The following is a 72,089-nucleotide window of genomic DNA, read 5'->3' as shown; positions in this document are numbered from 1 at the left end:
TCTCCAAAATTCAATGTAAAATCACTGATTATGTGTTGAAATATGTTTGTATGCACAGCCCTAAAGTATAATAAAGTAACGCAAAAAGACTCCATTGTAGCATTTAATCAAACTTGTTAACTGCTGAATAATTGCTGATATCAAATTATATGATTATTAACATGTATCAGTTCTATTCTAATATCACCAGTGTTATCATGCTCAAAATAATCAAGATATACTCTCCCAAAAAAGAAACGCATCGTGAAAATAGCAATTTCATGTAGCAATGAATGAAAACGTGATTCATTTTACAAAAGGTTTTGCTCTGTTTATGAGTTCTATGGTGTTTATGTTTTGAAACATCACAACAAAACGCACCATCCGTAAAATACCCGTATTTAACAGCATGATTTCGGCGTGTAGTGTCACAGAATACACAATTCACATGCAATGCACGTGAAAGTTGGGGATCAGATAGTCTCAATGATTGGTATAAAAGGTTGATCGTTGCCTGTCGATTATTCACTGTATTTGGAATATTGTTGACGAACGCAAAATGCCACGTCTAAGTGAAGCCATCCGTCATATCGCCATTGGTTTGCTTGAAGCTGGCGTCTCAACGTGCAGTTGCCCGACGCATAAATGATCACCAAAGCACCATTTCACGGCTCTGGGAGAGATAGCGCCGGCAGAATGCGGTAGCAGATGCCCCTCGTAGTGGGCGACCTCGAGCGACCACTGCGGCGCAGGATCGCTACATCCGGGTACATCACCTGCGTCATCAAACAGCTACGGCGACCAGTACCGCTCCACAAATTCCCGGATTGAGGAGGCTTTCTGCACAGACTGTCAGGAACAGGTTGAGAGAGGCTGATTTACGTGCCAGAAGACCTAATTTTGGCCCTGTGCTTCGACAACAACATCGTCGACATCGAGTTCAATGGTGCACCAACGTTCAGGCCTGGAACCTACCGAATTGGCGTAGAATCTGGTTCAGTGATGAATCACGATTTCTATTGGAACGACGCGATGGAAGAATGCGGGTGTACAGACGTCGACGTGAACGTTTCGCCCACGCTTGCGTTCCCCAGGTGGGCAGTTTCGGCCGACAAGATCACCGGACTTAAACCCGATCGAACATCTGTGGGATGCCCAGGACAGACGGTCGCGACGCCGTAACCCTCAGCCCCAGACACTTCAGCAACTCGCACAGGCACTGCAGGCAGAGTGGGCTGCGATTGGGCAACACGAGATACTGAGACTTATTCGTTCGATGCCGAGGCGATGCCGTGCAGTTCTGGATGCCCACGGTGGTCACACGAGGTATTGACTTCAGCGCCACCACACGTCTCCATGTGACTCTCAAACTGACTTTCCTCGAGTTGGTGCCAAAGACGGATAAGTCTGCATTCCCAGTGTGCAATTTCGCTATATTTCATTCACTCATAAAGCCTACAAGATGTTTCAAAATAAACATAAAAATACAGTTTAAATTCACGTATGCGTTTCTTTTTTGGGCGAGTATACATGTACACCAAATGCATACACTGATACTGGCTTCAAGCCATAAAAACTACAGTACTCAGGACAAGTTTCAGTGGTAAAAAAGCTCAAATAGCGGAATGTACATCTGTATTAAATGTTAATCTTCAAATATATGTACTTTTAAGGCAATGTATGTTTTTGTATGGTAGTGTATTAGCATACTGATCATACTGTGTATTATTATATATTCAATTTAGTAAAATAGTGGGTCAAATTCATTGTATTCAGCAGTATAATTGTGTTTTCTGTACAGATATTTGATTCCCCATGTTTATTTTAATCATAAACATTTCTGAATAATATTGGTAAAACCTTTTCATGTTGTCTTACAAACCGATTCAGACAACATTCTTCGAAAAAAAAGTGTGTACATGGATGGATCTGTTTAATTTTATTACAAATTATATGTACCAAAGTAACTCAAGATAAGGAATATATTTTTCTGTATTATGTTACTGAGAGCCGATAATTTTACAAGCACACCCGCAGTTAAAAACAATGGTTTGAACTTTATCAATTATTTCCTCATAATACATAAGAAAAGAATTAGATAATAAATGGCTTTTCAGTGTGGAAGCGTTAGGGCAGCAGACCCTGGGAACCAGGCTGAGTTTCTTTCTGTTTCCGAGTCATTAAAATATCCACGGAAACTGTCGATGTTTATCGAAGAGAGGCCAAACAGTGATTCGAACCCCTGTGGTTATAATACATACTATAGTCAATATTTTAACAAAGCGCGATGTGCACGTGCGACAACGCGACATTTCATCAAAATGTCGCGATGTCGCATTGTCGCGTCGCGTTTTAGTCAAATACGTTATAATACATACTATACTCAATATTTTAACAAAGCAGACATTATGACAATACGACAACGCGACATTTCATCGAAATGTCGCGTTGTCGCATTGTCGCGTGTCGCGTTTTTAGTAAATACGTTATAATACATACTATACTCAATATTTTAACAAAGCGCGACACGCGATTACGCGACAACGCGACATTTCATCAAAATGTCGCGTTGTCGCATTGTCGCGTCGCGTTTTAGTAAATACGTTATAATACATACTGTACTCAATATTTTAACAAAGCGCGACACGCGACAATGCGACAACGCGACATTTCATCAAAATGTCGCGTTGTCGCATTGTCGCGTCGCGTTTTAGTAAATACGTTATAATACATACTATACTCAATATTTTAACAAAGCGCGACACGCGACGCGCGACAACGCGACATTTCATCAAAATGTCGCGTTGTCGCATTGTCGCGTGTCGCGTTTTAGTAAATACGTTATAATACATACTATACTCAATATTTTAACAAAGCGCGACACGCGACAATGCGAGACCGCGACATTTCATCAAAATGTCGCGTTGTCGCATTGTCGCGTGTTGCGTTTTATTAGTTACGGCGGATTTTATAAACTATCACAAGCATGATTACTTTTCGATGTTTGGATTGGATTGGATTGGATTGGAGTGGAGTGGAGCGGAGGAGTGGAGTGGAGTGGAGTGGAGTGGAGTGGAGTGGAGTGGAGTGGAGTGGAGGGAGGGGGGAGTGGAATGAGAGTGGGAGTGGAGTGGAATGAGTGCGTGGAGTGGAGTGGAATGAGTGCGTGGCGTGGAGCGGAGGAGTGGAATGAATGAACGGAGTGGAGCCAGGGAGTGAGTGAATGAGTGAGTTAGTGGAGCGGGGGAGTGGAGTGAGTGGGTGGAGTGGAGCGGAGCGGAGTGGAGAGTGAGTGAGAGAAGTGAGTCAGTGAGCGGAGAGGAGTGGAGTGGAGTGGAGTGGAGTGGAGCGGAATGAGTGCGTGAGTGGAGCAGAGTGAGTGAATGAGTGAGTGAGTGGAGCAGGGATCGGAGTGAGTGAGTGGGTGGAGTGGAGCGGAGCGGAATGAGTGAGTGAGAGAAGTGAGTCAGTGAGTGGAGTGGAGTGGAGTGGAGTGAGTGCGTGAGTGAAGCGGGGAGTGGAATGAGTGAGCGGAGTGGAATGGAGTGGAATGAGTGAGTGAGTGGAGTGGAGCGAAGTGGTGTGGAGTAGAGTAGAGATGAGTGGAGCGGAGGGAGGGAGGAAGGGAGGGAGCGAGCGAGCGAGGGTTGATTTCTGGCACTCCAAGGGTACGCAACTCTGCCAAGCGATTTGACCGCTTTTAAAATCATAATCATAACATTCCATTTGTATGGCGTTTTCCCAAGAAGAATATCACGTTCAAAGTCGACCAAAACTGTATTTGAGGTGCTGGATGGTTAAGTGATATTACCATCTCATTCTACCTGGTATCCATCCACTGCTGGCTGAACAAGTTCATCAGCGTCGGACAGGACTGTACCAAGAACTCTGAAGAGCCACACTGTGGAACATAGTGACCCATTCATGGACATCACTTGATGTTTCTGCTGATGTGGCCTGAATTTTAACAATATTTCAGTTTTTTCACAACCTGTCAGATTGATATCGGTGAAATGTCCAAAGTGATGAGTGTGTATGGTGCTGGGATTAGAACCTATGATCACAGTTTTCTGGTGTGACTAAGAGACACAACTCTGCACAGCAAATTGCCCCGCCTTGAATGACAGAGCCACCGTGTGCCGTGATTACAATGAATAGTAGCGCTAATAACTTGTCTTGCTGCTAAAACACACTTGATTGGCCAAATACATTTACAATATATACAATAATTTTCAAAGCAAAATGAAAGATTTCCATTAAGTTCAAGAAAAGCAGCCCCCATTATCATTACGCGTACTACTTCATTGTAAAAACCATTGGAGGTAACAAAAGACCACTGAAGTGTGAAATAGAGTATAACATTTCCTGCGCATGCGTAGACTCATTGACTTTCTACGCATGCGCACCGGTAATCGAAAAGGGCGAAAACGCGACGCGACAATGCGACATATAATATGTCGCATTGTCGCGTCGCGTTTTAGTAAAGTTTTAGGCTTCTTTTACACATCTTAGATAGGGCGACGCGCGACAACGCGACATATTTTGACCTTGAAAATTGTCGCTATGTCGCGTGTCGCCCTTTGAGGAATAGAAAATATTATTCAAAACGCGACACGCGACATCGCGACAATGCGACAAATGGGCGAAATGTCGCGTTGTCGCGATGTCGCGTGTCGCGTTTTGGTTTATTTTGCCTCACTTTACTTGTTTTTGACAACGCGACAATGCGACATAGCGACAATGTCCCTTCTAGGATTCCATAGGTTACCCCACCGCCCCTCCATGAATGAAAACCGGACAGGAATTATATTACTGTACATGTCTCAAGGGCATCAAACACGTACAGTGGTTCCCGACAAATCCCGTCTAACAAAACGAATCGTGCGTAGTGGTTAGATGGTCATATTAACGTGATATACTCATGGAACATAATTAAGAACCCTAATGTATTTCCTCCTGGTGAGGGGCGGTGGGGTAGCATAGTGGTTAAAGCGTTGGCTCGTCACGCCGAAGACCCGGGTTCGATTCCCCACATGGGCACAATGTGTGAAGCCTATTTCTGGTGTCCCCCGCCGTGATGTTGCTGGAATATTGCTAAAAGCGGCGTAAAACTAAACTCAGTCAGTCAGTCCTCCTAGTGATATAGGTATCGATGACATGTCAATGATGCACTTGTTTAGTAGGACGTCTCATGTAATGAATAACAGGTTTTCAGTTTGAAAAGGTTTGCTACAACGCAGCCACATGCAAGTGTAACATGCTACCCACTGATAACATGAAAAACAGCATGTTTGCCTGGCCGTTCAAGGGTAGAGGGTATATTGAGAATATGTCACCCGTTACGATCATACACGTTAACATGGCGAGGAGAAGACTTTCATTGGAGCTGAGATGACAGATAGTGGGTATGCCTGCAGGTGGTATTCAAGTTCATCGGGCGTCAGCTTGGTTGCTGCCCATCTGTCAGTTTAGGTTTATCGGCTCATAGGAGTGAGTGAGTGAGTTATTATTAAACGTCACATCGGCAATATTTCAGCCATATCGTGACGAAAACTATTTATACAATAAAAAGTGAAATGAGAACATTTGACATTGAAATGGCATAAAAGAGAGATTATAAACCTGCCGACAAAGGACAGTAAAACAACTAGAATATCACAGATATATATGTAAAACTAGTAATTGAATCTAAAACAGTTTAACTATAGGTGACAACACAATATAAAAATGGGCTATAAATCGCCAATAACTGAAGGTAGATCACCATACCAGGGACCATGGGGACTTACATTACTTTTGCTACCTGCATGGACCCTAGTTGGATTTACACCATCCCTTCAGCCATTGGCGACAGAGGAGAAATCTAGCCATAAAATAAAAGCACACATATTCTACGATTAAAAACGTGGTAAGCCTAAATTTACTCTAAATGTGTTGGGACTTACGTACCCCCTCAGGAGGACAATACTTTTACACTACTTCAACCCCCTTTGAGGGTACAGCCACTAACAATCTCAGTTACTAATTTAAACTACCAATAATAAAATATATATCTATTTACAAATCAGTTAGCAAGTCGAATTTTTTTAAAAAGGCAATAATTAAATGAGACGGCTCATAGGAAACACCAACAAGGCCAGGACAACGCAGGGAGATATATCCAGCAGAAGATCGCAATCTGGCCCGTTACGTGAGGCGACAGCTCTGACTCATGAATATCAAAGGCAACATCTGCTGTGACGTGATTAATTTAGTCCTAGGTGTATATTTCCGTTCCCTTAAGACGAGTTTGTATGTCTAATAAACTAATTGTCAACACCAATCTTAAAATCTCAACCTATTGTTCGATGGCTGTTTGCAACGAGTTGGTTCACTCGAACTAACAAGTAGTTTCGCGAATTCGCCACGTATTTCTTTTTTCTGCAGAACCTCAAATAATCAATTTCCGCACACCGGCAAAGCAAACAAAGACGGCCGTTTATTAGCCGCACGTTGGTGACACCACTGCTTAACAACAATAAACCGGTATTAAACAGTGTTCATTACCACAGTACGTGCTCATATACTGCCGGAACCAGGACAATTGAAAACTCTTGAGCACCGCTGGTATTTGTCAGCGGCATTGCTTACAGATCACTGAGTGGCGCTTTAAGCGCTAGATGACCAAGCAACCCTGTTGCTAGGCTAGGCTAGGCGTTGTTTTGCTGTTGTATCTCGTTACAAAATCTTTCAAATTATAGGGCTCTTTGGCGTCCTTGTAAACTTTGTGGTGTTGAATTCAAGACGGAGGTCGATGGTGGGTATGAAATTGATACGTGTCAGCATTGCATTTGTTTCAAGTTGCATTTTACTGGGAATGACAAGTGAGGTGAGGTGAAATTGGGTTTAACGTCGTGCTTGAGAATATTTCGCTCATATGACGACGTGCATGCGAGTGTATGTGTATGTGCGGCTGCTTGTACTAGCCCAGATTTAAGCTGGGTTTATAGTGCTAGCCCACTGAGATACCATGCCGCAGTGAAGCATGAATACCCCACTCAGACATATTAAACTGACTCCGAGCCGACCAGTCCTTGTTGTACCCATTAATGCCGAGCGCCAGGCAGGGACCAACAAGTACCATATTTTAACGTCTTTTGGTATGACTCTGTCGGGGATCGAACTCGCGACCTTCCGCTCTCCGGACGGACGCTCTAACCACTACACCACGGAGGCGGTCGGGAATGACAAGTCGTTATAGATGATCAAGGTCTTGATTGTATAATAGCGACGTTTCGGTATACATACTTATACCATTTTCAAGCATGAAAACAATTATACTACTATACAATATAGAGGTTGATCATCCATAAAGACTTGTCACTCAATGACTTACAACTTCTGGAATGCCTCCAACCCGTGAAGGTCCGGGTTAGAATATTGGCCTTCAGTAACCCATGCTTGTCGTAAGAGGCGACTACCGGGATCGGGTGGTCAGGCTGGATGACTTGGTTGACACATGTCATCGGTTCCCAATTGCGCAGATCGATGTTCATGCTGTTGATCACTGAACTGTCTGGTCCAGACTCGATTATTTTACAGACCGCCGCCATATAGCTGGAATATTGCTAAGTGCGGCGTAAAACTAAACTCACTCACGGCGTAAAATCTAAAAATTTATCACTCACTCACTCCTCTGGCTTTGCTTTTACAACTATAATTGGAAATTGAAAGCTAAGGGCGTAAACCTCACTCACTCACTCTGGCTTTGCTTTAACTATAATTAAATTGAAAGGGAGACCCAGTGAAGTGAGAATTTGGAGGGAAATCTAACTTGCTTCATTTAGAACTCATGTATTGCCCTGACACTCTCTGCTTTACAACATTAAATCCGTGTTTATGTGTTTATGACTTCACCCAAATCGTAAAAGTCTATGGTAAGCTTCTCTTCTAGCTAACCAATCATAATTTCGTTACGCATTTCTGTGATCTTTAATTTTCTACAGAGCATGTGTCACTAGAATAAAGTTATGCTCAAAATAATGATTAATTGAAATAAATAATTTTGACAGGCACACTGTGCACACTGAGATTGAATCATCGCCATTTTGGATACTACGATGTGACACCAGTGTGTTGGTTTGTAGTTTAACGCCTCACTCATGATAGTTCCTGCAATATGACGCCGGTCTGTAAGTAATCGAGTCTGGACAATCCAGTGATTGACGTAAAGAGCATCGACAACATTGTGCTCTTAATATCAATCACCCATGAAGATCTGGGTTAGAATTGGTCTTCAGCAACTCATGCTTGTCGTTAAAGGAGACTGACGGGATCAAGTGGTCAGGTTCGCCGAGTTGGTTGACCCATGTCATCGTATCCCAATTGCTTAGATCGATGCTCATGCTGTCGATCTCTGGATTGTCTTGTCCAAACTCGATTATTTACATGCCGACGCCTTTGTACATAATTTCTTACTCTCGCTGTTTAAAGTACTGGTGTAAAGTAATAAATATGCCAGAACATCGTCTGCCCCAAAAAACCTACAATATGATTGTCCATCTTGATAATATTGGTAAAAATACTTGGGCAACCCGTATTCGTAATCTTTTGTTTAGATACGGCTTTGGATTTGTTTGGCTATCCCAAACCCTGGGCGACGTTAATGCATTTATCAAACACTTTCGTACCAGGGCTATCGATATCTTTAAACAAGACTGGCATTCATCTTTATATGAAAGTTCAAGATATGATTGTTATCGTGAGTTTAAATGTTTACTTGAACCTGAGTCGTATCTATACAACTTACGTAGTAAATAGCTTCGTAATGTTTTCATACGCCTGAGATTTGGTCTAAATGATTTATATATCAATCAAGGAAGATATTCATCTATCATAAAATCACAAAGGTTCTGTCCATTTTGTAATACTGTAGAGAATGAATTACACTTTCTATTTCTTTGTCCTGCATATAATGATTTAAGGCAACTGTATTTTCCACAATGGCTACAATCAAATATTAATGCTACAAAACTGTATTCAATACTTTCATGTAAAGCATCCCTATTACAATATAAGGTAGCTCTATTTATTTATCACGCGCTTATATTGAGAAGAGATTCAATGTAACGTGTGTGTCGCATGTTGTATATGTTGTACATATCATATATATTTCTTTTGTATATGGGCCTCTGGCCTTCATGCAATAAACTGATTGATTGATTGTAAGTAATCGAGTCTGGACAATCCAGTGATTGACGTAAAGAGCATCGACAACATTGTGCTCTTAATATCAATCACCCATGAAGATCCGGGTTAGAATTGGTCTTCAGCAACTCATGCTTGTCGTTAAAGGAGACTGACGGGATCGTGTGGTCAGGTTCGCCGAGTTGGTTGACCCATGTCATCGTATCCTAATTGTTTAGATCAATGCTCATGCTATTGATCTCTGGATTGTCTTGTCCAAACTCGATTATTTACATGCCGACGCCACATAGCTGGAATATCGCTGAGTGCGGCGTAAAACCACGAAACAAAGCTGCATTGCCTTGAGGCCAGGGCACGCCAGTAACGAAATACTTAATAAGTATGCGTTGTCAAGGAAGTACTCTTGTTTAGAAATGACGAACGTGAGGGGAATTGATTGTTTGAGATTTACAGGCTCTCTAAGTGTATTTGGCTCATACTCGCGCTCCCCGTGAAAGGTTCGACGCGGACAAGTAGGATAAACAATAGATCTTGAATGACAGCTACACGTTAAACCGTTTCATAGCTCATATTACAGGATTATCCCTTTTACTCCATTCCTCCACGGGGGTTCGTCGTATGTTTTTCGTACGAGTCGACTTACCAAATCGACTTGTCGGGCTTTGGATGCCAAGACACCGTACCCTGATTACGTGTTAGGTCCCATTAAAAAAATATATTCTTTTTTCTCGTGACCTTTTTCAAAAATATATGGGTCGGGCGGATTATATTTTTACATTTTATTTTATTTTATGTCAAATAACCCTTGATTTCTGTGGAAATTTACACCTTTTCTCAACCTTTCTTTCAATCTTTTCAAAACCTAAACTGACACAAAAATAGAGCAAACACATTTTGGGGATTAATTGTAATAAAAACGCAAATTGTAATACTTGCAGCAAATTGTAATAAACTTGACGTCAATTGTAATACTTGCAGCAAATTGTAATACTTGCAGCAAATTGTACTAAACTTGACGTAAATTGTAATAAAAACGTAAATTGTAATACTTGCAGCAAATTGTACTAAACTTGACGTAAATTGTAATAAAACGGCAAATTGTACTACTTGCAGCAAATTATGTTATTTATTTTTTTGTTTGCTTATTTATTTATTTGTGTGCATCAGTTTACTTACTAAGTTAAAACATCTTTATCTATTGTTTTTCAAATTTAGTATTGACCAACAGATTTCGGAAAAGACACTGTATACATAGAGTCGGTGTTTGTAAACATGGAGGCCTGTGACGTAATACATAGAGTCGGTTACGACGTAATTGTAAATTGTAATACTTGCACGGAAATTGTAATACTTGCGTAAATTGTAATAAAACGCAAATTGTAATACTTGACGCAAATTGTAATACTTGCAGCAAATTGTAATAAACTTGACGTAAATTGTAAGAAGCAGGTGTGCAAATTGTAATAAACTTGACGTAAATTGTAATATTTGCAGCAAATTGTAATAAACTTGACGTAAATTGAAGAAGCAGGTGTGAGTTTTGTTTACTTATTTATTTTTTTGTTTGCTTATTTATTGATTTGTGTGCATCAGTTTACTTACTAAGTTAAAACATCTTTATCTATTGTTTTTCAAATTTAGTATGGACCAACAAATATCGGAAAAGACACTGTATACATAGAGTCGGTGTTTGTAAACATGGAGGCCTGTTACGACGTAATTTGTAATAAAAACGCAAATTGTAATACTTGACGCAAATTGTAATAAATCGACGCAAATTGTAATAAACTTGACGCAAATTGTAATACTTGCAGCAAATTGTAATAATTGCAGCAAATTGTACTAAACTTGACGTAAATTGTAATAAAAACGTAAATTGTAATACTTGCAGCAAATTGTACTAAACTTGACGTAAATTGTAATAAAAACGTAAATTGTAATACTTGCAGCAAATTGTAATAAACTTGACGTAAATTGAAGAAGCAGGTGTGAGTTTTTGTCAGCAAATTTATTTATTTTTGTTTGCTTATTTATTTATTTATTTGTGTGCATCAGTTTACTTACTAAGTTAAAACATCTTTATCTATTGTTTTTCAAATTTAGTATGGACCAACAAATATCGGAAAAGACACTGTATACATAGAGTTAGTAAACATGAAGACACTGTATACATAGAGTCGGTGTTTGTAAACATGGAGGCCTGTTACGACGTAATTTGTAAATAAAATACTTGACTTGACGGTAAATTGTAATAAATTGTAATAAAAACGCAATTGTAATTTGCAATAATAAAAACGTTAATTGTAATAACGTAAATTGTAATAAAACAAACTTGAATTGTAATACTTTGTAATACTTGCAGCAAATTGTACTAAACTTGACGTAAATTGTAATAAAAACGTAAATTGTAATACTTGCAGCAAATTGTAATAAACTTGACGTAAATTGTAATAAAAACGCAAATTGTAATACTTGCAGCAAATTGTAATAAACTTTGTATTTGTAAGAAGCAAATTGAATAAACTTTGTTTGAAGAAGCAGGTGTGAGTTTATTTTTTTTGTTTGCTTATTTATTGATTTGTGTGCATCAGTTTACTTACTAAGTTAAAACATCTTTATCTATTGTTTTTCAAATTTAGTATGGACCAACAAATATCGGAAAAGACACTGTATACATAGAGTCGGTGTTTGTAAACATGGAGGCCTGTTACGACGTAATTTGTAATAAAAACGCAAATTGTAATACTCGACGCAAATTGTAATAAACTTGACGTAAATTGTAATACTTGCAGCAAATTGTAATAATTGCAGCAAATTGTAATAATTGACGTAAATTGCAAATTGTAATACTTGCAGCAAATTGTACTAAACTTGACGTAAATTGTAATAAAAACGTAAATTGTAATACTTGCAGCAAATTGTAATAAACTTGACGTAAATTGTAATAAAAACGCAAATTGTAATACTTGCAACAAATTGTAATAAACTTGACGTAAATTGAAGAAGCAGGTGTGAGCTTTTGTTTACTTATTTATTTTTTTGTTTGCTTATTTATTGATTTGTGTGCATCAGTTTACTTACTAAGTTAAAACATCTTTATCTATTGTTTTTCAAATTTAGTATGGACCAACAAATATCGGAAAAGACACTGTATACATAGAGTTAGTAAACATGAAGACACTGTATACATAGAGTCGGTGTTTGTAAACATGGAGGCCTGTTACGACGTAAATTGTAATAAAAACGCAAATTGTAATACTTGACGCAAATTGTAATACTTGACGCAAACTGTACTAAACTTGACGTAAATTGTAATACTTGCAGAAAATTGTAATACTTGCAGCAAATTGTAATTGTTGTATACTTGACGCAAATTGTAATAAAACTTGACGTAAATTGTAATACTTGCAGCAAATTGTAATAAACTTGACGTAAATTGTAATACTTGACGTAAATTGTAATACTTGCAGCAAATTGTACTAAACTTGACGTAAATTGTAATAAAAACGCAAATTGTAATACTTGCAGCAAATTGTAATAAATGCAGCAAATTGTAATAAACTTGACGTAAATTGTAATAAAAACGTAAATTGTAATACTTGCAGCAAATTGTAATAAACTTGACGTAAATTGAAGAAGCAGGTGTGAGTTTTTGTTTACTTATTAATTTTTTTGTTTGCTTATTTATTGATTTGTGTGCATCAGTTTACTTACTAAGTTAAAACATCTTTATCTATTGTTTTTCAAATCTAGTATGGACCAACAAATATCGGAAAAGACACTGTATACATAGAGTTAGTAAACATGAAGACACTGTATACATAGAGTCGGTGTTTGTAAACATGGAGGCCTGTTACGACGTAATTTGTAATAAAAACGCAAATTGTAATACTTGACGCAAATTGTAATACTTGCAGCAAATTGTAATACTTGCAGCAAATTGTAATAAAAACGTAAATTGTAATACTTGCAGCAAATTGTAATACTTGCAGCAAATTGTAATAAACTTGATGTAAATTGTAATAAAAACGTAAATTGTAATACTTGCAGCAAATTGTACTAAACTTGACGTAAATTGTAATAAAAACGTAAATTGTAATACTTGCAGCAAATTGTAATAAACTTGACGTAAATTGTAATACTTGCAGCAAATTGTAATAAACTTGACGTAAATTGTAATAAACTTGACGCAAATTGTAATACTTGCAGCAAATTGTAATAAACAAGGCCAGCCACTGTAGTGAGAACCCTGATAAAAATAACACACCCTACATTCTGGACGGCAATAACTCTTGCTGGCATCGCCCAACTATGTGGAGTACCATTCGTAACCATGAAAATATACTCATGCCAATAATGGTTGTCAATGGGAAGAAAAGAGAGAAGAGAGGAGGGGGGTTTGATGATGATGATTTTAAGGGGGGTGACCTGTTTTTGTTCTGGGGAGCTGGGGGGCAGCAATTTTGTACATAGAATTATGCTTAAAATTATGCTTAGAATTATGGGAAGGTGAGGGGGGTAATTGATTTTGTACATGACATGCAAGGGGGTCACATTTTGTACATACATTTTTTTTTTTTTTTTTTTTTTTTGGCATTCACATTGTACATGCTTCTCCATAAAAAGCATCACCATCCCCCTAGCCATAAATTATGAACGGTCCCTAAAGCTTTGTTAGGAATACGCCAATTTTCACTGATTTGTATCATGTATTAAAATCTGGACAACAATCTTTTCAACGTTACGAATTTGTTTTACAATACATCGGTTCTTGTGTAAAGAGAATGGAATATTTTTGCAATATTTAGTTTAGAACTGTTGACTGAAGTAAGTGGCTTTATTTACACTAGTGAGTCTAAACTTTTGATGAAAAGTACATGTAAATTTGTTAACTAGCACTTTTGGCATTTTTAGCTTGTTTTCAAAGATCGCGAGATCGCGAGAATGTCCCTTTCAGTATTCCATAGATACGACTCTATTGCGAGCGCTAACATTCGGTTAGTGGGACCAGTGTTTATCGCTGTTTTGCACAATATTCCAGTTACATCACGGCCTGTCAGCTTTAGGCGGTGGGGTAGCCTAGTGATTAAAGCGTTCGCTCGACACGCCGAAGGCCTGGGTTCAATTCCCCATATGGGTACAATGTGTGAAACCCATTTCTTGTGTCCCCCGTCGTGATATTGCTGAAATGTTGCTAAAGCGGCGTAATATCATACTCACTCACACACTCACACACACACACACACACACACACGCCACTCACTCTCACACTCACTCACTCACCCACCAACCCACCCACCCACTCACTCACTCACTGCACTCCGTGACACCCTCGTGTCTTCTGATATCAAATATATCTACACTTGTTGATAACTGTAAAAATATACCAGGCAAGCCTCGGATATTTGTAACTTTTATCAACTTGTGGTGATATCAAAAGACTCTCGGGTGAGATTCTCTTTTTATGCCAATATCTTAATGGTTTTACACACCTTGCATGTACCCATGCCTTAACTGCAATCAAATTATATATAACATATACTCCTCACAAACAGTTCAGCAACATAACTTTTTTTGGTCTCTTTACAGTTTCATTTATTGAAATTGCAAATCATAGAATGATGCAATAGAAAGGTGAAACGTATGTACACACGATTAACAAAATGATATGAAATGGTATTGTGCAATAATAGACTTACAAATCATAAAATGCATGTACCCGTGAAATATTCGTGCAAAATGTGCTGCTTTGATGGAGCAAAATGTTAACATTAAGGTTCAAGTCAGTATTGGACAGTGAAGCCGTGTTCAGTAACACGTACGGCCAGCATTGGCACGAATGCAAGCTTCTACACGTCTTGACATTGACCATAAGCAAATGTTCTGCCATTCTCTCCTGAACTGCTCAAGTTCATCCAGACTCTGGAGCTGAACACTAATACTTGTTGCTTAAATTTCTGTGAGGAGTATATCATCATCAACAACTTGGTATAGTTTAGCGTTGTTCACAGTTTAAACCAAGTAATCAATCTAAAGCACTGGTGGGGCGGTTGGTTAGCCACGTTACCCAAGTGTTTGCTCGTCACGCCGAATGTCCGAGTTCGGTTCCCTACATGGGTACAATATTTGAAGCCCATTTCTGGTATATTGCTGGAATATTGCTAAACGTGGCGTAAAACTAAACTCATTCAAAACAGTACTGACAGTACCAACTTACTTTACCACGACGGTGGTTGCTCCCGCTGCTTGCGAATTGTTGACAACAACCACGTTCGTGGATTGTTGTTGTTGCTGCATCTGTGATAGAACATAAGGTAATATCATGAGTACAGAAATTAAATGAATAGAAGGTTGTTTTACGTCGCAGTCCACCATATCACGGCATACAAGAAGCCTCTTTTCGAATTTGCCCACATTACATTTTTAGGTTTCTCAGTACAATACTATTGTTCATAAGTTTCACCAAGAGACACTTTGGGTTTTCCACACACAGATCGGACATATCGTAGTTTAATATTGATCAACCAACTCTGTTGCTCGCTGATATTCGAGTATCGACTCATCAGACCTGTGACTGATATGAAAAAGATTTCTGTACTAGGAGATAGTCGACACAACACGACACGTAATCATTCTTTACGACAAGAGTGAGTGAGTGAGTATGGTTTTACGCCGCTTTTAGCAATATTCCAGCAATAACACGGCGGGGGACACCAGAAATTGGCTTCACACATTGTGCCCATGTGGGGATTCGTCTTCGGCGTGACGAGCGAACGCTTTAACCACTGGGCTACCCCACCGCCCCCCTTTACGACAAGAACAGAGAACTCGTGGTCTATTCTGCCCTGAAATCACCCCTTGGTCAATCGTTGGTTTGTTTGTTTGTTGTTAAAACGCTGGACTCATTGACATTACAGCTTTATGACGTCAGTATATAAACAGTCGAGTCTGAACCAGACGTGTTTGACTAGCATGGGTTGCCAGAGATCAATTGTAACCCGGATATTAACATATTGGAAAACTTCGGATGCCTCGAAATATTTACGAAGGTCCCTTCAGCTTCGACACAACGGAGTCTGACTGTATATAGTAACGTTAATAGAATACGAGTTCACCGGTTGTGTCGAACTTCGGATGTCTCGAAATACTTTACGAAGGTCTCTTCAGCTTCGACACAACAGAATTTGATTGTATACAGCAACATTTATAGAATACGAGTTTACCGTTGTGTGGAACTTCGGATGATTTACTTCGACACAACGGAGTCTGACTGTATATAGTAACGTTTATAGCTCACCGGCATCATTGCCGGCATCATTTGTGGCTGCTGGGGAACCGCTCCCGGGCCTGGGTACGGTGGTGGCTGCTGCATGGTGTCTGGAACAATGAACCAATCCAATTACACTACACGTCTACACACAATGGCAACTGTTCTTCTAGATGAAACTAATATTTATTGATAGCAGAGAACCGCAACTGTTCTCTGTACATGAAAATGTTCAAACTTTGGGCCGTGGAGTAGCCTAGTTAAAACGTTAAGGCGTTTGCTTGTCACGCCGAAGACCCGGGTTCGATTCTCCACATGGGTACAATATATGAAGCCAATTTCTAGTGTCCCCCGCCATGATATTGCTGGAATATTGCTAAAAGCGGCGTACAATTAAGGGCAACCCAACATTATAATTATGAACCGTGTTGATACTTCCGAAGAGAAATCATTATGTATATATTTATGAGAGAATGTCAACGGTAGAGAATAACTGATCCCGATTGTCTGCCTAAACAGTTTCCATTGGGCGTGAAAGACAAAATGGCGGTGAAATATATGATTTGATCACTGAAAATCAATGAGGACACCAGGTGTTCACGAAAATGGTAAGGGTAGTCCTATTGCACGTATAAAGTACAGTAGGCTTTACTGAACATTAATGACGGGGCTGGACTTTTCAGATGGGAAACTTTTTGATTGGTCGGCCATTAAATCGTGATTTCGTCACACTGAAAACCCGGGTTCGATTCCCCACATGGGCACGTTGCGTGAAGCCCATTTCTGGTGTCCCTCCGCATGATATTGCTTGAATATTGCTAAAAGCGTCGTAAAACCATACTCGCTCACTTACTCACTAAATCATATCTAACTTGCAGCTGCGACAAGTCTGACAAAAAAAATCTAAATTAAAATTTCAACAACGACGATTGATACACACAGACAAGAGGGAGTTGCCAACGGCTCCCGCACGAAAGTTTAATCAGTTAAGTCAAATCAAATACAAATCGGATTTGCGTCTCTGCCGTGCTTTGTTCGCCCCAGTAACATAATATAACGTCGCCGTATAGGCATTCAGAACCATGCTGAGAGTGCACATGGGCAGGAATATGAGCCGATTGTATTCATGCGACACAATGGATTGCATGCCAAAATATAATATATTCAGACACAACATATAAAAAAACACATAGCTACATGTTGGTTCTTTACAGTAGGATGTGTTACATATCTAGTTTCTTTTATTGAAGAATATCCAGGTATATGGCGGAGGTCTGAAAGCAGTCGAGTCTGGGCGAGACAACATGTGTGTGACACAATGAGCATCGATCTATGCATTTGAGATACGATCATATCCAGTGATACGAGCCTGACCACCCGGCCCTAGTCGCCTCTTCTCTTAAATTGAGAACTGATGCATGACATGGGAGCTTACCATTTGTTGTGAATATTGAAAGGAATAAAAAGCTTCCCGCGAATAATGCCGTCGAACGCTTTGTTCTGATTACAGGTAAACTGTATGTACTTGTATGTCTGCATTTGTTCTTGCCATCGCCGTGCCGTGCCTTACCAGTAGCACCCACCGCTCGCACATGGACAGTGCAATGTGGCAAGTAGTGTACACGAAGGTTATACAAGTTACCAGGGGCGCAGCTACCATTATAAAAAAAGCCCGGACTTACATATGATTTTTGCAACAAAAAATACAATTTCAAATTCCTGCTAAAATACCTCAAATACTACCTTAATATAAAGCTTTGCAACCTATCGGGCTTACACGAAAAAATGGAGAAAAAAAAACCCGCGCCTGGTTACGGTACCTTCTGTTGTGCACTGTAAACATCTCATGAATAGTGCATTGTGGCAAAGGTTGTACATGTAGGTTATACAACCTACCGCATCTTCTGTTGTGCACACTCAGAACATATATAGATCTCATGAATGGTGCAATGTGTCGAATATTGTACACGTACGTTATAGAAGCTACGTCGCCTTCTGTTGTGCACACTCAGAACATATATACATCTCATGAATGGTGCAATGTGTCGAATATTGTACACGTCCGTTATAGAAGCTACGGTGCCTTTTGTTGGCACCATCAGAACATATATAGAGCTCAAGAATGGTGCAATGTGTCGAATATTGTACACGTGCGTTACAGAAGCTACGGCACCTTCTGTTGTGCACACTCAGAACATATATAGATCTCATAAATGGTGCAATGTGTCGAATATTGTACACGTACGTTATAGAAGCTACGTCGCCTTCTGTTGTGCACCATCAGAACATATATAGATCTCATGAATGGTGCAATGTGTCGAATATTGTACACGTACGTTATAGAAGCTACGTCGCATTCTGTTGGCACCATCAGAACATATATAGAACCCATGAATTGTGCAATGTGTCGAATATTGTACACGTCCGTTATAGAAGCTACGGCGTCTTCTGTTGTGCACACTCAGAACATATATAGATCTCATGAATTGTGCAATGTGTCGAATATTGTACACGTACGTTATAGAAGCTACGGCGCCTTCCATTGTGCACCATCAGAACATATATAGATCTCATGAATGGTGCAATGTGTCGAATATTGTACGTCCGTTATAGAAGCTACGGCGTCTTCTGTTGTGCACACTCAGAACATATATAGATCTCATGAATTGTGCAATGTGTCGAATATTGTACACGTACATTATAGAAGCTACGGTGCCTTCTGTTGCCACCATCAGAACATATATAGATCTCATGAATGACGCAATGTGTCGAATATTGTACACGTACGTTATAGAAGCTACGGCGCCTTCTGTTATGCACCATCAGAACATATATAGATCTCATGAATGGTGCAATGTGTCGAATATTGTACACGTCCGTTATAGAAGCTACGGCGTCTTCTGTTGCCACCATCAGAACATATATAGATCTCATGAATGGTGCAATGTGTCGAATATTGTACACGTCCGTTATAGAAGCTACGGCGTCTTCTGTTGTGCACACTCAGAACAAATGACACTCAGACGTAGTTATCTTGTTATTCGATAAGTGCACAGCTAGCTCCGTCGTCTGCCAATGTACAGCAGTGCCATGGGCTTCATGATAGTAATGCACACTGATATCAAGGTGATTATCTCAAGCAGGGCAGTTGTGCGCTCCACCCCTTTCTTTGTTCACACGGGTGAGCATTCATGCTTGGATTGGCAAACTTTAAGGGAGGAGATAAAGATGAGATGTTAATGGAGGCCTTCATGGCGGATACGAATTTGGGACATGATATGAATGCGTGAGTATTAATATTGTTTTATGCCGTTTTTAGCAATATTCCAGCAATATCACGTCGGATGACACCAGAAATGGACTTCACACATTGTAGAGTGGGGAGCCCGGGTCTTGTCGTGACGAGTGAAGGCTTTAACCACTTGGCTAATCCCTTTTCCCTATATGTTTAACCTGTGTGGGTTTTTTTATCAATTACCTGTCTTTCAATAAATATTAAATAGTCTTCCATTGGTAGTTCTCTATTCCAATTATTCGGGTGAATAATTGACTTTCCTTTGAAAGTGTTTGTGACAGGTGACACGTGTAGGGCATTCAACTAGTGCGTTATCGTTAAAACATCCTTACACGTATGTAACAGCCGAAACAATATTGTGATATCTTGTGATCGTGGAATTACCACAGGCCTGTGTAGTGAGTATACTTATACTTATACGTCAGAATACATAACATATACAGTGTAGATGCAAGGTCAAGGAGAGTACTGTACAAGGTACAGTCCCGACAAAGCACGATTTACAAACAATCAGGGCGAACGTACATTATGAAAGCCTGACCACTGATCATCCCCGGACATTGATCATCCCCGGACATGGATAGAGAGCTGGGCCTAGATCTTCGAAGCTCTCTTAGGGCTAACATAGTCGTAAGGCCATACATTAACATTAACTTACGACTATCTTAGCGCTAAGAGAGCTTCGAAAATTTAGGCCCTGCTGTGTCATCCATGACAAATGGGATATTACCATAAAACACGTATGATCTTTTCATAGAAAGTTAATTTTTACGTTCCTGAGCTTCCCACTTTTTGAATAAATTATTCTATTTATTACTTGTTGTCAGTCTAAGAAGGAAAATGAGGAAAAACGCGGAGACCATGGAATGCAGATTGAATGAATGCAGTGTATTGTCCTTATTTTGTAATGTCACAGATTTATGACATCATGGACGAAGTTGTATTGTAGTAATATCCTCTTCTTGTAAGAAGTTCTGGAGGGGAGTGCAAATGACAACTGTTTGTAGATTACATTACTTCTAGAGCTACACGACCCGTGTTCCGGGTAAGAAGAAGCTTTTTTTATAAATAATTTCATTTCTGTCATTGCTGAAGGTATTATAATCATTTGTGTTGCGTCATAATTGAATAGGTTCATGTACAAGACTACTGGCAAACAAGGATAAGTTGAGCACCGACCTGACAATTGACCCGTATTAGCATGTGTGAGTGCCGCCCACTGGCGCTTGCCATTGTTAGGTTGTCCGCGATCAAGTGTAGTGCAGCTACGCGCGGAATAAATTTCATCGTCATGTAATGCACGTGCACTAGCCTACATCTGCTCTCCCTTTCACAAACCAAATGGGGTTGCTCACTGCCGTGCACCGCCTACTTCTCGTAAACGCGTTCTCTGCGCCGGTCCAGCTTATCCTTGTTTGCCAGTAGGTATGTTAACGGCATGTATTATACATTCTACACATGCAAGAACCCAATTTCATATTAATTGGCGAGACCTGGCGTATAAGATTTCCACTTGGTCGGTATTATTGGCACACGCATTCCTTTACTTACGGTTTACCCGTGAAGATCCGGGTTACACTTTGCCTTCAGTAACTCATGCATGTCGCAAGAGGCGACTAACGGGATCGGTTAGTCAGGGTCAGTGCTATGGTTGACACATGACATCGTATCACAAGTGCAAGACTGATGGCCATGCTGTTGATCACTGGATTGTTTGGTCCAGACTCGATTATTTACAGGCCGCCGTCATATAGCCCCACTACGCAATGCGAGTGCGGAAGGTCGCGGGTTCGATCCCCGACCGCGTCATACCAAAAGACGTTAAAATATGGTACTTGTTGGTCCCTGCCTGGCGCTCGGCATTAATGGGTACAACAAGGACTGGTCGACTCGGAGCCAGTATAATGTGTCTGAGTGGGGTATTCATGCTTCACTGCGGCATGGTATCTCAGTGGGCTAGCACTATAAAACCAGCTTAAGTCTGGGCTAGTACACATACACACGCATGCACGTCGTCATATGAGCGAAATATTCTCAAGCACGACGTTAAACCCAATTCCACCACCATCACTATCACCACCACTACCACCACCACCACCACCACCACCACCACCACCACCACCACCACCACTACCACTACCACCACCACTACCACCACCACCACCACCATCACTATCACTACCACCACTACTACGCAATGCTACATGTGGTCTTAAACAACAGACAAACAGAACCTGAACTATCAAAATCTGGAGCTACATCTACCGATGTACCGTTCATCCAATGAATAGTCTTCGAAATGAAATTGAAATCCAGATATTACGCTTCATCGAAAACCATTAATTAGTTTTGTCAATGCCCCAGTCTCACTCCACAGAGATTAACCAAGCCTGAACTAATTCAACAGTTACCAAATCCGACAGTGACATATTTCAACAGTAAATAAAAAACCGTCAGTGCAAAAAATATACCCAGTCGTGACTGTCATCAGAAATAGGCTCCCATTGGTGCAAAGGGCAAAAACAGCAGTGAAATGATATAAACGGACCACCTAAATCAACGATAACACTTGCGCTCGCCAAAACGGCAATCATGTTCTCCCACAACGATAGCCCGCTCTGTTACGACTGCACAGTAATACCTGTATATTTTTTCAATCGATACAAATTACAATATTGTTTCTGAGAACCGATATTTTGGGTAAAAATATATGAAGTACATCTATGGATTAAGTTAACAACTACTTTCATTCTCTACTGATGTTTCCCATCGAAATCGATTGACAAAACGGCAAACATTACATACTATAAACTGTATAAAAAGGAAAATAGAATCCCTCACTATGCATCCTTATTTTGAGACTACTGTTATCATAGCCAATTAACATATATTTTTATAGGTCTTAATATGTAGAAAATATGGTCTGCATGTACAATCAGTGTCGGGGAGGCGGGGCAGACTAGTGGTTAATGTGTTCGCTCGTCACGCCGAAGACCCGGGTTCGATTCCCCACGTGGATACAATGTGTGAAGCCCATATCTGGTGTCCACCGCCGTGATTTTGATGGAATATGGCTAAAAACGGCGTAAAACTAAAACTCACTTACTACAATAAGTGTCACTCACGTGCAATACGTATTTCAACACGGATACCCATAATCGCAATATGTAGCAAAGAAATTATTTGAAAATACATTAAATTAAATTTGCCTAAAGCTAAGTATCTGCAGTCCGATGTCCTCCTGCCTTGCGACAATCCAGACAATGAAGTAACCCAGATGTTGAGGGCTCTGACCAATCACATGTTATCTTTTGAAGTCTGATTCTATATTTACCTCAAAACTGGTGGAGGTTAAGGGGTCATCGCAACAGAGTCATGCAATGTCGTTAATAACGTGCGTGTCCTTCAACCTCCTGTAAACTACCCACAGGTTTTGGGTGCTACATTCCTGTACATTTCTCTGTTTTTCTTGATGTAATCCTGTCCACTCAGTTTGATCGATGATATAATAAGATTAACACACCTTAACGTTATTGATAATTACGATAACATATACTAGTATTCTAGTAAACTGATGCTGCAAAGAAAGGTATGGCAAGCCGTTTTCACATTTATTAAGAAATTATTGATATCGTCAATTATTTCAAAGATACCGGTATTCAAGATATGTTGAAATAAGTTATATATATCATTACAGATACTTCTAATTCAATTAGAATTATCGTGAACTCAATTAGAGACATCTTCAATTCTGGCCATTACTGATCTTTAAATTCAAATTAAAGATATTGATAATGTGTAAAGACATCTTCATGTCCGTTATTGATATCTGTAATACAAGAAACAGGAAAGAAAGATAAAAAAAGTATCTCTATTCGAGATATCTTCTATACAATTTAAGATACCACTATTTTCATTCAATATAACTTTAAAACACTATCAGTATTTTTTCGGTACTTTATGTCCATTTGAAATATCTAAATATAACTCATTTCAAGATGTCTCCAATTGAATTAAACTATTTTTAACTAACTAAAGATATCTGTATTTAATTTCAAGATATCAGGAACTGAACTACGGATATATACTCTCCCCAAAAAGAAACGCATATAGGAATTTCAACTGTATTTTTATGTTTATTTTGAAACATCTTGTAGGCTTTATGAGTCAATGAAATATAGCGAAATTGCACACTGGGAATGCAGACTTATCCGTCTTTGGCACCAACTCGAGGAAAATCAGTTTGAGAGTCACATGGAGAAGTGTGGTGGCGCTGAAGTCAATACCTCGTGTGACCACCGTGGGCATCCAGAACTGCACGGCATCGCCTCGGCATCGAACGAATAAGTCTCAGAATCTCGTGTTGCCCAATCGCAGCCCACTCTGCCTGTAGTGCCTGTGCGAGTTGCTGAAGTGTCTGGGGCTGAGGGTTACGGCGTCGCACCCGTCTGTCCAGGGCATCCCACATATGTTCGATCGGGTTTAAGTCCGGTGAGGTTGAGGGCCAGGGGAGCACATTGATGTTGTGGTTCTGGAGGAAGTCTCTAGTGTGACGTGCTGTGTGGGGCCTGGCATTGTCCTGTTGAAACAACTCCCTCTGGAGATCAATGATTGGAAGGAGGTGTGGGCGTAGGATTTCGTCACAGTACCGTTGGGCTGTCAGGTTGCCCTGGATCATCACCAAATCACTTCTCCTACGGCAGGTGATCGCTCCCCACATCATAACACTGTCCCGGCCGAATCTGTCCATCTTGGGAACGCAAGCGTCGGCGAAACGTTCACGTCAACGTCTGTACACCCGCATTCTTCCATCGTGTCGTTCCAATAGAAATCGTGATTCATCACTGAATCAGATTCTACGCCAATTCGGTAGGTTCCAGGCCCGAACGTTGGTGCACCATTGAACTCGATGTCGACGATGTTGTTGTCGAAGCACAGGGCCAAAATTCTTGCACGTAAACCAGCCTCTCTCAACCTGCATCTGACGGTCTGTGGAGAAAGCCTCCTCAATCCGGGTGTTTGTCGAGCGGTACTGGTCGCCGTAGCTGTTCGATGACGCAGGTGATGTCCCCGGATGTAGCGATCCTGCGCCACAGTGGTCGCTCGAGGTCGCCCACTACGAGGGGCATCTGCTACCGCATTCTGCCGGCAATATCTCTCCAGAGCCTTGAAATGGTGCTTCGGTGAACATTCATGCGTCGGGCAACTGCACGTTGAGACTGGCCAGCTTCAAGCAAACCAATGGCGATATGACGGTTGGCTTCACTTAGACGTGGCATTTTGCGTTCGTCAACAATATTCCAAATACAGTGAATAATCGACAGACAGCGATCAACAATTTACACCCATCATTGAGACTATCTGATCCCCAACTTTCAAGTGCATTGCATGTGAATTGTGCATTTGTGACACTACACGCCGAAATTGAAAATCATGCTGTTAAATACGGGTATTTTACGGATGGTGCGTTTTGTTGTGATGTTTCAAAACATAAACACCATAGGACTCATAAACAGAGCAAAACCTTTTGTAAAATGAATCACGTTTTAATTCATTGCTACATGAAATTGCTATTTTCATGATGCGTTTCCTTTTTGGGAGAGTATGTTTGTACATATCTATAAATCCTATTTTGATTTCATTAATTCAATTTAAGTTATCCACAATAATGTTCAAGATATCATTAATATGCTTCATCATATCCTTAATCCATTTCGCGATATTATGAATTTTATTGCAGGTATCTATAAGTGTATCTATTCGAGATAGCTTTAATTCATTTCAAGTATCTTCAATTCAATTCAAGAAATGATTTATTTTCGTTCAAGATATCTTTAAAACGGTTATCCGTATTCCTTGGTGAATTTAAATACGGCTTGCCAACGAAACAACTTTGAAAGCAATAAAAGCCTTCGTCATGACTGATAATAAAAAAAATTTTATATTATATGAAAGATCTTCAGGCAGAAAATGGGAGTAGAACAAAACGATATAGGAATGTTAAGTAATGGTATTGACTGACGTTTTGAGATTGTCACTACGGGTAATGTCAGTGATAAGCTCAACTCAACTTTTCGAGTGCGTGACAACATTATCAAATCTGCAAAATTCAATATCCGCAAGTGTCTTGTCGGTGCACAAATAGTACCCTCCTTGAAGTTTAAAGGGGCCAGACGTGGATGTCGAGTGTCTGTCATAAACCCACAGGGGCGGTTGGGTAGCTTTGTAGTTAAAGCGTTCGCTCGTCACGCGGAAGACCCGGGGTCGATTCCCAACATGGGTACAACATGTGAGGCCCATTTCTGATGTTCCCCGCCGTGATATTGTTGAACATTGCTAAAAGCGGCGTAAACCAAACTCACTCACTCATAAACCAACAGAGTAGCGTTAAAAAGCATTTCCATACAGCGCTTGTCATGTGCGCCGATCCACTGTATTACCACTTGTGTCTCAGTGTCCCGAAAATGGAAGTTTTCGTTCCGTGGTAAAGTAATCATCAAATTATGAACAACGACAGATTCGGGACCTGATCAATCTGTTCCAGATATACAAGTTCATCGCAACTGACACTAAGCGATGATGTTAAAGATCAAATATACTCTAGGGGGGTACAAATACATAAATCATTTATTGGCATCGTTATTAATAAAACCCATCTATTAAAACTACTAATTTCGACCTTTAATTAACTTCAATCGACCTTTTTGACAACAGTGCACAATTCTCTCCCGCGACCGAAATTTCAACCAATCAGAGGGACGCGTCTCCATGACGTAATGTGAGATATACATACGAGGGGCGTTTTATAATTCATGTACATTTCCGGGAATAAATTATCTTGTTTACAGGTTTGTCTAAACCTGAAATTGTGACAATTGTTGTGAAAAGTGAAAGCTTTATGTTTTCACAATCTACTGTCATTTAATCTTGTCACCTACTTTGATTAGCTTCCGAGTTACAACTTGTTTTCATAGACGATTCTGTCAAAATCGCTTGTTGTCGCTAGGCTTTATTTGTTCGAGTCAGATAATAGTGATAGTGAAAACGATGACCAGCCTAGCCCATCACAGTTGTAGGAAGAAGATCGACTAGTATCTACATACTGGTGAATGGACGTTAACCACGTGAAGGTAGCAAGAAATTTATCGCGCAATATTGTCACGTCGACCCCCACCTCGCTTCTGTGGAAGAAATCGATATGTTACAAGTTGTTTCATGCAAAATCCTTTCGGTCATGATTCAAATACATATATAACTACGAGTAGAAAGTAGTATTGATTTTCTAACGTAATTAAAATACACCATAATCTCATTGATTCTCGAACAGACTTTAGCCCGTGACGTCACGATTTTTAAAAATGGCGGCGCCCTGTCGCGAACATCCGCCATTCTGAGAATATATGCTATATTGGTTTGTTTTCACTGAGTTACAAAATCAAAACTGTTTTCTACTGGCTTTCGTAGTAAAATATGTATTTGATTGATGGCCAATAGGATTTTGCATGACATAGCGTATAACATAACAATTTCTCTCGTGGAAGCGAGGCGGATGTCAATATAATACTACTTACAATATTATTGTCACTTCGACCACAACCTCGCTTCCGAGGAAGAAATCGTTATGTTACAAGTTGTGTCATGCAAAATCCTTTTGTCATCAATCATATACATATTGTACTACAACTAGTAAGTAGTTTTGATATTTGAACTTCCGCGAAGTGATCTGAACACAAGTCAGATATCATTCCGGGCTTTCACAACGCTTCGCACTCACAAGCACAAACCATTTAGCACGAACTGCGCATGTTGACACCATCACCCGACCATGGGAGCAATTGACGGCAACGCAAGGATTCGGCATGTCTTCGTTGATGTAGAGAAATCAGCTAAATGACGAGCTTGTTAAACATCTTATATACAACTAACTGAAAAGCCTTCCTCACATAACGTTACTGCCGGTTCGCTGCAGTGCACAGACGACAGAGTTACGTAACTTTTCTGTGGTTTCGTTTGCGGGCGAGAGTGAAGCAGACGACTGTTTGGCAACTCTTAATCGCTCGGTATTAATTAACCACAAGTTTGTAAAGAATGAACTTGGTTTTCCGCTTAAGACTAACCACGCGCCTTTGATATGTAATGGCTAAAAGAGTACAGAAAACAAACGTTTATTCGTTCTTTAATGTTTTTTGAAACTCTGGCTCAGAAGTTCCGCCCCGAATGGGAGAGCGTGATAATTCTACCGTATCAGTTTCAAATAAATATCTTTCTATCGTAGACAGCAACAAGTTTTAAGAATATACCTCTTGAAATTCTTATTCTTATAATCTAATAATCATAAACGAATTAAGGTATACAAACACCCGTACTATTAATACTTTACTGATATATATTCAAAAGTAAATACAAAGTTAATAATAATACATTTATCAGGTAAGATTTGGGTAGGTTTTATTCTCCTTAAGGTAAAGGATGTTGTTCTTTATTCACTGATCAACACATATTATTTTTGCTTGTACAAACGGACCATTACTTCCAAAGTTTGTACACAAAGTTGTTCAAATACAAATATACATTACTTTATAAATTATGTGCAAAGTATATTGCATCAACAATGTGGCAAATTAACTTACCTGAATGTTCAGAGATTGAAACAGAGGACAAGCCACAGAGGAGACAATTCCAAGTCTGTTAGTGTGTTTGTTGACTGACGCCTTGACAACTACTTTTCCAAGAAGCGGAGCATAACTCATTGTAACTTCAGTTACGTCCCTTGGTCTACATCGTGTGTTGCATATCATGACATAGGCTTGTCAGATGTCTTTTCAGTACATTCTTGGGGTTGTCAGGTTACAACAGGACTTTCCCGCTGGAGGTATTCAGAACAAGTCTGGACATATACATGACATTGAGAAGTCATATTATGAGCAAAGAACACCACACTTACAGATCAGGGAGTGAGTGCGTACTATTTTACGCCGCTTTTAGCAATATTCCAGCAATATTACAGAGGTGAACACCAGGACACCAAAGTGACGTGAATGTGTATACATATACATACCTGATTTGAATGAACCCATGTTTAGCAACTTTTGGTTAATGTTGATCCGCGTTTGTGTTGGATGTGAAAACGATGGATTCGCATTAGTCGAATTATTTTTTTCTTTATATGTACTGATTTGTCGAAGTTTGAGTCGAATTTGAAAACGATGACCTCGCATTTGTCGATTGTACATTTTTTCTTTCATATTCATGTCAGCATATCTATTGATATGGCGACGTTCAAGTCCACGTTTGTGTCGAACTTGAAAACGATGACTTCGCATTTGTCGAATTTATTTTTTTGTTTTATTTTCAAGACAGTATATCTACTGATATGTCGACGTTTGAATCGAATTTGAATACGATAATTTTGCATTTGGCGAATTTGCTTTTTTCTTTCATATTCATGTCAGTATATCCATTGATATGTCGAATAGATTGGATTGACCAATGGACTGAAGTGCAAAGTTGCGGTCCTTGGTCGTGCCAGGATCCGATGATCATGTTCATCAAATTCATATGCGCCCTAAGTGGCATTTGCCCTAAGATCGAAGGAAATCACAAACATATGAATATCACAAACATAAATATCTGTCAACATACAGTTATAACTTATAAACAGTGAGTGAGTGAGTGAGTTACTAGTTAACGTCACACCGACGATGGACAGTACTTATAAACAGTGTTGTGGATCAAGTCTCCTCAATGGGTGAGTGAGTGAGTGAGTTTAGTTTTACGTCGCTTTTAGCAATATTCCATCAATATCACGGTGGGGGACAATGGGCTTCACACATTGTACCATGTGGGGAATCGAACCTGGGTCTCCAGCGTGATGAGCGAACGCTTTAACCACTAGGCTACCCCCACCGCCCCACTCTTCAATGGAGAGACGCGGGGACGCGAAACCCATTATGGTTCATACGTCAAAGCACGTAGATAAGAATTTGAAATTTGGTCTTGAAACTTAACATCGCAGCGGCTCCCAATCGAGGACATGGGCCACTTTGCAATATAACATTTGATGCTGGGAGACACTTGGTGCTGTTGAAAGGATTCTTACTGTGTGAAAACAGTTTGGAAAAAGTCCCGGTATTTCACATTGTAGTGAGTGAGTTAATATTTAACGTCGCATCGGCAATATTTCAGCCATATCGTGACGAGAACATTTGACATTGAAATGGAAGATTATTTCACACTGTAAACTCCGGTGAAAAGTTTGCTTCATGAGGAATGTCTGGATTATGAACAAAGAACTCCCAACATGCTGAGGTGACACTTAAAACAGAAGCGTTCTCATACACAATGTCCTGCATATCATTTACATAGCATTGTCTGAACGAACACAACGTACATTGTATAATCTGCAATGTTGACATTGTATTTGGGAAAATGATACTTTAAAAATATACTGGTAACTCAAATTGACTTCAGAAAAAATCTGTATTAAGAATGGACGCCCACATTCCATAGCGTATCAGATTGTAAAGTTAAATAACAGGGCGACGAATCTTTTGAATGAGATCAAACATGAACACGAATTTGTGTTGCCGGCTAAGAGCCATGATTTTTCTATAGCAACGATATGCTTACTTCCTTGTTGCAAACTAGAGCAAGTTGACTCAATGCATTAGAGGACGTGTGGAGGGTTATTTTGTTTACAAAGGATTAACTTTAGATAGCCTGCGTCGTTTCATAAAGATTTTTTTACAGTCTGGTGCATTATCGTAAACCTTGTCTGATCTCTGATAAGACTGATCTCAAATAAATAGCTTTTTCTAGATAATTTCATTTTTTTCATTGCTGAAGGCATTGTAAACATATTTGTATATCATATTCTAAGATGCCTAGCGGTTAGAACAATCGAAAAAAAAATACATTATCAGAAAATAAAGGTATAGTTTTTTGATGAAGTAACAATTGAATGACGTTTTCCAGTCACTGCGCCATTCTAGTGTGCCCCCTCGTAATCGAACCATTTTACATTACGTCACAATGTAAGCGACGTCACGATGCATGTCAGTTGTCATCGCCTCGTACGGCCTCCTACAGTAAACTACACCGTTGCATCCAGTTTCTTGGTTTGCTGTTGCTTCACGCAGCTAACATCACTGGTGGAAACATTACGTTTATGTTTTACGACGGTTAAAATGCGTCATTTCGACTAACAAGTTTTCAGCGACACGGTAACGTTCGTAATGTTTACATTCCCACAATGCAATTGTGGAATGTCGCTTGACTACTCAACTTCCTCTGGATGTACTGATCTAAACTTACGCTGGTAGTAGAAATGCAACGTTCATATTGCCCCATATGGTTTACGTTAATGACAGATGTAATTAAAATAATTCAGAGAAGATATTTAATCCGAACGTAAACCGTCATCAAACTGTTATCATTTGTTTTTTTCTGGTAACGTTCGTCTTAACGTAGGGGGCAGACACATCAATAGAACAGCGCGCCAGTTAGCCCTGTGCGAGGATTCTTAATTTAGGTCACCGACACCGTCGTTTGTTTTCTGCCTTAAATCAGGGGCGGATACAGCTTTTTGAAAAAGGGGGGGTGCATAGTTCATTTTTGCCCGAGACCAAATGGCAAGCTTAGAATGTGTATTTTGGATAAGGTGGCAAATATACACAGCCTTCCACGACGCCTCTTGTGGCTTTGTGACCCAATGGTTAGTTGCAGACATTAATCTGCATAAGATTGTGCTACAGTTTGTTACAGCCAGGTGCATTAACTAGTTACTTGTATGTTACCTCTACACAAAGACTTGTGTCACAGAAAGCTACTGATAGAGGATGCATTTCTCAAACATACGTCTGCGATGCTTTTTCACATATTTGTGAACTATCTCATCAGAAACTATTTTCTTGTCCTGGTTCAGGTGGATCAGTGTCAGTCCAGTCTAGCGCTCCTGACCCATGGTACTCCTCAGATGCATCTTCAGCCTTTTAAGGCCAGAAAATGTCCTTTCTGCTTCAGTGCTTGTAACTGGAAGTGTAACGGCAATTGTGAGCAGCTGACGGATGTTAGGGAAAACATCCTCATCAGCAGATTTCAAGCTTTCGATTGCACCTTCAGGGTGGTATTCCTGTGAAAACCAATGAAGGCGCCAACTTCAAAGTTCTGCCGGAAGAGAAGACACCATTGGCAAGTCATTCTCCCAGAACATTAGGTTTGCTTCCAACTGTAGTAGATCTGAACAACAGCACATGGCAGAAGACCAAACAGTTCAATTCCAGGACGGTTCTCTGGACTGAACCTTGTGTTCATCTCTTCTTGCAGGTGGTCAAGGAAAGGAATGATCAAATTGAGCTTGAAGTGTTCTTCGGGAGATTGGGATGGTGCATTCGCTTTCTGTGTCATCCTCTTCACAATCCGAGGAAGACGTATTTCAGCATCTAGCTGTTCTGCAATAGCACAAGCTTCCACATACCAATCATGACTCCTTTGATCCACATCAGCCCTCATGGTTTTAATCATTGATACCCTTTCGTCAAGTTTGTAAGCCATGCAGATGTCATTGTCCCTTTTTTGAAGTTTGACTGCCAGTGGTTTAACAACTTCAAGTGCATTATGGGCAAACAACAAACGCCATAATGTGTTGCGAATCTCTCAGAATGGTCAAAAGCCCTTGTGCTTTTATGGTTGTCTCTTTGTCCCATGCCAAGTTCTCATCACGATAAATGTCTGCATGGTTTCGAGGATATAGGATGGCCTCAAAACATGTGCAAATGTGGCTATACAACGTTTGAAAGACGTCAAAGCACACATGCCTCTCAACCCATCTAGTCTTGCAAAATCCCAAAAGACGAGTTCTTTTCGTATCAGTGCAAAACGCTTTCAGAACTCTCTCTAAAAACCTCTGGCGTTTTGGTGAATTGTCAAAGAAAAGAAAAACTTGGTTGATGTTGTCCATCATGTTTCTGATTGGAGGGAGTTTGCATGAAGCCGCAATACTCAGATTCAGAACATGGCTGTTGCAATGCGTGTACAAAGCCGTAGGTGCCAATGTTTTGACATGAGCCTGAACTCTAGATGAAGACATGCAGGATGCACCATCATAGCTTTCTCCTCGACACTTGGTGATATCAATGCCTTGGTCTTTCAGTGACTTTAAAATAGCCTCTGCAATATGCTGACCTGTTGTTCTTTCTAAATGTACATAATCACAGAATGTCTCTTTGATAGTCATTGTATTTTGATCAACATATCTCAGGCAAAGACAAAGAACCTCAACATTGGAAAACGTATCTGTGACTTCATCTGCAATCACAGAAAACACAGCCCCTTCTTTTTGAAGCTGAGTGACCACCTCTGAGCGAATGTGGTCACCAACTACTTCAATGAGTTCATTTTGAACTGTTTTGCTCGTATATTGGGTGTTTCTTCTGCCAAACTCTAAATGATGACGTAGTTTGTCATCTCTATCTGCCAGTAGATTAAATATGGCCAGAAAGTTTCCCTTGTTTGGCTGTTCTGTTGTCCTGTCATCTCTGTGCCCCCTCAGAGACAAACCTTGTCTGCCACAGAGTATCACTGTGTCCACTATTTGTTTCAGAATGTGGCAGTTCAAGTCGTACATCTCCTTATTCTGTTGAGATATCCGATAAGGTAACGACCTTTCAGGTTCTTTGTAAATGTGTAGGAAGTCCAACGCCGCAAGAACAGCTTGTTTGTGAAAAAAGGTATTCTGGTGAGTCTCAAATGCACCATTTTTCCCAGTTGCTTTAGACAAATTTGTGAAAGGATACTTTTCTAAAGACCCTACGCACTTTCGCTCATCACCCAGGTTTGGAAACAGAACACACATTTTAGCCTCCACCTGCTGCTGGACTGTACACTAGCCAACTGTACTTATTCAACCAGCTGTGCTGGAATACAAGACGTGTTACTCGTTTCTGTTGTGGTCGAGCTCTTGTTTGCGAAACAAACCCATTATATTCTGAAGAGGGATGAACGTGATGTTTCAGGTATTTGTACTTTTGATCTGTTCTCAAAGTACTGAGGTTAAGTTTCCCTGAAACAATATCCCCAACGTCAATGCCGTCATACCTTACAGACGTGCTCTTCGTCTCAACTGGATCAATGCCAGGCACCGACATTTTCGGCTTCTTGTTAGCTGGTTCACTGCTGCTGTCCTTCATATCCCTGGTATCGGATTGTGAGGAACCAGACATTGTGAAGCCTTTTTCGGGTGCCTTTTCCAATACACTATCAGCTGAGTATGTGTTACCAACATTCACACTTTTCACTTCGGAAAACTCTGTATCTGGCAAAGCACACTTACTTTCCATCTCTCCAGTTTCAATACAGGCCACAAAATGGTTAGGTTTCCATTCCGCTGTGTCTGTGCTGGTCATGTGGGTCCAAATGATACAGATAGGTGGGGTCTTTATTTCCCCAACGAGTGGTGTGATGGTTTGGTGCATGACCTGTCGATCAATTGCTACACTCCGAATATTGGGATAAACCGATATGACCTTGCGCTGAAAAGCATTGCTTTCCGCGTATATGTGTATAAGAGAGGAATACCGTCCATTGTTTACAGTGTTAAGTACCTCTTTCCGAAAGGTTTGTTGCATAGATGAAGTCACAAGTGATTCGTCAGCTGCTGAGGTAACAACGACATACTGTAACAAGTTCTGCTTTTCCTTGGCTTTCCCACCTGACATAGAAGCAAGTGATGACTGGTTGATGTATAGCTTCTCGTTCACGACAAGTTCATTTATGATACGCACCCGGCATTCGAGATGGTGAGTTTCATCACCCAAAAGTTGTTGGGAGAAGGCTCGAAGGAGACAATTTCCATCACCAATGCATGCAACTGGATGTCGAGATGTCGGAACATCAGCTGGATAAAGACCGACAGCCACGGAATCGCGAGCAAACTTTATACACTTTGGTACTTGATCAGGTAAATAGAACTGTTTGATACTCTGCGACCTCAGAGAAAACTGAAACCTCAAACATTCCCAGCCTTGTTTGGCTGCACTAACTAATGCTGAATGCAGCCGCTGGCAATGTACCACACGCTTCTGGTCGTCCATAATAAAATGTTTTCTACATGTAACAATCTTACTTAGTCAACAAGATAAATTTAAAACCAACAGGTACACAAAAATTATTGCAAATCGGAAAAAACCTATGGACTGAACACAATAGCACATTGACCATCTGTAAGCTGAAACTAAATTTATATGAAACAAAATGACAACTATGAAAACGAACTATGAAGCCCTATTTTGGCAACGGAACTAGAAAATGGAAAATGAAATTTAATCCAAAAATGATTGATTTATCATGAAATTATGAACTAGCAACACTGGGATGAGAAATCCTAGAAACAATTGTCAAAGGTCTATACTGCTCGAGAACCGAGATGAAAGACCAGTTATAAAGAATGCAGCCAGTTATTACTATTCGCAGCAGCGATGTGTTGGTGCGTCTGGTCAGAACGAAAGGCGAGCGAGAAGTGACAATGCCTGCTTTGGACTGTGAACCTTTTGGTGCATGCACAACACCTGGACATGGACCAAGTCAGACCAAGCGATTTGGTGTAAGGGCAAACCAGCCACCTGACTAGCTGAAAACTCTAGGGTATGCGCCAAATATTGTTGAATGATTATTGTCGTGAAGAGATATGGCACTGCTGTCCCTTTGATATCAATGTTATAGACTGTTGTATTCAGAAATTACAGTTAACTGTTGAGATGGATTGGCGGTTTTAAAGACTTTCTTTTCATAATCATCTCAGTGTGAGATATCGATCATAGGTCCACCACAAACTTTGGAAAGGGCGGGGGGTGCACCCCCGTTTTCACGAGAGTTTCAATGGTCATTTAATAACTTTCAGGACAAAAGGGGGGGTGCGCACCCCTGCACCCCCCCTCTGGATCCGCCTATGCTTAAATTAATCGTAATTATCTTTAGAAAGTATTAAATTTGGCATCTTAGAAAAGAAATACACTTCGCCCTACCACCATGTATAGTGTAATAAAACACACTTTCGCCCTGAACTATTATAACGTTAAAGCGCTCGGACGCAAGCGTCCTCGTGCTTTAACTATAATAGTTCAGGGCAAAAGTGTGTTTTATTACACTATACATGGTGGTAGAGCGAAGTGTATTTCTTAAATAGAGTAGGTTCATGTACAAGACTCCGTATCTTATATATTCTAGACATGCTAGAACCCGATTTCACATATTAATGGACGATGCCTGGTGTATTGGATTCGGTATTGATCGGTAGGAGGGTATGGGCTCGTTGTTATTGCGAGGTTGTAGCATTTATCATCAAAACATATTGCAGTCACCAGTCATGCTTAAAGCAAATTATATTACATAATTATCTGGGGCGGTGGGGTAAACTTGTGGTTAAAGACCCGGGTTCGATTCCCCACATGGGTACAATGTGTGAAGCCAATTTCTGGTGTCCCCCACCGTGATATTACTGGAAAATTGCTAAAAGCGGTGTAAAACCATACTCACTCACTCACTCATAATTATCCAAAACTGATGCGAATACATTATTGTTTCACGCGTACCTTTGCTGACAGCGTTACCCGCGAAGACCCGGGTTGGGTGGGTCTTCAGTAACCCATGATTGTCGTAAGAGGCGACTAACGGGATCAGGTGGTCAGGTTCGCCGAATTGAATGACGATATTGATGGACTGCGATGCATTATATCCCAATTGCGTAGATCGATGCTCATGATGTTGATCACTGGATTGTCTGATCCGTCCACTGAATCATCAGATATGTGTTTTACATTGATGTGTGTCTCGATGTTATCACGGTTTGACGAACAAATATCATTGCCATGTTTCTGTCTTTATATAATCGCCATACTCGTGCGTCATTGCCGCAGTAGTAGTCAACCCATTTGAGATAATAAATATATTCCGAAAAGAGTAGCAATACTTTTATAATCATAAAAATAATAATAAAATTATTCCGGAAAGAGTAGCAATACTTTTATAATCTAATAGTGAAAAAGACGTTTTTGGGAAGAGTTATTCGACTTCTACGATTTCGGAATCTAGTACGGGTTAGGTTGGTTAGTTAGCTGGTTGGTTGACTGTTTAACGCCGTACTCGGCAATATTACAGCTATGTGGCGGCGGCCTGTATATAATCGAGTCTGGACCAGACAATCCAGTGATCAACGTTTTAGAAGCGGTCCCGGGTACATCACACTAAAATGACACGACACGTTTTAGGAGTGAGTTAGTTTTACAACGATTTCAGCTTTATGATTGGGTAACGTGCGAACCCTTTAACCACAAGCCAACGCCATTGCCCCTACACACATTAGGATCTGTGGCAGGTAAATTGTTTGTAATGGTACCCGATGTCGAGGGTCGCTGTCAGTGACGTCAGTTAAGGCGCCTGGTTAAGAAACGATTGATGAAGTATCTTCACTAAAATCCAACCCTATATTGATCGATTGATGCATTATTAAAGGTGAAGTCTAAAACTGATATATTTCAAGATTTCTTTTTTTCCGAATCCAACTAACGGGATCGGTGGTCAGGCCTGCTGACTTGGTTGATGCATGTCATCGTATCCCATTCGCGGACTGCTCAATATGTCAATCACTGGATTGTCTTGTTCATACTTGGTTATTTACAGACCACAGTCATATAGCTAGAACACTGTTGAATGCTTCTTTAAATACAAACAAGCAACACACCACACATCAACTTGTCGGAACACGCGTCATGACAATGGTCGCTCTGTAGGCCGAGGGCTTCAGTAAACACTAGGCCATGATCACTCTTAACGGCGACACAGTAGAACGGCGACAGAGAAATTGACGGTAACGGCGACAAATTTGGCTGTAACGGCAACAATAATTTTTGCTATAACGGCGACACATATATATTTTCAATGTGAAAATAATAACTAAGACTTGTTTACGTATATGATGTATTTAGTAAATTCACTGGTCTCTTGTTGAGATTGAAAAAACAAACAATAGCAAATTAATATTTCTTTCTTTCAGATTTTTTTCAGTTATAGTCACTAACATGCATTGTCCTTTATACACAAGTATACAATATATACACGTCCTCTTTGCATTTCGGGCGGTGGGGTAGCCTAATGGTTAAAGCGTTGGCTCGTCACGCCGAAGACCCGGGTTTGAATCCCCACATGGGTACAATGTGTGAAGCCTATTTCTGGTGTCCCCCGCCGTGATATTGCTGGAATATTGCTAAAAGCGGCGTAAAACAGTCAGTCAGTCTTTGCATTTCACTCCACTGGACCGTGGATCTGTGCGCATGTTGGCAGGAGAGACATGTTCTCTGTGAGAACAGCGACAACAATTAACACCTCGTTAACAACAGGATTACACTAATTGGCATGAATCACAAACCATTAGTGCCGACGGGTTTTAAGTACTTATTTCTAAGTCCTTTTGATTTGTTACGTCAGCTTCTGACACTGAGGTCATTGGTTCTTCACGACGAGTTCATCCTGTCGTATTTTGTAGTCTTGACACTGAGATGTGTAATTCTTTCATTGATAATTACTGCAGAGTAGTATTTCTGGATTTACACAGTTTCTCTATTTTCAAAATCAATGGTATACCCAACTGTAAAAACACCATCACAAGTCAACATGTAAATATTTAATAGCCAGTGTATCGTTATTTTCATTTAAATATTTATGGCAAATGAATGTTTATTAAATTCATATCTAATTTATACTTACGCCGTTCCGACCAAAACTTATCGCCGTTTGCGCCAAATTTCTGTCGCCCTTTCCGCCAGTTTTTGTCACCGTTTGCGCCAAGTTTTTTGTCGCCGTTCTGCTTTATCACCGTATTAGCTGGCATCCATCACTCTGACTAACACTTGCCACTCACCGGACCTTTTAACACAGTCAATTATGATTTGTGCTTATAATGCGTGACCATTATGCAAGCAAACAAGGACTAATTTGCTATCAATTTTTCTGTCCACGAACATTATTCCGCCAAGAAGTTTTTGTAATAATGCTATATTCCATCAACATCGTTATCACTTAAATGCGTGAGCAGAATTGATCCAAGCAAGAATTAATTCGTTAAACAAATAAAATACAGACAGGTAAAACGTTTTAACATGAACTTGTGTTCCATTAACGATACTGATATGAAACCAGACACGACCATCCCAGACCCATTGTACTGATTAACAAAGCAAAGTCCATTAGGAAGTTCATCATACCTGTGTGAATATAGCCGTTCAGCATACAACAGTCACCATTCGCCTCAACAGGAGCATGTCGTTGTCCAAGGTTCACCCTTTGGAATCTAAAGAGGAGGAAAACGCCGCATCCTCAGAAATGGAGCGTTTATTCAAACCTTTGACTACAGTTCTCAACATCGGTGGAATGTACATGCCCTCTAAACGGGGAGGGGTTTCGAGAGTCATCAACATCTTCTACTGCGTCGTAATTAATGTATTACTATGGATTGGGACCTTGCGATTCCTATTCCGTTTCACAGATACAGCAACAGTTGGTAAATGGATGACTTTGCTATCCTATTTCGGATTTCAGTTCAGTGTAACCTATTCAGGAACTGCAACGTGTTGTAGTATTTACAAGCACCTGCCAAAGTTCTGCCGGGAATATGATTCATATCGCAACACGTATGGCTCTGGCCTTGGAAATGCCCGAATCAGACGTTACCTCACGGTGATAACTGTTCTTGGTGTGTCGGAAATTCTCATTGATATGGCGCTTGTATACCTAATAACATTTCACAATGCAGACCCCAAGGTGATATATCTTACACCTATGAAGGATCTCCCACAAAGATATCACCTATTCATAAAAGCAGCATGTTTTGTGTTTCTGTTGTTTAATGCCATGCAGCTCCATTTCGTATTATATTTTTTCATATTCATCACCTATTGCATATTCAAAGAGTTTTCCTTGGTAAACACCCAGATTGACAAAATGTTTGACAAGAAAAACGAAGACACTCCGTCATCGTCAGAAATTGAAAAAGTACGTCAACATTTTGGAGACACGTGTTCTCTTGTCAATTTGGCCAGTGAGGTCTTCAAACACGTGATCGGTTCCTGTTACATTGCTTCAGTTCCCGTCATCTGCCTTATGCTCTATGGCCTGATACACGACAGCTTGGATAAGGAAGAATACTTGATGTTACCAATGTGCATGGGACTTCTCATATGCATGGTTGTGGTTGCCACCCTCACTTCTGTGGTTTTAAATTTGAAGGTAAGACAACTTCTTTGCGATTCTTTTATGAATTATGCTGAAAGTTGGGTTTTTTAACCTGTACAATTACCTTTCCACATACTGAAATGATCCAATATCATTGCGATCACTATATAGGCAGATTAATATTTGTAAATATTGGCTTTCCACTGCTTTGAAAAGTATACTATTCACACTTTGCTAAGGATCAAATCATGGATTCAACAGAAAACTATTATGTGGGGTCAAACTTGGTTTAAATATCTAAGCTTATTGTAAGCATGGATCCTAGGTTTCAGTGTGTCATTTCATCTTGTGGATCCCAAACCTGCTATTGACAGGTGTCGTGTACTTGTCAATGACTCGTTCCATGATTTGCAAAACGGTTGAATGGTGCCATGAAAACCATTATTATGAATACTCATGTATCAAGTGCATAAGGTTAGATGAAAGTGACTATTTGCCTAAAGAGGGGCCACCATATATTTTATTTATCCAATGTTAAATGGATACAATTTCAAATTGTAAATCTACGTTTAAGTAAAGTTGTGAAATTTGGTTATCCTTAGCAAAGTGTGAGTAGTATAGTTCATGTAGTCACAATAACATAAACAATCAAACATCGAAGTTTTGAAGTTCAAAAGACCTAAAGTAATATTTCGAGTTATCTGAGTCTCGAAACAACCGCTTTCACTTTGAGGCAACCATAAATTCGACACAATGGTGTTTAACTGTACGATGCTTTTCTTACCCATCTGTGGGTGAGAAACCCACGTGAGAAAACTGGTATCAAACATATGTGTGAGATCGATTTCCAGATCTATGATTGCAGTGTATGAAATAAGCCAAAAATCCAGCCAGACACCAGGGCTGGTAACTTCAAAATGTTACCAGTCCAAAATGGATTTAACCAGACCAGACACCAAGATATGACTCAGATGTATATAACATCTAAATTTTGTAACAGACATCGGGCTGGCTAGCTGTATATCTAGACCGTCCGTCTGAAATCTAACCCGTCTCCGGCTCATTGATGACTGAGTACTCCGTGGTGATGACAAAAGGTCAGACAACGATAGACTACTTTCCTGTTATTTGTGATTTAATCGATCGCAGTGCCGAACACCTTTATACCTACCTACCTTTATTCCAATATTGCAGTAAATATGTGTTTATGCAATGAAACAAAAGATAACAACTCAAATATATTTTTCTAATCCTCTTTACCACTTGCTACCTTAGATTCTTGTGACGAAGTCCCTACATGGGTACAATGTGTGAAGCCAATGTGTGAAGCCAATGTCTGAAGCCACCGTGCCATTGCTTTAATCTTGCTAACAGCGCCGTAATGCTAAACACACTCACTCTCTCTCTCTCACTCACTCACTCACTCACTCACTCACTCACTCACTCACTCACTCACTCACTCACTCACTCACTCACTCACTCACTCACTCACTCACTCACTCACTCACTCACTCACTCACTCACTCACTCACTCACTCCAGTGATGAATTCAAATGCCTTGATACAATCCCAACAAACCTTTATACAATCCCAACCAGCTACGGGTGATGACAATTGTATTAAATTAAAGTATTTTAGACTTCCAAAAAGTAAAACCATCTAGATCTACATTGAAACATAGAGTGTTTAATTAGTTTTCTTTCATCTTATCTTGTTTGCAATACCGTTGTCGCCTTGATAATGCGCGGATTTGGCAGATTTCTGTTTGTGGAGGTGACCTTGGGGGTGAATAGTGATCAGGGAGAAGAGAGTCGTCACTCATTCACAAAGGTTTTGTTGTGTATTATCGCGCTACTATGATGAGAAAATATCACAATTAAATCTAGTCGGCCCTGAAGTTATATACGTTAAGAAACAACTTGTGAGATAAATGGATCAGACAGACACTCGTGTAGCAATCTCTATATGTGCTTAGCGATGCATAGCTGAGATTTTCAACAATCAGGATTTCATCGCACAGTTTCAAGCTATACTGAACCACAAAAGAAACGTCGCTTTACAAAACCAAATGCAAACTTTTGTTCTTGCAAGGTGGTGTTTTCATTATGTTTGTACCATGTTTTTCAATCCAAATTGACAGTAATTACCAACATCAGTGTGTTTTCTGATGAAAACGCATATCGACCAAACGCATCGAAAAAGGCAGACATGGTAAAAGGTTCCGTATGACATTCGTGAAAATGAAAATGCACGTGCATGTCATAAAAACTCTACCAATGAAAGCGGGTCCCAAGCTCGCCTGAAAACATTTTTGTTTTGCCACCATGCCACGTCTTACGAGAGATCAGAGGAATCAAGTCGTGGGACGATTGCAAGTTGTCCAGACTGCACGAAGGGTAGCCAATCATTTTATTGTTCATGTTAGGACAGCAGAAGTAGTATCAGGTCACTAAGAACATTCAAGTCAACGCAGTGGGCGACCTTCAGTAACATCACAACGTCAAAAATGACAGGCTGTGCGCAACCATCTGCAGGATCGCTTCCCAAGAGCGACGGAAACTGTTGTAGAGGAGGGAGGAGTAGGGGGGGGGGAGGTTTGAAGCCCAAATCTGCCATTTTGCTTTATGACGTAACATAGGTGTGTCCTTTGTGTGACCTAATCGATTGTTGAACCCCACCCTCCTTTGGGAGTCCCCTTCAGGCCCAGGTGTGTGTGTGTGTGACCTTCAGGTTCACCTTAGTGGTCTGTGATTATTATTCAATTATTTTATGAGTTTGCCGACTCGAGTGTTCACACAGCAAAATCTTTTTTCAACGTAGATTTAATATCACACAACGAGGGGAATTTAGCTGCTATTTATTAGGTCAAAAGTTAGATAAGAGCATATGTTTGTTAAATCAAAGGTATCCCACTAACCAGTTTAAAATACGCTGTCATTTGGTACACATGGAACAACTCCGAATGTTTACATATCTGTGAACAATAAACGGTTGTAGCTGTTAAAATTCATGCGCCATGAGGGCCCCCGTATATGATATGCGTGAATGGGGCGCTGTCTATGCACTAACAGCAGAATCGCTTGCTCACTGAGCCGTAACTGAAGAGACATGTGACAGCTGTGATTGGATGAAATAGTGTAAGGTCTTATGTTTGTTAAAAGCACCTCCATCCAGTCATTAAAACTGACCACCATTTTAAGTATTTAATGCTGTCATTTGTATCAGTAATGCTTATGCGTGTACAGATATGTTCAAGTAGGTGACAGTTTGTGCGGACCTGGGAGGGTTGATGTGTTCAGCTTCCTGTGTGTGGCTTCCTGTGCTCGCAAAGTTAGCCGGTTCAAGTTGACCAGAAATTGTTTTATTGTAATTTAAAGGTCAGACTGTAATCATGTGTACATGGAATGGTTGTTGATAATTTTCAGCGTGATGGCGCACAGCCTACAATGAATGTATAGTCACAAGTGGTCAGCTTCCGTTATGTAGGGAGAGAAGTGTCTGACCGGAATTAGAAACAGGAAATAGTAAGCAGTTGAGGACTGATGGTCACTGAATATCTCAAGTAGGATGTCAAGTGGTTTTACAGTGATGAAATGATTTAGCATTTGTCATATATATTACTTAATACGAAAACAAACCTACATGTGTTCTCCTGTAAAAAGTTCCAGTGCTTTTACTCAAAATTTTAAAGCTGAACTTTACTCTCAAACTGCAAACATAAAAAACCCATCCATGAATACTATATATGACACTTTTTTGACATCATATGACACATAGGTACTCACATGCCGTTAGCCGCTCTTATTCCACAGACAGTACAATGACATACTGGTGTAAGCTTCTTGTGACTGTATTGTGTGGGGTATGAAGAGGTTGGGTTGGGACCTCCTGGTGTTAAGAATTGTATTCCTAGTATTCAGTGACATAGGGTTGAAATTGGTATAATAAAACAAAGATTTGTACAACGAACAGTTGTCTCATGTCAATCCTCCAGCAATGCATTAAGTGAGTGAGTGAGTTTAGTGTTATCTTACACTCAGTAATATCCCAGCTATATGTTCTGAAAATAATCGAGTCTGGACAAGACAATCCAGTGATCAACAGCATGAGCATCGATCTACCCAATTGGGATATGATGAGATGTGTCAACCATGCCAGCGAGCCTGACCACCCGATACCGTTAGTCGCCTCTTACCACAAGCATGGGTTACTGAAGGTTCATTCTAACCGGGACCTTCACGGGTACAATACATTAAGAAACAAGAGAGATATACAGATTTCATTGTTATATAGCTCCGTTTCAAATGAGTAGACATTAGGATAGGAGCTCTCCCAAATGTCTACTTTACATGTTGTGATAATTGTCTTATTGTCCTTCCTCATCGTCCTGTCCAGAACCTTCACTCGTTTGTAAAGTCATATATAATACGTTCAGGATACGGTTTAATGTTCATCCGTTCTAAAAGATGCTTCACTATGTAGGTTTTCCCACAGGAGGTGGGCCCTGAGACGATCATGGTAAATGGGTGTATTAGTCTAAATTCTCCCAATGACTGGGTAGTACTTCCTGATGAATGTAGTTGTACTTGTTGCATCATAGGTGATGGTTCATGTTAATGTTTCAAGACGTTGACAGGAGTCGACAAGACATCTTAGAAATAAACAGAGAACAGATTCTTGCCGTCAGTGGTATTATCAATAGGTTATTAAAGGGAAGATTACCAGTGAGTCGATATGAAAGACGTCGTTTCCTGAGTAAAAATGATAGAAATAACTATCTAGCGGTGTTACGAAGATTAGTTCACCCCATATGGACGACAGATGGTATTTAAAAGAGTCTTTTTGCCTGTTACAAACCTATCGTAGCATTTGTTTTGAAACCACAATTTGTGAATGCACTTAGAGTTGAGGCCATTCAAAATACCTGGTTGCTAGATAGAGCATTGGCTTAGTACATCTGGTACACCCGTGTTAGGTTTAGTTTGTCATTCCTGGGGAAGAGCATGTGTGATGATCTAAAACAAACTGTTATTGATGTTGAAAGCTATACAAAGCCATGAAAGGTCAATTCAAACCATGCATATCTATATAACAGGCCATGAGAGCTATCTAGCTTCGTCTAGCAGCGGACCAGTGACAGTGACACATCACCTCAAGTCGCTCCCGTTTTCATCATGAATAATCCACAATACAAACTCTTCGTAACCGATGCAGATAGATGGACACGGTTTTACATGCTCCAGGCTGAAGGGAAAGGAGATCCTTATCATTCTATCATGCGTGGAGGAGAAAAATCTGCCATGATGTTTGTGGATTGATATTTGGAACTGTATGATCCAGAGTGGAAGAAAGGCAAACAAAAAACAGAAACCTCAGAACAGTCTAAGATTAATTTCGTTACTCCTATTCAACAAGTGGTCGAACAGGCCAAGGCTCTTATTCAGATGCAGAAGAAAGGGGGATCTAAAGCTGGAAAAAACAGTTCCTCCCAGATCTCTGTGAAGAAACGGAAAACGACCTTTTAGATAAAAGCAGCCAGTAGACAGGTTCCCTGCCATTTAGACTCGGACCACCATGCAGTCAACAACCTTTTCCCGTGTGCTATCAGAATTTTTCCAGGACAGACAATATGTTGAGACATAGAAGACAGAAACATCAACAACCCTCTCCTCCTCCTCCTCCTCCACACCACCACCACCACACCACCACCACCACCACCACAACCACCACCACCACAAGTACCACCACCACCACAAGTGCCACCACAAGTACCACCACCACAAGTACCACCACAAGTACCACCACAAGTACCACCACAAGTACCACCACAAGTACCACCACAAGTACCATCACCACAAGTACCGCCACAAGAACCACCACCACCACCACAAGTACCAACACAAGTACCAACACAAGTACCACAACAAGTACCACAACAAGTACCACCACCACCACAAGTACCACCACAAGTACCACCACAAGTACCACCACCACCACCACCACCACAAGTACCACCACCACCACCACCACCACAAGTACCACCACCACCACCACCACAAGTACCAACACAAGTACCACCACCACAAGTACCACCACCAGTTCCACCACAAGTACCACCACAAGTACCACCACAAGTACCACCACCACCACCACCACCACCACAAGTACCACCACCACCACCACCACCACAAGTACCACCACCACCACCACCACAAGTACCAACACAAGTACCACCACCACAAGTACCACCACCAGTTCCACCACAAGTACCACCACAAGTACCACCACCACCACCACAAGTACCAACACAAGTACGACCAACACAAGTACCACCACAAGTACCACCACCACCTACACCACAAGTACAACCACCACAAGTACCACAACAAGTACCACCAACACAAGTACCACCAGCACCAACACCACAAGTACCACAACAAGTACCACCACCACAAGAACCACCACCACAAGTACCACCACCACCACCAACACAAGTACCACCACAAGTACCACCACCACCACCACAAGTACCACCAACACAAGTACCACCACCACCAACAACAGTACCACCACCACCACAACTACCAACACCCCAACAAGTACCACCACCACCACAAATACCACCAACACAAGTACCACCACCACCACCACAAGTACCACCACCACCACCACCACAAGTTCCACCACCACAAGTACCACCACAAGTACCACCACCAACACCACGAGTACCACCACCACTCACCACCACAAGTACCACAACAAGTACCACCACCACAACAACAACAATACCACCACCACCACAAACACAAGTAGCAGCACAAGTACCACCACCACCACCACCACAAGTACCACCAACACAAGTACCACCACTACCACAAGTACCACTACCACAACAACAACAAGTACCACTAGCACCACCATCATCACCACCACAAGTACCACCACAACAAGTACCACCACCACCACAAGTACCACCAACACAAGTACCACCAACACAAGTACCACCACCACCACCACAAGTTCCACCACAAGTACCAACACCACAAGTACCACCACCACAAGTACCACCACCACCAACACCACGAGTACCACCACCACTCACCACCACAAGTACCACAACAAGTACCACCACCACAACAACAACAAATACCACCACCACCACCACCACAAGTACCAGCACAAGTACCATCACCTATGATGCAACCAGTGCAACCACATTCATCAGGAAGTACTACCCAGTCATTGGAAGAATTTAGACTAATACACCCATTTACCATGATCGTCTCAGGGCCCACCTCCTGTGGGAAAACCTACATAGTGAAGCATCTTTTAGAACGGATGAACATTAAACCGTATCCTGAACGTATTATATATGACTCTACAAACGAGTGAAGGTTCTGGACAGGACGATGAGGAAGGACAATAAGACAATTAGCACAACATGTAAAGTAGACATTTGGGAGAGCTCCTATCCTAATGTCTACTCATTTGAAACGGAGCTATATAACAATGAAATCTGTATATCTCTCTTGTTTCTTAATGTATTGTACCCATGAAGGTCCCGGTTAGAATGAACCTTCAGTAACCCATGCTTGTGGTAAGAGGCGACTAACGGGATCGGGTGGTCAGGCTCGCTGGCATGGTTGACACATCTCATCATATCCCAATTGGGTAGATCGATGCTCATGCTGTTGATCACTGGATTGTCTTGTCCAGACTCGATTATTTTCAGAACATATAGCTGGGATATTACTGAGTGTAAGATAAAACTAAACTCACTCACTCACTTAATGCATTGCTGGAGGATTGACATGAGACAACTGTTCGTTGTACAAATCTTTGTTTTATTATACCAATCTCAAACCTATGTCACTGAATACTAGGAATACAATTCTTAACACCAGGAGGTCCCAACCCAACCTCTGCATACCCCACACAATACAGTCACAAGAAGCTTACACCAGTATGTCATTGTACTGTCTGTGGAATAAGAGCGGCTAACGGCATGTAAGTAACCTATGTGTCATATGATGTCAAAAAAGTGTCATATAAAGTATTCATGGATGGGTTTTTTATGTTTGCAGTTTGAGAGTAAAGTTCAGCTTTAAAATTTTGAGTAAAAGCACTGGAACGTTTTACAGGAGAACACATGTAGGTTTGTTTTCTTATTCAGTAATATATATGACAAATGCTAAATCATTTCGTCACTGTACAACCACTTGACATCCTACTTGAGATATTCAGTGACCATCAGTCCTCAACTGTTTACTATCTCCTGTTTTTAATTCCGGTCAGACACTTCTCTCCCTACATAACGGAAACTGACCACTTGTGACTATATATTCATTGTAGGCTGTGCGCCATCACGCTGAAAATTATCAACAACCATTCCATGTACACATGATTACAGTCTGACCTTTAAATTACAATAAAACAATTTCTGGTCAACTTGAACCGGATAACTTTGCGACGCAGGAAGCCACACACAGGAAGCTGAACACATCAACCCCCTCAGGTCCGCACCTACTTGAACATATCAGTACACGCATAAGCATAAGTGATACAAATGACAGCATTAAATACTTAAAATGGTGGTCAGTTTTAATGACTGGATGGAGGTGCTTTTAACAAACATAACACCTTACACTATTTCATCCAATGACAGCTGTCACATGTCTCTTCAGTTACGGCTCAGTGGGCAAGCGATTTTGATGTTAGTGCATAGACAGCGCCCCATTCACGCATATCATATACGGGCGCCCACATGGCGCATGAATTTTAACAGCTACAACCGTCATAAGATAACTGAATAATAATCACAGACCACTAAGGTGAACCTGAAGGTCACACACACACACCTGTGCCTGAAGGGGACTTCCAAAGGAAGGTGGGGTTCAACAATCGATTAGGTCACTCAAAGGTCACACCTATGTGACGTCATAAAAGCAAAACGGCGGATTTTTGGGCTTCACACACACACACACACACACACACACACACACACACACACACACACACACACACACACCTCTACAACAGGAAACAGCACGCCAAACCATTTCTGACTCAAAACAGACCCCTTAGTGCCGATACAGTGCGTCGACGTTTGCGCGAAAGAAACCTCTGCTGTCACAGATCATATCGTAGTCCTGTCCTCACCGCTCATCACCGCCAAAACCGACCAAAATTGGCAACTCAGCTTCGACATTGAGGTTATCGACAATGGAGAACTGTGCTGTTATCTCATGAAAGCTGATATTGTGTTTCGACAGTCGATGGCAGAGTGAGAGTATGGCGATGGCGTGGTGAAATGTTTTCAAATGAGTGTATTGTTGAAAGAGACTCGTACAGTGATCCAAGCATCATAGTGTGGGGTGTAATTGTTCTGAACAGTTAGTTGACACCGTGGTGTTCCAGAATCTTGTTCCAGGATGAGGAAATGAAATGACAGCTGCTTGCTATATTGATTAAATCATAATACCCCACGTGGTACCACATTTTAGACGTTACAAGAAACGCAGCTTCCAGCAAGACAACGGTCGTGGCCACACTGCCAGAGCAACATTGGACTTCCTAAGCCAGAGTAACAATGGACTTCCTAAGACAACATGGTATCCAAACCCTACAATAGCCTGCACTGAGTCAGAATTTAAGTCCAGTAGAACACCTTTGGGACGAGATTCAAAGAAGACTGAATTGCCTCCAACCAAGGCCGACAACTGCGGCTGGACTCGATCAGGCATTTCGCAGAGTATGGACCCAAGTGCCTATGGCCTTCATCGACCGGCTAATTCATTCCATGCACAGACGATGCAACGATTCCATCAATGCCCATAGAGGCCACACACGATACTGACTTTGGGGTATCTTATTGGTACCATTTTTGGCGATATATTTGTGTCAACTCTAAATGTGATTCCCGAAAATGTGTTAACCATAATTGTCAAGTTTGAACTCAGTCCTCCTATTTGATTGTTAATTAGAGTGAATTAAATTGTGTGCTTTAAGAAACCCCTATCATCGCGACATTTCTTTTGTGGTTCAGTATAGTTTCGCTTCAGCAGCGGTTTCTCTTACGCTTATTTCTCATTAGAAATTACCTCTGATGTGTTACTGGATTTGTTGATTACCCCTGGACATTCGGTTGACGGTATATGTCTGATCATAATTATAACATTTAAATTTGAAAATGATATCTTGGATATGCCTTCAGATCACTGACTATAAGTCAACAAGTCTCACCAAATAACCAGTCAGTGTGTCGATGTGAAAATATAAGCAACAAAATGAAGTAATGATCAAAATCAAAACTCAAATCAATATCAAATGTAAACATGTACACATAACGACAGCATATTTTCTAAAACAGATTTGTTTCCAGCGATGAGTATAAGATATTTTTAGTACAGAGAGCTCATTGCGCTCTATTTAATAAGCGAATTCCCCACGTTGAACTATGTCGCAATTCATCGATTTCATTTGGATACAAATCAGTGTAGTTTTTAGCATCTTACACCAGTGGGTTACACACAAGTGAAAACACATAATACCTGAATCGTTTCAGAATCGCCATCATTGTCAAGATGTCAAGATGTCAAGATCGTGATGACTGAAATATAGTTCATAGCCTTGTCGAACTTAAACAATGGAGCAAGTGATGATGGCGATGGTTTAAAGATGATGATTAATACCAAATGCTTTTTAATATTTACAGGCCCATTCGTCATTATCCTGCTTTCTGATGAGCGATTTTTCTCAGGTGTCGGACAGGAGCCTACATACTGTAAGTGGCTAATGTATACGTGTAAATATATAGTCCTTTGTTCAACATTTGTTTCTGGTACAACCATGACTCCTAGTGACTGTATGTACAACAGAAATATGAATAACACCTTTGCAGGATGACAATCACTAGTTTGACAAGTTTCTGGAAGTCATCACTCCCCGTGATCACAAATGGTGAACAGGAATATGAAACCTGATGAAAATTTCCTTGACGATCTCTAGTTTCTCAAGATTAGTCCAACAATTATGGTGCTCAATGATCGCAAGTGGAGAACGACTATATGAAACATCAGTAAAGTTGTACACTGTTGGCTAGGAATACTTAAAGTATCAAAAACTGATCTGAAAGAAATGTACAGATGTATCCACAGGGATTACGTTTAGGAAACAAAACGATTTGCCCATTGCAACTGTTTACATAACTAAAACTCCCAAAGATCCTAAATATTTAAAAAAAAAAACATTTCTTGAGTTACGGTATTCAAACTGCATTCAGGAGCACTATACTTACCAATGAGATCAGTGTGTGAAATATTATCCTTCTGCTTGCCAATTGTTTCTGTATCTGTTTTCTCAGGACATTAAGTGAACAATACTGTTTGCAATACCCATACTTTAGCGTAGGCATGCCAGGAAGTCAGTAGATATAAATACACTGTAACAACTCGTGATACATGCATACAGGAACACCCCCCTTTGCTTCGTCTGTGAAACCCCATCGTTTGGATCCCTGCATTTTCTTGCCAGAAGAAGGATTGATCACTCTGGTTAGGATTTTATTAACGTTTCGTATTTGTGTACAGCATCTAATACAACACTTTCTGCAACAAGGGAGCTAACTTCACCCATCGAAGTGATATGCAAATATACTTGCCCCGATCACAGATAATGAAGAATAAAACATATATGTATGTGAAGATAACATCTCAACCAGACTACATTGTACGCAAATGGTCAGAACAGTGATTCTCTGCCTCATGATTAGAGCAAGATGTATCTTTACAGTCGTTTTTCCTTTGACTGTTTTGGTTCCTCCCATATGACTAAAAACCTCAAAACATCTCACACCATTCCCTCAGGTTGGTTTGGTACTTGTTTAAGGTCGCACCCCAGCTATATAGCGATTATCTGGACCAGACGACCCAGTGATCAATAGCATGACCATCGATCTACGAAACTGGGATACAATGACATGTGTCAAACAAGTGAGCGAGCCTGACCACCCGATTCTGTTAGTCCCCTCTTACTACAAGAATGGATTGCTGGTGACCAATTCTAACCCAGATCTGCACAGGTCCCACTCCCTAAGCGACAGTGCGCTTCCGAGTATCTTCTTTTTCGTCATGATCTGTAATTGCAACAAAACGTCAATATCTATTTCAGATTAACACTTTCATCATGAGACTCACAACAACCAATATAGGTTATACCTTGTACAGCCTCTTCACGATTGATAGCTCAACCATCCTAATGGTGAGTATTACTGCGTGATGACATATGCGAACCGGAAGTAACATTTGTATAATCTCAGTGCTGAAGGTCAACCCTGATCTATAACCTTCTACAATAGAAACACTCATTCTGTTTTAGTTAGTTTCAAAATATACACGTTCAAACCCTTCTGCACAACACAACAAGTCTATGCAGTTGCCAAGGACATATACTTGTCAAGAAGATGTCTAATCGCCTGGGTTTGGTTCTATATCCGGTTGTTCTTGGTTTCTCAGCACAATACCAATGCTCGTGGGTGTTACCAAGGTGGTGAAGGTTTGAAACATACATTACTTCTTGTCTCCCACAGTGTGCTGGCATGCCGTGATATAACTGACCATGTAATACTGCTCGAAACGACGTTTAACCCAACTCACTCGTAATTTAGTATGTGGCTTTGTTTTCAGCTGTCGGGAACTATGCTGACGTATGTGGTGGTGGTTCTGCAGTTCAAGACTGACTAACTGTATCTGGATGTGAAGACATAGATCGTGGGAACTCGGGAACTGTCAGGAAGATTTGAATGATCAGCCATATGCACGATGACGAGGAATGACAAGTTCTCATCCGTTGATAAATACTATACACATTGTATGAATATAAATACAAGTAGGTTAATAACCAGTCAACAACTGAAGGTAGATCACCATACTAGGAACCATGGGGACTTACATTACTTTTGCTACCTGCATGGGCCCTAGTTGGATTTACACCACCCCTTCAGCCGCTGGCGATGGTAGAAAAATTTAGCCGGCAGTTAAAATAACAAAACTATTACTTTTAAAATGTGGTAAAATTAAGAAAATTTGGGACTTACGTACACTCTAAGGAGGACAATAATTTTACAGTACTTTAACCCCCTTTGAGGGTACAGCCACTAACAATCTAAGTTACTAATCTAAACTACCAATCTGTAAAATATATTTATTTACTAACACAATAACAAAAAATACTACGATATTAAAAGTATGGTTGAGCGAAATTGACATTTAACAAATCTATCTCTTTTAACAAATCAATGATTAAATGATAATTAAAATTATTAAAAAAGATCATTAACTGTTTTGATATTACAATATTTATCCCTTTTGATGGAGAATTCAACACAGTCAAGCCAGACATGCCTGACCGTGGTTCTCTCATCACAAGGGATACAAAACGGAGGATCCTCATCTTTCAATAGGTATGCATGAGTATATCTTGTGTGGCCATTACGACATCGTCGTATGATGACCTCTTCAAATCTGGACTGACAACCCAAGTAGGTGTAACCGATATAGGGTTTTATTTCATGTAATTTATTGATACCTACTTGGGTGTCCCACTTCTTCTGCATCAGATCATGGATGTAGGTTCTAATGTTAGCTTTGTAATCAGAGTACGGGATAAGAAGTGGTGTCACATATTTGTTGAGTGCTGCCTTGGCAGCAAGATTCCAGAAATGCCAACGTAGCTGGGTAACCAACAGAGGACGATGTCTTATTGGCCAGTAGCAAGCTCATTATACAACTCAATAATTTCTATTAAAAGTGGATGTTTGCAAGAAAGATTTTTAACCGCCTGAAGGCAAGAAAGGAGTATGCAAAGCCTCAGTTAAGATTTTAAAAGGTTTTATAGTAAGCATAGAGATCACATCAGTGACAATGGTATGCCCGATGCATTATTGTCTTAACGTTTACCACACATTCTCGTATAAACAACTGACTTGCTTTTGCATGTGTTTGCATACCATACACTAATCTGATATCATCACTACCTGACAATTATTTGATAGTCCCAAACAATGTCCAGACCTCCCCATAACAACAATAATCAAGGACTGTTGCCCTGGCATACCGCATCGCCAACAGCCTTTTCGGACGTCTGTGAATAAGAGGCAAAACCGTGATTCATCTGACAGCATAGTGTGTCCTATTACCACAGCCGATTCCTGGTGATTCCTGGTCGCCTACAATATCTGCCGCATGCAGAAAGTTGTTTGGTTCACACATTCAGGTGGAATCTAAAGAGCCATTTAACGGTAGACGTTGAAACTCGCCTTCCCGTTATCGAGCAGGGATAAATTGGATGCTGTCGTATAGTGCTCTAAGTGCAATGAGACTATCTTGCCCAGGGTGTTTTGTCAGGTAGGCCTACCAGACCAACTCTTATTGAAGTCCCGCTGTTTGGAAAGAAATTAAACGTTTTGATATGCCCAACATTCGTGAAACTTCGGACATATGGATGATCTTTGTGATGAATCCCGGCTTCACCTGTCGTGATCGCGAGAAAGATCTGCCCAAAACAGAGACCACAGAAAGGTTCCGACTCTACTATAAACACAACGATTACAGCAGCGTCTTTAGTTCTGTTCCTCGAAATACATCTTAGATGTTAGTCTCACAAGCCACCTGACTTATAGGTTATATATTGTTCAATCAAGACTGTCCAGAGTCGTTTCTTAGAATTGTTGTCCTAAAGATTGTCACTTATTACAAATATCTTGGTTTGCTATTCTCCTGCGTATTAAAATGGGCAAAGGCTTGCCAAACACTGGTGTCGCAGGCGGGAAAAGCTGTCTTACCTTTATATCAGCTATTCAGACAGTGTAAAGACTTACCATTCTCCACAGCGTGCAAACTGTTTGACACAAAGATATCTCCAATACTGCTGTACCCATCTGAGATATGGGGAAACTGGGCGTTACACCATGCACATTTGTGGTCAGTGTAAAGTAATTAAATATTGGCTTCGTCTTCTGAGACAAGACACACGTAGATATCCACACAATTGTTATTTAATGTTGAAATAACTGGACGAGGATGAAAGACACACCTGGGCGTGTAATGTACGAAGTTTGTTATTTATGACTGGATATTCCTGTGTATGTCTGGCTCAAGCTGTTGGTGGTCCGAAACAGTTTCTTTACATTTTCAAGCAGCGCCTGATTGATGTATACTTACAAGACTGGCATTACTCAATCAATAGTTCATCTCTTCTTGAGCACTATAAACAAGTGAAGTTATCCCTTCTACAACCGGAAATGTATATAACACCACTAAAGGATAGAGAGCTGAGCAGAGTTTTCTATAAAATGAGGATATCACTCCACGATTTTGCAATAGACAGGAAAAGGCGTGAGAATGGTGTAAATCACTTAGATTTTTAACCTCATTGTATTTGTGGTAGGGAAGATGAGCTTCATGTATTACTTGTTTGCAGTAAATATTCATCTCTAAGGAGTAGATATTTGCCAAAAAAATCTGTCATTGCTACTCAAATTTTCATAAATTTGTTAAATAGTACAAATATGAACGTTACTAAATCTGTTGCATTATATCTAAAAAATGTATTTAATACCAGGTCCCACACGTGACCAAATTGTATTTTGTCGTGTTGTTGTACAATAGGCCAGAAAATAGTATGGATGGTTTGACAGATAAACACTGTAATTTCGTGCGATAATTCATTTTAGTTAATTTCTTTTTCCCATTAGCCACCGATGTTTACACACGAAATGGATTAACTCTCCACTTTTACACGTTTCTATTGTGTTTTCTGGCATATGCCACCGTTGCCTCTACAGAAAGCTGACTGCGCTTGCAAACACACTGCTGGCCTCGTCATCTTTGCATAAGTTGAATACGAAGATGTCTGTATCAGTGGACAATCCTGCACCAGTTCAAGATTTCGACAGTGCAGACGTGGAATGGTGTTTCAAACCGCTGATGAAATTTCTTAATTGTGCAGGGATGCACATGCCACTAAAAAGAGGAAAGACTTCCAGTGTCTTGGGTATTATGTACAGTGTCTGCTTCTACGTGTGTATGGGCCTGGGGAACGTTCGTTTCTTTCTCTTCGCCAGTGGAATTGATACTGTGGGCAAATGGACCGCTCTACTGTCTTACTGTGGGTTAAATGTGACTTGCGCTTACTACACCAGCGCTACTTGTTTCAGCATCTACAAGCACCTGTCCAGCCTATTCCGGGAATACGATAACTGCCGTAAGACTTATGGGTCAGCCATTGACAGTGCTAAAATCAGGCGAATGGTTAAAATACTGTTGTGTCTTGTCTTATCAACAAGTATTTTCAACGTGTTCTTTATATGTCTGACAACATTTGACGATGTAAATCCCCAAGCATTATATCTCATACCTTTTGGATACATTCAAGAGGACACTATTTGCCTGTGGCTTTTGATACTTCAAATGAACGTCATCTTAAGATTGTTCATGCTCTGTACCTTCTGTATGTCTAAAGAATATTCACGGATACATGCTATTACAAAACACACGTATGGCACGAAAGGTGGAGATGTACCATCAACAAATGACATTGACAGGATTCGTAGACAGTTTGAAGACATATGTGCTCTTGTAGAAACGGCTAATGAGGTTTTCCAACACGTGATCGGTTCCTGCCACATAGCATCCATCCCCGTTGTCTGCCTGATGCTCTATGGCTGCATACAGAACGATTTAATGAGAGAAGAGTACCTAGTGTTGATAGAATCTATGGTGGTCTTGCTGACGATTGTTGCCGTGCTGACATTGACGTCAGTGGTTTTGAACTTTAAAGTAAACGTATTCATCTTTTCTTTATTATTATGATTATTATGAACATCATTTCTACGTTTGTACTACCCCGTCAACTTTGCCATGTTTCAGGTTGACAATGTTGCATTTATTGAGCCCAAATGACATTATCATATTAGTTACAGATTAGGATATATAAATGCATCAAAGAGGGTTCGGGTGATCCTGGCGGTCAGGCTGGTCTGTCTCATCGTCAGCCCTTGCTCCCTTTCCCTGAATCATGTCCATCATATTTGTGTCCTGAGTGATAACCTTCCTCTTTGTTAAGGGAAAAGGATTTAGTAAAAAACAGCAAAGGAATAAAATAATCGCCCTGAGACATTCCCGTTCTGGAGTCAGCACCTGCACATCGCAAATATATTGCAAAATAAGTTGACCAGATATTCCTTGGAGACTTGAGTAAAACAATTACTTGTCCAAGGAAGTCAAAACATTCCAGTGCCTACAAAATCCATTCGTTATGAACAAATGTATAAGCTTTTCTGTTGTCTGTCTTACATATTGAGAGGTAACGGTCTTTGCCTCTTCAAGGGTCATTTACTGAAGCAGCAAATCCAACAAATCTTTCTGGCTACTTTCTGTTCCATCACTGGAGGTATGCACAAGCCGAACAGTATATTTCTTCTAACAAGATCTTACCAACACATGATCACTTCGTGATTACCTCCATGTATGTGGTTGAAACATACAGTGTTGATTCACCAAATCACGATGTAACCTCAAGTATTATCCTCTTTCACAATACAGGCTCATTCGGGTATGACGGGTCTCCTCAAGATTGAGTTTTCAAGATGGTCAGAAAAAGATCTACAAATTGTAAGTCATTAAACGTATATAATTAATACTAAGTGGCTAAAGCTCTCGATAACTCCCATTTTCTTTCCCAAAACGTTGTACGATTCAGCAAAGGGCAGGGCGGAAGGGAAATGATACAGTTCAGGAAGACATACTCGATATACAACGCCTGGGTGGTCCTAATGACCATAAGTGAACATAAGATACACCTCTCTGCTAGACAGAGATTGGTGTTGTATGTTATATACTCAAATCTAAGTTAGAGAATGACTACGACAGACACTATTTGCATGAGAGCTGTGTACAGTCTGGGGAATGAACTTGGCATGACAGGCTTCAATAAGATTGGTTTCAAAAAGCACTGTGCCAGTTTAAACAGATAAACAGACACCGGAGCACACCTAGTTTCTTATGCAGCTTATGTTTGCGCAGCTATAAAGGTATTCTGGTCTTTCACCTTTGTTAAGACCCATGAAGATCCGGGTTAGAATCTTGATCTTCAGTAACCCATGCTTCTCGTAAGAGGTGACTAACGGGGTCGGGTGGTCAGGCTCGCTGACTTGGTTGACACATGTCATCAGTTCCCAATTGCACAGATCGATGCTGATGTTGTTGATCACTGGATTGTCTTGTCCAGACTGGATTATTTACAGACCGCCGCCATATTGCTGGAATATTACTGAGTGCGGCGTAAAACTAAACCCACTCACTCAGCCTGTTGAGGGCACCTGCTGCCATACGAACTCTTTGTATGTCATCCGTATGCACCATTCGTAGTCACCAAATTTCAACCTTGGCCCTCACTTGAAAATCAGCTGTCTGACTAGCATTGCAAATGATGATGAAGGCATTTCTGCAGTGGGGGAGATTGTACATTACCAGGGAATTGAAGCACTCAAATTGGCATTACCTTTGTGAGGCACGTAAATAGTAAAATATCCACGAAGTTATTTGTATGACAGATTGGAATTATGTGATTGGCACCACATGTTTTCAAACTGAAAGCATGTCCTGCCCTAACAATGTCACCTTCCACTTCCACACTCCACCTAAAACGTTTGCGTTTGTTGCCTGACGCCTGCAATCAGAAACTCAATACATGCTGATTCATTATATCTCTTCCAGATGAACCTTTTCGTTACAAGAATGACATCCACCAGTATAGGGTATACCGTGTACAATATCTTCACTGTCGACAACTCCACCATCCTGATGGTAAGTACTGGGATTGCTGAATAAAGGTGCGTTCTCACGGTGTGACTTGACAACTTGTCGCATACGACTTGTAGGAACAACAAAGATGGTAACGACTTTGTTATTTATCTCGCGAGATTCTCACGTATGACTCGGCAACATGGATTCGTCGAGTGAAGAAGAAACGCTCACGTTCATGTCAGTCTACACAAAATTCCAGTCACTAAAGAAGAAGAGAAAGCCGAAATCGGTGTGGGTCCGCAACTGAACACGACTGGAGCGTATAATTTGCTTTTTCGGGAGCTTGAACAGGAAGATCCAAGGTCATTGAAGAATTTTCTCCGTTTGGACAAGTCAGATTTTGACATTTTGTTTCAGTCGTGTCTCTGACATGACGTCACTCTGAGATGGACACAGATCTAAGCGATTTGATTGACCGACAGCTTGCGACTTGGGTGTTCTCACGTTGCAACTGTGTTGCATGCTACAAGTTGTTACTACAAGTCGCACTGTGAGAACGCACCTTAAATCTCAAATTAAGGGATTTGCAATCTGTTATGTCTTTTGTGATGACACAGATGTCTCTGTGCAAGTAATGGGCATATGGATAGAAGAAATCAAAAGATATGTTGACTGTGCCATCGATGATGGCTTCTGATATTTCAACTGGTGAATTTATTTCCTTCCGACAATATAAGTGCAAAGTATTTAGAGTTTAATTTGCACGATCGTTTCAAGGTTCAACAATATAACATGTGTATTTTTGACTTCATCTCTCTGGAACATTGCTGACTTACGTCTTTGTGGTTCCCAGTTTAAGCCTGGCTGACATTTCATTACAGAATGACATCATAAAATGTAGAATTAGAAGCTAACGATGAAGATGTCCATTTGTTGTTACGTAGAAAGAAACATCAGAGGAAACTGTGGCCAAGCCAACTGCGTGTTTGTTGTCACTCTACAGTTGAGGACTGAAACATTGTAAAATACATCTCCATCAGAGATAACAATAGAAGTGATTTTGAAAAGTTCATATCTGAATTTTACGGAAGCGTATTAGGGCCACGGTGAAAATCTTTTTTGGTCTTACTATCTCCTACGTAGTACTTAATATCTCCTACGTAGGACTTAATATCTCCTACGTAGGAGTTAATATCTCCTACGTAGGACTTAATATCTCCTACGTAGGACTTAATATCTCCTACGAAGGACTTAGTATCTTCTACGTAGGACTTAGTATCTCCTACGTAGGAGTTAGTATTTCCTAAGTGGGTATCTCCTACGTAGGACATAGTATCTCCTACGTAGGACTTAGTATCTCCTACGTAGGAGTTAGTATCTCCTACATAGGACATAGTATCTCCTACGTAGGACTTACTATCTCCTACGTATGACTTAGTATCTCCTACGTAGGACTTAATATCTACTACGTAGGAGTTAATATCTCCAACGTAGGACTTAGTATCTCCTACGTAGTACTTAATATTTCCTGTAGGAGATGATCGATATACGTTTATATGGATTAATCTGACACGCACACAATCTCCTGTTTCACTGTTTCAGTCACTGTAAGAGTCTACAGTCATTCGTTTCATTCACTATTAGAGTCTACAGTTATGTGTTTCATTTACTGTTAGAGTCTACTATCATGTGTTTCAATTTACTATTAGAGTCTACTGTTTCCTTCACTATTAGAGTCATGTGTTCAACTAATTGTTCCACATTAGTACTGTGTTGGACCGACTGTTATACTTTACTGCCTTGCGTTCAGTTTGCTCTACTATTACGCGTTGCAGTTAGTTCACTGTTATATGTTTCACTTTGTTACACTTTACTATTTATGCATTGGATATTTCAGAGGTCGTTGCACATGAATCATAATCTGCGTGTACAGACGTGTCTTAGACTATAGGTGGCAATCTATGTGTACGTATCCCCTTATATTTATACATATTATATAATGACAATTTTTTGCCTTTTTGAATTTCGTATTGTTTTACGCCGCACTCAACACTTGTCCACCCCAGTCAAGTCAACCTGTAAACAATTACGAATAAAACCGCAAACGAGCGTTGCATCCGATCCAAACTAGCCCCATCAAGACAAGCAACAACTTGCGGAGGTCGTGTTATATCCCGAGTTTCATATCACAACCTCACCCCTACCATCCCACCCATGTCTGTGTGTGTGAGTGTGTGTGTGTGTGTGTTTGTGTGTGTGAATAGATGTATGTATGAAAGATTAAACATAACCATACCCAAACCTCCATAACTGCAATTAGAACAGGGTCCACGTATATGCGTCACCCTAACGTAATACACACTGTACAGTAGCACTGCGTTAGTGTCATGAATATTCACTGACTCACATTTCGACTATCTAACGTCCTGCATAGCCAAACATTTCTCAGCTTAATAACCATCCTTAAAAAGGATATATTAAGTCCTATGTAGGAGATACTAAGTCCTACGTGTAGGAGATAGTAAGTCCTACTACACTTCTGTAGAATTTATCATTGTTATCAAACGAGAATTCTTTAAATCTGATTTTAAACTTGAGACCCTAATATTGATAAACAAAACGAACCACATTGTCGGTGACTAAAACATGTGCTGTTCACGTCTGAGACCAAGGCTCGCGGATCGTTAGAAACAACTTATCTTGCGCTACAACAGCGTGAAAACACATTACTTAACTGACTTTCTAAGCATTTTCCTTTTGTTTTATAGTCAATAGGAGTTCACAGTTTAATTGAACATGTTGAAAAGATTGCTCAACTAAATGATATACAAAGGACCTTTAGGTGCCAGGAAGAGTTATTTAACTTGTACAATTTCGGCGGAATTCATTACTTGTTAGAAGAGGTCACGGGTACTAAATGACACAACATGCATGAGGAGTGAGTGAGTTTAGTTTTACACCTATTTTAGCCTTATAATTTGGTTGCGTGACGAGCGAACATTTTAACTACCAGACTACCCCATCGCTCCTCCACACATTAGGATCTGGTTGGCAGGTGAATTGTTCAGATGCCTGGACCCTTATTCTCGAAACGTTCGTAGCCCTAAGAATTCTTAACTTTGATCGTAGCGAATGTGTAAAGAATCGGCTTAAGAAGTTCGTAGGGCTACGAACGTTTCGAGAATAGCTAGCCTGGATCAGAAACGCCCGACGAATTGTCTTTACTGAAATTCAACGTTTGTATAGATCGATTGATGCATTATTAAAGGTGAAGTCTAAAACTGATATATTTCAAGATTTTATTGGGTTTATTTCAATCCCGACTAACGGTTTTATTTTGTCCAGACTCGGTTATATACGGATCACCACCATATAGCTGGACCATTGATGAGTGCAGCTATAACACATACAAAAACAACGACTTATCGGAATACTCATACGCGCCATGACAATGGTCGCTCTGTAGGTCGAGGGCTTCAGTAAACACGTGATCATGATCATTCCTTGCTAATTCACTGTCACCTGACTAATGCTTGTCACTCACTTGAACATTTTAACGCAGTCAGCTGTACGACTGATCAATTATGTTTGGTGCTTAGTAACGCATGACCATTATGCGAACAAACAAGGAGTAATTTACTGTCCTGTCCATTCTTCATCTGTACGGGCATTACTCCGCCAAGAAGTATTTGTACCAATGCTATATTGCAGCGCAGTCCATCAACATAATTATCATTGAAACCTGTGGGCAGAATTCATCCAAGGCAGAATCAACTTGTCAAACAAATTAAATACAGACAGGTAAATTATTTTAACAGGAACGTGTGTTCCATTAACGATACTGATATGAAACCAGACACGACCATCCCAGACCGATTGTGCTGATTAACAAAGCAAAGTCCATTAGGAATTTCATCATACCTGTGTGAATATAGCCGTCCAGCATACAACAGTCACCATTCGCCTCAACAGAAGCAAGATGTCGTTGTCCAAGGTTCACCCTTTGGAATCTAAAGAGGAGGAAAACGCCGCATCCTCAGAAATGGAGCGTTTATTCAAACCTTTGACTACAGTTCTCAACATCGGTGGAATGTACATGCCGTCTAAACGGGGAGGAGTTTCGAGAGTCATCAACATCGTCTACTGCGTCGTAATTAATGTGTTACTATGGCTTGGAACCTTACGGTTTCTATTCCGTTTCTCAAATACAATTACAATTGGTAAATGGATGACTTTGCTATCCTATTTCGGATTTCAGTTCAGTGTAACCTATTCAGGAACTGCAACGTGTTGTAGTATTTACAAGCACCTGCCAAAGTTTTTCCGGGAATATGATTCATATCGCAGCACGTATGGCTCTGGCCTTGGAAATGTCCAAATCAGACGTTACCTCACGGTGATAACTGTTCTTGGTGTGTCAGAAATTCTCATTGATATGGCGCTTGTATACCTAATAACATTTCACAATGCAGATCCAAACGTGATATATCTTACACCTATGAAGGATCTCCCACAAAGTTATCACCTTTTCATGAAAGTAGCATGTTTTGTGTTTCTGTTGTTTAATGCCATGCAGCTCCATTTCGTGCTACATTTTTTCACATTCATCTCCTATTGCATATTCAAAGAGTTTTCTTTGGTAAACACCCGGATTGCGAAAATGTTTGACAAGAAAAACGAAGACACTCCGTCAACGTCAGAAATTGAAAAAGTACGTCAACATTTTGAAGACACCTGTTCTCTTGTCAATTTGGCCAGTGAGGTCTTCAAACACGTGATCGGTTCCTGTTACATTGCTTCAGTTCCCGTCATCTGTCTTATGCTCTATGGCTTGATACACGACAGCTTGGATATGGAAGAATACTTGATGTTACCAATGACAATGGGACTTCTCATATTCATGGTTGCTGTTTCCACCCTCACTTCTGTGGTTTTAAATATGAAGGTAAGACAAACTTTAAAATTTATGAATTAACTTGTATGAATGTTTCATTGAACCAGTACAATTACCTTTCCACATGCTGAAATCATCAAATGCCATTGCAATCACTACATGCAGACTAATATTTGTAGGAATAGGCTTTCCACTGCTTTAAAAAGTAGTTCATGTATTCACAGCAACATAAACAATCAGACACCGAAGTGTGAAAGTTCAAAAGACCAGCGTTAATACTTCGATAAGAACGGGGCTCGACACAGCCGCAAAATGATGATCAATACAGTATAAGCAGAGAACACGCTTTCACTTTGAGGCAACCGTCAGCGGTGTACCACACCTTTCTTACCCATCTGTGGATGAGAAACACACGTGAAAAAAATGGAATCAAACATGTGTGAGATCGAATTCCAGAACCGTGATTGGCTACTCCGTGGTGATGACCTAAGGTCAGATAATGAAGGGCTACTTTCCTGACAAGATAGTTGCGCTTCAATCGATCGCAGTGACGAACACCTACCTACCTACCTACCTACCTACCTTACCTACCTACCTTTATTTCTCGATATTCTGTTGGAAACATGTATTTATGCAATACAACAAAAGTGAACTGCATAAATCAACATAAATGTATTTTCTAATTCTCTTTATCGTTTGCTTTGATTCTAGTGATGAATTCGGGGCTGGTGGGATAGCCGAGGTGAACCTAAATGATCAAGTGATGACAGTGATGGTTAAAAGATGATGATTAATACCAAATGTTTTGTACATTTTACAGGCCCATTCATCATTGTCCTGCTTTCTGATGAGTGATTTTTCTCAGCTGTCAGACAGAAGCTTGCATACTGTAAGTTGCTAATGTATACTTGCATAAATATAGCCTCTGGTTTGACAAGGTTTTGGTTCAATCATGTCTCCCTGTGATCGTATGTAGAACAGAAATATGCATAAAACCTTTGCAAGTTGATAATCTCTAGTTTGACAAGTTTCTGGTTGTCATTACTCCCCGTGATCACACATGGAGAACACGAATATGATTTCTTTAGTTTAACAAAGCTTCTGCTACAATCATGGCGCTCAGTGATCGCAAGTGGAGAACGACTATATGAAACATCAGTAAAGTTGTACACAAACGGTGATGTTTTCAAACTGCATGAATCCATCTGAGATAAAAATAATAAGACCACAACTGTAATATGTTGAAAGTGAATTTCTATGTATTATTTAGGTGTGCCAAGTATTAGGAACTACAGTGAGTAAGTGAGTTATTATTTAACGTCACACCGGCAAGCAGCCATATCGTGACGAGAACATGTGACATTGAAATGGAAGATATGTATATTATAAAAAACCTGTCGACGAAGGACATGTCTTCAATATCACAAATATTGTCCAGTCTGTTAAAATTCTAAAATATTGAATTACAACTAACCACTAGCATATGGATTTTTAAAACTAATGTACTATAGGCCTTTAGGCCCGAAATACTGAATAAAAATGAATCTGAAATCTGAAAATCAGAACGGTCTATCCTGTTTTACCCATTACAACTGTTTAAGGAACCAAAGCTCGTAAAATATCTAAAACCACTTCTTGAACTACTGTTTTCAAACTGCATTCAGGAGCTCCATACTTAACGATGAGATTAGAGCGTGAAATAATATGCTTCTGCACCACAACTGTTTCTGTATCTGTTTTCTCAGGACATTAATTGAACAATACCGTTTCTTAAACTCGTACTTTAGTGTAGGCATGCCACGTAAGGAAGTCAGGAACTACAGAGACACAGTAACACCTCATAATACAGGCATACAGAAACACCTCTTTTCCCATCGTTTGAATCCCTGCATGTTCAAGCCCGAAGAAAGATTAATCACTTTCTTAGGATTTTATTAACGCAATAAGGGAGATAACTTCATAATCGTAGTGATATGCAAATGCACTTGCCTGATCACAGTTTCTGAAGAATACATGTACAAGAAGATATCTCACCCAAACTACATTTCTGCCTTATGATCAGAACAAGGTATATTTTTTTAAAACCGTTCTTCCGGTGTCTATTTTGTAATCTCTTTTCCATTTCTACTGAAATCAGTAAAACCTTAAAGCCTTCTTACTCCACTCCCTAAGCAACAGCATGCTTTCGAGTATCAGTTGGGCATTATGATCCGGAATTGCAACAAAATGTCCACACCTATTTCAGATCAACACTTTCATCATGCGACTCACAACAACCAATATTGGGTATACCGTGTACAGCCTCTTCACGATTGATAGTTCGACCATCTTGATGGTGAGTACCATTGCATTGCACACGAACCGGAGTGAGTGACAGCTCGTATAGCCACTCAGTGGTTCACAACAAGCTTGTTTGAAATCACAAAGAGCTTACCAGATCGTAGACAAATACCTAACACGCCACATTATAATATGCCTGAGCACCTGTCTGTTGTCAATGTTCCGGCATCTTATAACCGCGCGATCTATAACCTTCTGCAATAGAACTATACAAATTCAGTGTTTGATTGAATATATCTTTAAAAGTTAGCTATAAAAATGGGCTATAAATTGCCAACAACTGAAGGCAGATCACAACTTACAGTGCCTTTGCTACCTGCATGGACCCTAGTTGGATTTGCACCATCCTTCAGCCGCTGGCGATTGTAGGACAAGTTTGCCAAATTTAAAGGAACAAATATACTACGTTTAAAAATCGGGTAAGCAAAAATTTAACTTTGAAAGTTTTGGGACTTACGTACCCTCTCAGGAGGACCACACGAACCGGAAGTAACGCTCGTATAGCCTCAGTGGTGAAGGTCTACCCTAACAACCTAACACGCCACATTATTATGTTAGCAATTGTCTGTTGTCAATGTACCTGGGTAGGAAAAGGACATGACCAGAAATGTATATCGAGCTCACCTGGATTTGCTTCAAATTCCGGTTAGCCATGTTCTAGGTTTGTCAGCCCAATACCCATGCTCGTGGGTGTCTCCAAAGTGGTGAAGGTCTGAGACATACATTACCACTGCCCCCACCCCCACACACACATACACACAGAGGTGACATGCCGTGATATAACTGTAATACTTCTCGACACGGCGTTAAACCCAACTCACTCACACCTTAGTCAGTATTTTGTTTTGCTTTCAGCTGACCGGAACTATACTGACGTATGTGGTGGTGGTTCTGCAGTTCAAGACTGACTAACTGTTACTAGATGCGAAGATACAGATGGCTGGAACTTACCTACTGTCAGGAACATTTAAATTATCTGACATATATGCAGTGACGAGGGAGGACAAGTTCTTATCCTGTGATACATACTACACACATTGTATAAATATTTATTGTTGGTAAATAACTATAGCAACCAGTGTGTGAGTCCTCCTGTTAGTCATGTTGTTTTACATAAACTGTGAGACTAAGCAGTTTTGTTTAAATATGTTATCGCATGTCAACTTTATTCAATAAAACGTGTTGACGGATCGATACAAGTCACGTTTAGCGCAATCATCTGTCGTTGAGGGTGGAGACGGTATGAATGGTCTATGGACTTGTATCTTGCTATCATGTTCCTTACACCTTACTATAACACATCTAACACAATTTTTAATTAAGATTCGTGTATATCAATCTTCTAATGTTGTTCAGTAACGGTCAATTACCTAAAAACTTTACACTTAGCCATTTGAGGAGACCAGTGAGACAACCTTATCTGATAGATCTAAATGCAGAGTGACAAAACCAATCCATATTTATCCACTGTAAAATCCACTGTATAACAAGTGGAGTGGACCTTCCAACAGCCAATCTTGCCAGCATTATTCCAAAAGCCTCACCCTGTGTCTTGAAAATGTGTGAGCAACAGTCACGCATCTCTTCTTTCCCAAGGTTAATGCGATCATCATATAAATATACGTTATCTGATCGAGCTTTCAATGCTTCAGTAAAGGATTAAAGCTAATACAGTAAACATGTGGATCACATTTCCAACTTTCAAACACAATGTTAACATATGTTATATTTGGGATTACACTTTCGTAGTAAAGTACAGATTCTAGTACCTTTTTTGGGTTGAGTCCCAATCGGGATTCGAACCCACGCCTTCGAATCCCGGATGGGACTCAACCCAAAAAAGTACTAGAATCTGTACTTTACTAAGAAAGTGTAATCCCAAATATAACATACTAGTATGTTAACATTTGACCACTTCCTAAAATGGCATTGGGTGCGGTGGGGTAGCCTAGTGGTTAAAGCGTTGGCTCGTCACGCCGAAGACCCGGGTTCGATTCCCCACATGGGTACAATGTGTGAAGCCCATTTCTGGTGTCCCCCGCCGTGATGTTGCGGAATATTGCTAAAAGCGGCGTAAAACCAAACTCAGTCAGTCAGTCAGTAAAATGGCATTGTGTATTTCACCAGTGACAATGATAATGTCCGATGCATTTTTGTCTTGACTTTTACAACGCATTCTCGTGTGAACAATTTACTTGACTGTGCATGTGTTTGTGTACCATCCGTAGGACCCTGTACGCCCATCTGGCGTCATCACTACTTGGCAGCAGTGACATATAGTAGCCCCAAACCAAGTCACGACCTCCCCAATAACAGTCACACTCTAGGATTGTTGCTGTGGCATACAGCTTTGCCAACAGCATTTTCTGACATCTGTCGCAGAGAGACAAAATCCTGATTCATTTCAAAACAAGGCATGTCACAGGAGCGCTGCCCATCCCTGGTGTTTCTTAGCCGAACCCAATGTTTGTCGCCTGTGGTAGGTAAACTGGTATCATGCACACGATGCCTTGCTTGCAGGCGGGTTCTAAATCCCCATTTAGTGGCACATGTTGCTATTCGCCTTCCTGTTATCGTGCAGAGGTAAATATGAAAACAGTGATGGTAAATATGGTTGCATAGTGTAATTAATGTAATGAGTCAATCTTCCCTAGTGGTGTCTTTAAGGCCTGCCAGACCAAGTCTCACATGTTTGGCGAGGAAGTGACCTTTTTGTTTGCCCAACACGCGTGCACCTTTGGACATATTGGTGATCATGTGATGAATCCCGGCTTCACCTACGCTTTTGACTGCATTATATCGCTGAATTAAACGGAACTTAACATCTGTCGTGTCGTTAGAAAAGTCAACCTAAGACAGAGCCCACTGAAAGGCTCAAGCCGTACCATAAGCACAAATGCACATATCAAGCAAAGTAGTGCATATGACTCTGTGAAAACGGTTTAAATCTGTCTGTCGTTAATGTACTCGCGCGAGAATTATGCCTCAAGTGTGCCATTCGAGTCGTTCTCAGATTCACACAATTAATCCCATGATTGAAGTTTCCAATAACGTTTATCACCGCTGAGCTATTAACCAATCAAACCTGTTTATTAGTGGAAATGTCACTAATGTAAATGTCCTGCAACACAGGCATGGACAAAGCACTTGTATTGAAAAGCTAAACATCACAAACGCATACCTCTATCAGTACGGCATGTGAGCTGTGTAATTAATCAGAATGGGTTTTTTAACGCTATTATTTCGAGCGAGAACAAAAAGCGAGTGGATGGTTTGACAGGTCAACACTGATATTTCGTGCGATAATACAGGTTTAGGTAAGTACATTTTCCCATTAGTTGCCGATGATTTCATATGCATCTATTTTGTTTTCTGGCACATGCCTCCACACTAATCTGATAAGTTGCCATACCAACCTGACTGCCGTTGCCAATACACCGGAGGAAACGTCATCTTTGCAGAAGTTCAAGACGAAGATGTCTGCTGGAGACATCGCCATTACTGACCTGGAATGCACATGCCACTACAAAGGGGAAGACTTCCAATGTCTTGAGCATTGTGTACATCGTCTGGTTCTACATGTGCATAGTGAGTGAGTGAGTTAATATTTAACGTCACATCGGCAATATTTCAGCCATATCGTGAAGAGAACGCTTGGCATTGAAATAGAATAGAAATAGAGATTAGAAAACCTGCCGACAAAGAACAGTAAAGCAACTAGAGTATCACATAGATATATGTAAAACTAGTAATTGAATCAAAAACATTTTCACTATGGGGGGACAACACAATATAAAAATGGGCTATAGATCGCCAGCAACTGAAGGTAGATCACCATACTAGGGGCCTCTACATGTGCATAGGCCTGGGGACGTTCGTTTCTTTATCTTCACCCGTGGAATTGATACTGTGGACAAATGGACCGCTGTACTGTCTTACTGTGGGTTTCATGTAACTTGTGCCTATTACACCAGCGCTACCTGTTTCAGCATCAACAAGCACCTGCCCAACCTGTTCAAGGAGTTCGACTGCTATCGTAAGACCTATGGCTCAGCTATTGACAATGCTAAAATCAGGCGAATGGTTACGATGCTATTGTGTCTGGTCTTAGCAACCAGTATTTTCAACGTGTTCGCTATGTATCTGACAACATTTGACCTATGTAAATGCACAAACATTGTATCTCATACCTTTGACATATATTCAAGAGGACTACCATCTTACCTTCAAGCTAGCGCACACTATTTTCCTTTGCCTTGTCACACTTCTGGTGAACGCCATCTTGGGATTTTTCATGAATTGTACGTTCTGTATCTCTAACAAATATTCCCCGGATACATACTATTACAAAACACACGTATGGCACGAAAGGTGGAGATGTGCCATCAATAAATTACATTGACAGAATTCGTAGACAGGATGAAGACATCTGTGCTCTTGTAGAAACGGCTAATGAGGTTTTCCAACACGTGATCGGTCCCTGCTACATAGCATCCAGCCCTGTTGTCTGCCTGTTGGTCTATGGCTGCATACAGAACGATTTGAAGAGAGAAGAGTACATAGTGCTGATAGCATCTATGGTGGTCTTGTTGACAAGCGGTGCCATATTGACTTTGACTTCATTGGTTTTGAACTTTAAGGTAAACGTTTTTCTCATTCATGTATTTCTTAGTTTCCGTTTTCTGATTATTATGAACATAATTTCTTATGTCTACATTTGTTTTTGTCCTACCTCATCAACTTTGCCATGTTTCAGATGAACAATGCTACATTTATTGAGCCCATAGGAAATTGGTATCTTATTTACAGATTAGGATATATAAATGCAGCAAAGATGGTCAGGGTGATCCTGGCACAGTCAGTCTGGTCTGGCTCATCATCAGCCCTTGCCCCATTTACCTGAACTTGTACAACTCAGTTTATATTCTGTCTGAAGTTTGTACTTCAAAAGGGTAATCTGGAGTTTGTCTCTAAACTGTATCCTTAAGTATATATAGGCCTAATCTGCGGTGACCAAGATGGTCAATATATACTGAGTCAAAAAGGAAACTTCACATTCTTTCTTCAGGGCACTTTAAAAGAACAAGAGATGATAAGATGGTTAAATTTTTATTATTTCATTGCTGAGATCTGTGTGATGTACTCGATTCACTTACAGTGCCATAATCAGTTCCATTAGGCTACACCGCCGTTCCAAAACATGGGTATACAGAATGTCAAGTCACAAGAATAAAAATGCGAAATTTCTCAGTTCAATATCGCATTCACCACTGCCAAACACCGTCTCCTCATCGACTGCCTGATGCTTGTGAACACGTGGTTGGGGATTCTACGCCATTGCTTTTGCAAGGCAGCGCCAAGTTCCTGCAAATTCTGAGGTTGGTTCCTAAGACCACGAAGCCTTCTCCCAAGTGCATCCCAAACGTGCTCTATTGGATAAAGGTCAGGGGACCTCGATGGCTAGTCCATGACGTTGATTCCAGCGTTTTGAAGGAAATTTCGTGTCAACATCGCGGTATGCGGCCGAGCATTATCATGCTGGAACTGTAGACCTGGACCATGAGCCGGCATGAAAGGAACGAGTTCAGGGGTGAGCACCTGGTTGCGGTAAGCAGCGGCTGTGAGGTGTCCACGTATGACCAGAAGTCGGGAACGGTTGTTCCCACAGAAAGCACCCCACACCATGCAACTACCGCCCCCGAATCTGTCGACTTCCTGTACACAACATTAGGTTTACCGTTCACGACGCCGTCTCCAGACTCTATGCCTGCCGTCCGCGAATCTGAGGGTAAACCTGGATTCATCGCTAAAGACGACTCGATTCAAGTCTCTCTGGGTCCATCGGAGGTGACGTTGGGTCCACAACAGACGTTGACGTTGATTAAACGGCGTCAATATTGGCCCACAATATGGACGTCGAGAATAGAGATTGGCAGCCCGCAACCGATTTCGAATGGTCTGTGAGGACAGTCGACCTCTAAACAGCTCAGCCCTGGTTCGTGTAGCCGGCAGAAATCTGTCACGTAGGTGACGTAGGACGATTTGACGGTCTTCTGCTCGTGACGTCACACGTGGACGACCCGACCTTGGGCGATCAGAAGTAGT

At 40.6% G+C, this 72,089-nt stretch overlaps 1 protein-coding gene and 1 long non-coding RNA gene across 2 annotated transcripts; both read left to right on the top strand.

The window, feature by feature from the left end:
• Positions 1-19,632: 19,632 nt before the first annotated feature.
• On the top strand, positions 19,633-52,818 carry LOC124255488. The gene is made up of 4 exons (XR_006892696.1): positions 19,633-19,718; positions 50,662-50,730; positions 52,116-52,205; positions 52,631-52,818. It is a non-coding gene; the product is annotated as an uncharacterized LOC124255488 (long non-coding RNA).
• A 10,327-nt stretch (positions 52,819-63,145) lies between these two features.
• On the top strand, positions 63,146-67,044 carry LOC124255508. The gene is made up of 4 exons (XM_046689447.1): positions 63,146-63,695; positions 64,465-64,533; positions 65,890-65,979; positions 66,840-67,044. The coding sequence occupies exons 1-4, from the start codon at positions 63,186-63,188 to the stop codon at positions 66,894-66,896; spliced, it is 726 nt and encodes a 241-aa protein (XP_046545403.1). The 5' UTR covers positions 63,146-63,185; the 3' UTR covers positions 66,897-67,044.
• Positions 67,045-72,089: the final 5,045 nt, after the last annotated feature.

Source organism: Haliotis rubra, unplaced genomic scaffold (genome assembly GCF_003918875.1).
Source record: "Haliotis rubra isolate DU_JTF1 unplaced genomic scaffold, ASM391887v1 Scf1155, whole genome shotgun sequence".
NCBI lineage: Eukaryota > Metazoa > Mollusca > Gastropoda > Lepetellida > Haliotidae > Haliotis > Haliotis rubra.
This window is presented reverse-complemented; position numbering and strand designations above follow the sequence as displayed.

Excerpts from the sequence above, each read along its gene's own strand:
- LOC124255508 (XM_046689447.1), top strand. The coding sequence starts at position 63,186 with ATGGCGCTTGTATACCTAATAACATTTCACAATGCAGATCCAAACGTG. Across the intron at positions 64,534-65,889 it reads CAGACAGAAGCTTGCATACT|ATCAACACTTTCATCATGCG; the intron begins GTAAGTTGCTAA and ends CACCTATTTCAG. Across the intron at positions 65,980-66,839 it reads ATAGTTCGACCATCTTGATG|CTGACCGGAACTATACTGAC; the intron begins GTGAGTACCATT and ends TTTTGCTTTCAG.